Genomic DNA, 72,089 nt, shown 5'->3' on the forward strand with positions numbered 1-72,089 from the left:
AGCCTTTTTAATTTATACCTGGTTAGATTTTTGTTCTTTTATTTCACCAGAAAGGGATAATCTTGTATCTTCTATGCTTTTTTCAAGCCCAGATAGTATCTTTTCTTTTTAAGATTTTATTTACTTTTATTTGACAGAGACAGAGACAGCAAGAGAGAGAATACAAGCAGAGGGAGTGGGAGAGAGAGAAAATGGCTTCCTGCTGAGCAGAGAGCCAATGCAGGAATCAATCTCAGGACCTTGGGATCATGATCTGAGTGGAAGGCAGACACTTAATGACTAAGCCTCCTGGAATCCCCCAGCTAGTATCTTTATATTCATTGTTCTGAACCTTACTTCCAGCATCCTACTTATGTAGACTCTGATCTGGTTCCTGGCTGTCAGTATGCCTCTTGTTCTCTTTTCTGGGGTTAGTTCTTCCATTTTATCAGTCTGTCCAGAGTAGGATAGATGAATGAAAGAACAGCATACTAAAAGAGCAATAAACCCAGAGAAATGTACACTAAACTATTCACCTGTTCAGAAGAGACAGAAACTGGAAAAAGAGAGAGAGAAAAACAGAGAGAGAGAGAGAAAAAGAGAGAAAGAAAAGAGAATGAGATGGTTGAACAGAACAAATCAATACACTGCATTCTGGGTGTATTTTGGTCTGTATGTTAGAAGAAACTAGATCCTCATATTTTCAGGAAAGGAAAACTTATATATATACAAAAATAAAATAAAATACAATGAAAAGATAAACTATACATATGGAAATAAAGATTAAAAAATACTTTAAAAAAGTGTGGATAAAACAAGAAATTAGTTGAAAAGAAAAAAAAATAAATCAAAGGTCTAAAGAATCATGAGAAAATACCACAAATCCTATATACTTTTTTCCTCTAGCACTGGGTTTTTGCAGTTCTGGTTGATCAAGAAACTTGATGTTAGTTGGATAATCCTGCTGGTCTTCTGGGGGAAGTCAAGTTTCTGACTCTCAGATGTCTTTGTCCAGGGTGGAATTGCACCGAGTTTGCCAGGGGTTTGGGCTCAGTTTAAGTGGCACCAGATTGCTCTATGTGGGTTTTGTTCCATGAAGGCTTTCCCACGGCTTTAGAAGATGAGAATGAAATGGCAGAAGCCTGATTGCCAGTCGTGGAGAGAAAAGTTCATGCTTTTCACCCTTTAGTGAGTCCTCAGAGAAGAACACTCAATCACTCCGGTCTGCCTGGTTTCAGTCCACATACTGTGTTCATCTAGTCTGTGACCAAGAATTTCTATCTCAGGCACCAAACCTCATTTCTAGTGTCCAAACATTAGGGACAGCGGCAGGAGCCACCACTGCTGTTTCTACCAGGGAGGGGAGAGGGGAAATCTCTCCATGGTTCTACCACTTGCTGGACCCCTGACAAGAGACTGGTCACCAGAATGTGCTGCAGTTTGCAGTTTATGGCAATACTGAGCAGAAAGCTGGTGCCTGGACTCATTGTTTGCTACTACCTGGGAACTCAGGTGCAGTAAGGCATCCCCGTTCTTTTTGTGACCCTGGGGATCCTGAGACCACATTGTCCCACAAGGGATTTTGCCCCACTTTACCCTCTGAGCGCCTTTCAGGAAAACTTCTAAAGGTTTTAATTTTGTGCTCTGTTGCTTATACCATTTTCCAGCACCCAGCTTACAGAGGCTTCCTCCTCCCAGGGTTTATCTTCCCAGAGATTACCTTGGATTTATGTCTCTGCAGCTCCTACCCTGCAAAACACTGTCACTTTTCCACTTGTAGAATTGTAACATTTCTTTTCTCAGGTCTCCAGGTGATTTTGCAGGTGTTCAGAATGATTTGATATATATTTAGCTGATTTCCTGGGACCAGATGAAATTAGGGTCTCCTATTCCTCCACCGTCTTAACTCTATCTCCAATCTGCAGCCTACAGACGTGGTCAGAGTAGTCTTCATGGAGGACATCACATTTGAATAGATAGTTGAATAAGGGGAGTATGTCACCCATGTGGATATACACAGCAGAAATGTGTTGGAAGGTTTGAATCCAGTGAGATGGGAACACAGAGAGTATTAGATGAGGTCAGAGAAGTATTGGTGAGTCCAGATCATGCAGAGTCTTGTAGGTTACATTTAATGACTTCATTTTTGATGAGAGCAACAATGGAGTACCGCTGGAGAGCACTGATCAGAGAAGAGATAAGACTTGGTGTAGGGCATCAAGGTGGATAATGGGTGAAACATTGAAAGGTTTGAGAATAAACCAGTCATGGCAAGCACTGAGCAATCTATATAATTGTTCAATCCAAAAAAAAAAAAAAGGTGCATTTTATTGTATTTAAACTATAACAACTTTATTTTTTTTAATAAACATATAATGTATTATTAGCCCCAGGGATACAGGTCTGTGAATCACCAGGTTTACACACTTCACAGCACTCACCATAGCACATATACTCCCCGATGTCCATAACCCCACCACCCTCCCCCTGCACCCCTCCCCTGACCCCCTCAGTTTCTTTTGTGACATTAAGAGTTTCTTTTGGTTTGTCTCCCTCCCGATCCCATTTTGTTTCATTTATTCTTTTCCTAACCCCCACCTCACCCCACCCATTGCATCTCTACTTCCTCATACCAGATCACATTATAGTTTATATTTATCATCAATAGAGATCATATGATAGTTGTCTTTCTCCAACTGACTTATTTTGCTAAGCACAATACCCTCCAGTTCCATCCATGTCATTGCAAATGACAATATTTCATTACTTTTGATGGCTGCATAGTATTCCATTGCATATATATACCACCTCTTCTTTATCCATTCATCTGTTGATGGACATCTATGTTCTTCCCATAGTTTGTCTATTGTGGACATTGCTGCTATAAACATATGGGTGCTCATGTCCCTTCGGATCACTACATTTAACAACTTCATTTTAAAATAGAAAAAATGTAAAAGAATTTTTATTTCCCCTTTCTTTACCTTCTTTCCTTACTTACTAACTTAATGACTTCAAAATTTTAGAACATACAGAAATTTAAATTAGTAGTTTCCATTGTAATAATCTATGTTTTTTTTTTTAAAGATTTTATTTATTTACTTGAGAGAGAGACAGTGAGAGAGAGCATGAACGAGGAGAAGGTCAGAGAGAGAAGCAGACTCCCCATGGAGCTGGGAGCCCGATGTGGGACTCGATCCCGGGACTCCAGGATCATGACCTGAGCAGTCGTCCAACCAACTGAGCCACCCAGGTGTCCCAATAATCTATGTTTTATTAGCATCATTAAAATGGATAATAATTATTATATCTGTAGTAAGATTTTCTAGAATAGGAAGCTGGGAGAAGTTAAGAAACTTCCCTAAAGTCACAGAGACATAAATCATGAAACTAGAATTGAATGTTGTCACCTTTGTTGAAATATACTAGGACTAAGAGATTTGTGTTTATTTAGAAAAGTCTGGACAGTTGATTTAGAAAAGAGCAGGGTCTTTAGGAAATTTTAGTAGTCTATACCTCAGAATGACTTTAAAGGTATCCTTTTTCCTTAGAGCAGGGACATGAGTGGAGCAGTTGGTAACTGAAATGAGCGGGTTCCCTTCGTGGGACTAGGAGAGGAGAAGGGCTCTGGGGACAGAATCAGCCTGTTGACAGGTTTGTCCAGGATTCCTTGGCACCATGGTTTGCTGTGATTCAGCATTGCCTGAGCTAAGTAGTTTATAGAGCATATCATTTAGGGTTGGGTGGGAGGGACAGAGTCCTTATCCCTCCAAAGACTGGGTATTTGTCATAGGATCTCCCTGATATGAGGAAGTTGAGAGGCAAGGTGGGAGGGTTGGGGGTTAGGGAAGAAAAAAATGAAACAAAATGGGATCAGGAGGGATACAAACCATAAGAAACTCTCAATTTCACAAAACAAACTAATGGTCATTAGGGGAGGGGGTAGGGAGAGGATGGTTGGGTTATGGACATTGGAGAAGGTATGTGCTATGGTGAGTACTGTGAAGTGTGTAAACCTGGTGATTCACAGACCTGTAACCCTGGGGCTAATAATACATTATATGTTAATAGAAAAAAATTAAAAAAAAAAAAAGACTGGGTATTTGTGAACCTCTTTAAAGTCTCTATAACTATCTGATGGAGGAAGAAATGTTTCATGCATGTGTTCTGCCAGGGAATTGTTCTGGGGTAATACAGCTGGCTTTAGAGATGTTTCTGTCACAGAGCAGTGAGGATATTTACTTTTTATGCTAGAAAGTTCTAAGAGTAGCAGTAATAAACTTTCTGATGGTATTACAGACCCTTCAGAAGAGTGTAACTCAAGCCTTCTAGAAAAGACTGGTTGCTGTGGAGTATCTTCTCTCCCCATAGATCCTGCAATGGAAAGCCAAGTAGATGTATGTGAGGTACAGTTTACATGTTGCAAACACACTGCACATGATTCATCTTCAAAATAAATCAGAATTGTGAGAGCAAAAACTATGAGCTCTCTATTGGACCTCATCTCCTTCTGTCTAAGAAATAAGGTATGTTTTCAAGCCCAACTAAAGAATGTCCCTTATCTTGTCCTTTAGTCTCATTAGGGACTGGGTATTTCGGGCAGTTGCCATTTTGTAGTTCTGTCTCCTGAGAAGCATGAAGTTCCAGAAACGTATTTCTCTCATTGATGAGAAGATTCTGATGTGTCAGGGTTCCCAGCTTTCACTGGCCTCTGCTTGATGCAGCACTGCCTCAGGAGTAATTCTTATGGAAAACAGGGTCCATTGAAGTGGCAGATACAGTCTCCTCTGCTGGTGGATTTCTTATTTGCAAAGTTGGAAGGTCAGGAGAAAGAAAGGATGTGTACTAACCACATGCAATCGGTATGCACTAATACTGTTGATACCATGATTCTATGACACTATGATCCTTGTTGTTCTGATATTAATGATACTGTTGAATGTCCAAACCCACTGGCACCTATGAATTACATTGTCTTACTGGTTTTGGAGTAAGGAATGATATATGGAGAGGATGAATGAGAAGCAAAGTCTCTAGGAAATTCCTAGGAGGAAGCATTCTTCATCTCTAGCAAGGTTCTTTACTTAGCCTTGCACTGGGGTTTATATTTAAGTATAAATGTAAGTGCTGGTCTCTTTTTTTGACACATCTTAAAATTTCCATCCATTTGATAGTCAGGTCATGTACTGGACACACCAATGGCTTTCTTCCTTACCTGTTTATGGTTTCTGACTTTATACTGGCTACACTGTTATGGTTGTAGTCTGATGTTTTGTATGGTTTTGGAGGGTGGAGTGTACAAGAAGGAGAAGTTGCCATGGAGCACAAAATCTACAGATCTGGTACTGGTTTCTTTTTGACTGCTCTCTGCTAAACTGTCTGCCAGCCTAGCCTATATTGCACAAAGTAGATTAGTGTGAACTTGACTTAGGAGATATAAATTCAAGTGAACAAAGATATGAAAACAAAAGAAAGAAGGCTATAATTAAGGGTTGCATGATTTATTAAACACATATACACACGTACATTTTACCAGTTTAAGTTCTTTAGCAAGAAAGTGGTTTGGGAAATCTTGGAAGGCTTTGCTGAGGACACTGTATCTGCAGCTGGTACTCTGGGCACAAGTAATGATGGAGACTGGAGATTGTTTCAGAGGCAGGTCATTTATGCACTAAGGAATAATGAAAATTTGATGAGTTTGAATTCTCATTGAATGAGATGGTATGGGCATATTTATGAGGGATATCAAGTGTCAGGCGTGGCTGGAGCATGCATGTCCAGAGGCCGTGAGAGGAAAGGTGGTAAGAAAAATTCCGACATGGCATTTGAGGTCTGTGAAAGTCATGGTGAGTATTTCAGCCATTGCATTTGAAAAATAATAGTAGCTATTTTATCATTTTTATGATTCATTATATTTTTAAAATGATTACTTTTCCATGTTATACCAAGGAGCTAAAAACAGGGAGAGGGTAGAAAGGAGGAGAGGGAATATCTGACGTTTTTTCATTCTGTTTAGAAACTTAGAAAGTCCACTTAATGGACTAGAATTGGCCATTTATAATACTCATGTCTATGAAATACCAACCTGCTTCTATGGTGTCTATGAACTGATAATGCTCACAATGAAATCTCACATAGATTTCTTACTCAGTGTGTTCTTTTTTTCTTACACAAAATAATGCAAGACATTTTATTTAGAATTTAACAAATACTAGACATTGAGTGAAAATAATTTTTATCTTCTATGTTTTGGGAATCTGAGATGACCCTGCTTTTAGGGCAGCGAAAATACTCTGTATGATATATAATGATGGATGCAGGCCATTAACATTATTCCAATTCCATAGAATGTACCACACCAAGAGTGAACCCTGGGGGAAACTCTGGCCTCTGGGTGATGGTGATGTGTCATGGCTAAATGATCAGTTGTGACAAATGTGCCATTTTGGTGGGAGATGCTGATAATGGCCAGGAGTGATATCTGTGTGGAGGCAGGACTATATGGGGACTCTGTACCTTCTGAGGCTTTGCAGTGAATCTAACACTGCTCTAAAAAAAAAGGCTTGATAGCAACAACAAAACAAGCCAAAAAAACCAGAATGATTGTTAATAACACTGAAGGCTGCTGTCTATGTTTGGCACCCATCCTGCCCCAGAGACAGCTGAGAATGAGCACATCTGGTCCTTCACTATGAGGGGATGTGACAATTCTGAAGTCACCACAGATTCATTTTGTTGGGGTACAGCAAATGCACCTGTTTGGTTTTCCCTGAGTTTCTTAGTTCAGGGGATACAAAGATGGATGTCTTTAGTGCAACTCAAACATCTTAAAGGATGTAAGCACTGCATTACAGATAAGCTCAAAGTCCAATGGGACTACATTTAGAAAAAAAAAAGATGATTAAATTTTGTTAAACAACTAAATGATTTTTACAGGGCACTTGAGTGACTCAGTGGGTTAAGTGGCTGCCTTTTGGTCAGGTTTTAAACTCAGGTTCCTGGAATCCAGCCCTGTGTCGGGCTTCTACTTCTCTGCCTGCTGTTCCCCCTACTTGAGGTCTTTCTCTCTCTCTTTTTCTCTGTGTGTCAAATAAATAAATACAGTTTGGTTTTTTTTGTTTTTTAAAAACAAACAGTAATTTTGTTCTTAGGTGCTGAATAAATCATAATAAAATCAGCTCTCATATTCTCTGTGTCTCGAAATTGTATACTTGACCACAAGAATATATTAAAACTTCATAACCTGGTTTACATGGCCTTTGGCTGAGGAAAACTTGATTTTCCAAGTTCTTCCACTATGACTTTAGAAAATGTGTAGAATTTTGAGGTGTATATTGACTCTTTTCCCTATTATCTCTACTAATACTTTGGTTTGATTTCTTTCATCTCAAATACTCTCCCCTCTGTTTTTCATATCATATCTTTGCATCACAAACTCTTTACAAGTAAGGGCCTATTTTATTTCTACTTTCTTCTCATCATGGACCCCACATAATGAAGCTGTTATATCCCTTTTCTATGTTTTTTGTTTGTTTGTTTGTTTGTTTGTTTTTATTCAAGACATTTGGAGACATCATTCCCAGGCTCTGACCACCATGAGCCAATTGGCATGATCCACAGTAACGATATGATTTCAGCTATCAAGCAAAGGAAATTTGTGTGTAAAACCATTGTGAAGCTCTATTACAGGTAAATGAGCAAGGTAGATTAACAATTTTGAAAGTAAGTATTAATAATCATAGTGGAAAATTGATACTAATAATCATAATACAAGTAACCATTTCAATTGCAGGGAGTATAGACCTGCATCTCCCATGCTTTATACATACTGATTTAGCCTCCATTAAAAACCCTATGGAATAGGTTATTTTACTTTTAGTGTTTACAGGTGAAGAATATGAAACACAGAGATATCAAGGGACTTGTTCAACATAGAACCATAGTGGGCAGTTGGATGGGGTATGAATCTAGGCTGTCTGGCTTCAGCCTCTATGCACTAGGTGCTAACAGAGGAGCTCACCTACCGCTCTGCTCTTCTTTATAATACCTGCATCTCAGAAAATCTGGTTTAGAACCTGTCTAGTTAACATAATTATGAATTTTTTACTGTCAATCTATCCTTTGGGAATTTGCACTATTCCCAGGCAGATGGTTTGTATTCTTCTAATACCAATCACAAAGTCCCTTATATAATGAATAATTTCATCTACCTTGGTCTTAAAACTCATATTACATAATTTCAAATAGGAGAGCATTTTGCCCACTTTTTACAATAACTCCAGATAATTGTGATTCAATATTTAAATAAAATGTAATTATAAAATTATGAGAGAAGAGCATAGATAGTACAATTTTAAAATGTGTTGAAAAGAAGCCATCTTAGCTCCAGCAGCCATCTCAGACCCCTGTGCCCAAGGGCTGAACTTTCTCTCACCCTGCCTTAGTAAGCCCCACCCTGTTTTGGTTCCAGCAAGCCCCACCCTGCTTTGGTTCCAGTAATCCCCACCTTGCTTTAGTAACAAGAACTTATAAATACCCCTGCCCTAACTAAGCTCAGGGTCCAAGTCCCTACACCACTGCATTGGGTATACTTGGGCCCGAACTTAAGCTTGTTGAATAAATCCGTGTGTGATTGAAAAAAAAAAAAAAAGTGTTGAGAAGAGAATAAATTAAAATGGGGAAATTGATGTCTTGGACCATATGACAAGAAAAATGTCACAGAAAAAGAGAAAAGGTAAAATTTTAATAGTAAAAGAGGCAGAACCTGGGACTCACATAGTACATACTTATTATGCAACTATTATGCAATATTATGTAATTAAGTTCTTACTATGCACGACTCCAAATATCTTACTTTTTACTTACTTCCTATGAGCCAGATTGTTTTCTGGAGAGGTACCATGCTTATGTTTAAAAAATTGCTTTCCCAGGCCAGTTAATATTGGAAATGGCATTTGAACTCAGGGCATTTGAGTCTAGCAACTGTGTTCTTGACCAAGAATGTAATTATTTTGCTATATTAATACCTATTCCAGATAAAATATCAAGACTGCAAAATATAAACTGACAAGAGATGAAAAATTCTCAGAAGAGCAGTATTTTAGTAAAAAATAGAGTAAAAATGTAAAACATGGTTTGTGATAAGAAGTATGTGCACTTAATAAAATACATTCTTTTCAAAAGCTTACCAAGTGAGAAAGTAAGACAATGTCACAAAACAATTTTTCTGTTTGTCTGCATGTTCATCAGCTTTTCTACAATATCATCAACATTGAAATATTGGCCGTACTTGTATATAGAAAACAGTTGCAGAGATCCAGGTGCAAGGATACTGATAGACTATTTCTAAAAGGACATATCAAAAAAACAAAAGGGGTTATATCTGGAGAGTAGGATGATAGATTCAATAATATGGAGACAGATTTTAATTTTCTTCTCTTATTCTTCTGTGTACTTGGAAGAATTAATGATAAGTTGTGAATTATTCTGCAATAAAAATAGCTAATAAATGGACACAAAATACTGAAAAACATTTTAGTAATTTTTTTTAAAGGTTTTACCTATTTATTTGACAGGAAGAGATCACAAGTAGTCAGAGAGGCAGGCAGAGAGAGAAAGGAAAGGATGCAGGCTCCCTGCTGAGCAGAAAGTCCAACAGGGGCTCAGTCCCAGGACCCTGGGATCATGACCTGAGCTGAAGGCAGAGGCATTAACCCACTGAGCCACCCAGGGGCCCCCGTTTTAGTAATTATTAATAGCATTGATAATCTCTAGTGTGGGGGGCAATATCATGTTGTCATATATCAATTATTCAAAATCATTACTTGTGAGAGTATAAATTAGAAGCAATATCAATATCTCAATGGACAGAGAGTCAATTAAATATCATTTAGAAAAATTTATACAATGTCACATAAATAAACAAACGATGGGAAGTGTAGTAGTATGAAAAGAACTGTATAATAATTTCAAATTATATCAGAACAGAAAATGATATACAATTTCAATGAAACTACATATGCTAAGAGCAAGAACATGAAATTGAAAAATCATGACATACTATATTAAAATTATGAAATATTTTCCAAATGATATTTCTAGAAGAATTATTCTGGGGAATTCAGGGTAAAAAGAAAGATATAGAAGTCAAAACACTAGATTAGATTATAGACTATATTAGATTATAGGCATTGTTAAAATTTTATACCACATTGAATTTGTATGCAAAGATTCTCCATGTTCTCGATTTCAGATTAACAGTATAGTAAAGAAGGTAAACAGGAGTTTTCCTCAGTTTTGCCAACCTCAAAATTCTACAGATATTTGTTACATAATGACAATCAATGAAGTTGACATTGAACACAAGAGATGTAAGTAAAAGATTGTCAAAATGTTATTTTTTAAAGTATGTTTCAGACATATAGACCAATGAAACAGAGTAGAGAGCCCAGATATGGACCCTCAACTCTATGGTCAAATAATCTTCAACAAAGCAGGAAAAAATACACAGTGGAAAAAAGACAGTCTCTTCAATAAAGGGTGCTGGGAAAATTAGACAGCTATATGTAGAAGAATGAAACTCGACCATTTTCTTACACCATACACAAAGATAAACTCAAAATGGATAAGAGACCTCAACGTGAGACAGGAATCCATCAGAATCCTAGAGGAGAACATAGGCAGTAACCTCTTTGATATCAGCCACAGCAACTTCTTTCAAGATATGTCTCCAAAGGCAAAGGAAACAAAAGCAAAAATGAACTTTTGAAACTTCATCAAGATCAAAAGCTTCTGCACAGCAAAGGAAACAGACAACAAAACAAAGAGGCAACCCACGAAATGGGAGAAGATATTTGCATGACAGTACAGACAAAAGGTTGATATCCAGGATCTATAAAGAACTTCACAAACTCAACACACACAAAACACATAATCATGTCAAAAAATGGGAAGAAGACATGAACAAGACACTTCTCCAATGAAGACATCCAAATGGCTATCAGACACATGAAAAAATGTTCATCATCACCAGCCATCAGGGGGAGTCAAATTAAAGCCACAGTGAAATACCACCTTACACCAGTTAGAATGGCCAAAATTAGCAAGACAGGAAACAACATGTGTTGGAGAGGATGTGGAGAAAGGGGAACCCTCTTCCACTGTTGGTGGGAATGCAAGTTGGTGCAGCTACTTTGGAGAACAGTGTGGAGATTCCTCAAGAATTTAAAAATAGAGCTTCCCTATGACCCTGCAATTGCACTCCTGGGTATTTACTCCAAAGATACAGATGTAGTGAAAAGAAGGGTCATATGTACCCCAATGTTTATAGCAGCAATGGCCATGGTCACCAAACTGTGGAAAGAACCAAGGTGCCCTTCAACGGACGAATGGATAAGGAAGATGTGGTCCATATACACTATGGAGTATTATGCCTCCATCAGAAAGGATGAATACCCACCTTTTGTATCAACATGGACGGGACTGGAAGAGATTATGCTGAGTGAAATAAGTCAAGCAGAGAGAGTCAATTATCATATGGTTTCACTTATTTGCGGAGCAGTAGAAATAACATGGAAGATGTGGGGAGATGGAAAGGAGAAGGGAGTTGGGGGAAATTGGAGGGGGAGATGAACCATGAGAAACTATGGACTGAAAAACAATCTGAGGGTTTTGAAGGGGTTGGGGGTGGGAGGTTAGGGGAACCAGGTGTTGGGTATTATGGACAGCACCTATTGCATGGAGCACTGGGTGTGGTGCATAAACAATGAATTCTGTTACGCTGAAAAAAAAAAGAAGAAGAAAATAAAATGAAAACAGTAAAAAATAAATAAAGAGCATTTTAGTGATTAAAAAAAAAAAAAGTATGTTTCAACCAAGATACTGAGAGGTCACAGATAAAGGAGTCAAGAACCCACACATGAGTGAACTGAAGTGAGAATATTTTCTTCAGGAAGGATTCTCTAACAATATCAATATCAATATCAATATCAATATCAATATCAATAATAATACCTAGTGCTTAATTATATTGGAATGTTGTTTTTCAGATTTTAAAGCACATAGATAAAAAACATAGTACATGAACTATATGTGTGTATATGTCGCATAATTTTTTTTTTTTTTAAACCATAGGGAAACTTAGGGTAAGGTTAGGCAGGTATTTGACTCCATTTTTCATATGAAAGATAAATTTCAAGGCATTCAAGTCACTTGGCCAAGGATGGTACAAGTTCTGCCATGTTCAATCTTGTTAGGAATCAAAATTTTAAAAGATATTTAATTTTCATTCTTCAAATGCAAAGGTTTTTCAAATGCAGTTAGTTTCTGAATCTATAGATGGATCTGGGAAAGGCTTGGACTTCTGCAGATTTACAGAAATTCACAGAGGATTAAAGGCAGCCGAGGTGGGGCGCCCGGGGGGCTCAGTGGGTCAAAGCCTCTGCCTTCGGCTCCGTCATGATCTCAGGGTCCTGGGAGGGAACAGACTGTGCTTGTCCTTTTGTGACTGCCTTATTTCACTTAGCAGAATCTATTATAGGTTAGTATGTTTTGGCGTGTGTCAGAATTTCCTTTATATTTCAGGGCTGAATAGTATTCCACTCTGTGTATACACATCATTTTGTTTATACAGTTACCTGCCAGTAAGTGCTTTGGTTGCTTCTTCTTACTGGCTATTGTGAATACTGCCATGAAAATGAGTGTAGCAATATTTGTTTGAATTCCTGACTTCCATCACCTTGGGTACATACCCAGAAGTGAAATTGCCAGGTCATGTAATAATTCTTTAAGTGTTTGAGAACTACCATAACATTTTCCATAGAGTGATATCATTTGACATTCCCAACAGTAATGCACAGTTATTCCAGGTTTTCCACATTCTCTCTTACATTTATGTGTGTGTGTGTGTGTTCTTTAATAGTTACCTGTGTAAGTGGTGTTTCATTACGGTTTTTAAAATCCATTTTCTAATGATCAGTGATATTGAGATCTTTTCATGTGCCCACAGGCCATTTATACATTTTCTTCTGAGAAATGTCTATGCAAGTACTTCATTTTAATCTGGCTGCTTATTTTACTGTATTTTTATTTTTATTTTTTTCCTTAAAGTCTTTTTATTTATTTGAGAGAGAGAGAGAGAAAGAGAGAGAGTGTACACACAAGCTAGGGGAAGAGGCAGAGCAAGAAGCAGACTCACCACTGAGCAGGGAGCCTGAGGCAAGGCTCAATCCCAGGAGCCTGGGACCAGGACACGAGCCAAGCCTAAGGCAGATGCTCAAACAACTGACTCAACTCCTAGATGCCTTTCATTGTGTTTTAAGACACAGAAATTCTTTATGTACTCTGGCTATCGATACCTTATCAAATATAATACTTGAAAATATTTTCTCCACTTTTGTGCATTGTTGTTTCACATTATTGGTGGTGTTGTTTGATGCACAAAAGTTCTTAATATTGATAGAGTACAAATTATCTATTTCTTTTTGCCTATGTTTTTGAAATCATTGCCAAATCCAAGGTCATGGTTTTTCTTCTATGTATTCTTGTAAGAGTTTTATACTTTTAGCTAGTTTTTAGGTCTTGATCCATATTGAGTTAATTTTTGCATATGGTATGCATTAGGGGTTCAATTTCATTCCTCCTATATGGATATCCAATTTTACAGCACCATTTTTTGAACCACCTGTCTCTACCCCATGACTACTCTTGATATCTTTGTTGAAAATCATTGAATATATATGCAAAGATTTATTTCTAGGCTTGAATTTTATTTCATTATGATGTCTGTTTTTTTGTCAATATCACACTCTTTTGATTATCATAACTTTGTAGTAAGTTTTAGAACCAGGAAGTTTTCCATTGTTGTTGTTGATATTGTTGTTGTTTTCTTGCCAATATTATTTTTTCTGTTTGGGTTCCTTGACATTCCATGTGAATTTTTGGATGGATTTTTCTATTTCTCAAAAAAAAATTTTTTTTTTGTATTTTATAGGGTTTACACTGAATCTATAGATCAGATTAGGTAGCATTAACATCTTAATGACATGAACTATATCAGTTCATGATAGTCTTTCCATTTCTTTGTGTCTTTCAGATTATCTTTCAGCAACATTTTATAGTTTTGCACTATAGAAGACTTTTGTCTCCTTACTTATGTTTATTCTTAAATACTTATTTCTTTTAATATTGTTGTAAAAGGAATCATTTTCCTAATCCTCTCTGGGTTGTTCACTGGTAAGAGAGAAATTCTATGTATTTTCATGAAAAAAGTTACCTCTCAAAAATTGGGTAGAGAAGGAATGTACCTCAACATAAAGGGCCATATATGACAGATCTACATGTAACATCACACTCAGCAGGCAAAGGTTGAAAGCCTTCCCACCACAATCAGGAATAAGAAGAGAGTGCCCAGTCTCACCCCTCCTTCTCCCAAAAGCATTGGGAAAAAAATCCCCGTGATATTTTTAGCAATTTCTACTATAGATTAGGCCATCAGTGAAGTGAGATCATTTTACTGACTTACTTAAATTTTACTTAAAGTTATTAGCTATGACAGTGTTTCTGATGGTAGCAACTATCTCAGTTTAAGCATCATCTTTGAAGAAAGGCCTTCACTGATTATATTCTTCCTAGTAGAATTCTCCCTGAGTACTTTGTTTGCCTTCTTATTAACACTGAAAAGATTATGATTCGTATGTTGAATTGTCCCTTTATTTATTGTCTGATTCTATTATGAGAATAGAAGGTCCTTGGAGGAAGGCACTTTTGCATATTTTTTGCCTATTTCATTAATTGCTGTGTCCTCACTCATAGCAGGGTTCTTGGCAGTAAATAAGCTCTCCAAATGTAAAATTTTAAATTTAAAAATAAAAAAAAAATTGGGCAACTATTATGTCTAAATCAGTGAATAAATATGCAGAACATCTAACCACACTGCAAGGTAACATAAATTGACTATTAAAAGAAAGGAAAGAAAAACTTGCTATGACAAGTGGGGAAATACATGATAAATTAATCTTCCTTAACACAGCATGGCGGGGCTGAAATTTTATTCTTGACTGGTGGTAGTCTTACAATGGTTCTCATGATATATTTCTTTTTATGTAATATCTTGCTGACCCTAACTATGTGATCTAACCTAATACTTCTTCCTATAGATACTTTTAAAGTTTTTGTGGAAATTCCCATTGAATTTAATTAAGCAAGAATTAGTCCTGGACACTTCCCAATTCTAGAACTTAATGAGGTGTTTGGTTAGAAGGCATAAAATGCTCAGCAATCTTTGCTTGTGTTGGGAAGAAGATACTATGCTCCTAACAAGTGATATATATTTTTTAGGGGGGTTCTGTTAGGCTTACAGCATTACCTAAAGAAAAGCACAAGAATGTGTCTTAAAATATCAAGTCAGCTAATCTGAGCAAACCGACAGGACAGAATGAAGTTGACTAATGAGTTGAATGGTACTTTTCTATTTAGACATTAGTAGGAAAGAAGTTACTTGAGAGAAGTCTTCCTCGGGAATGTCTGGTTGCTATCACCTTATGTAAGGATAGGAATTCCTTGTCTTTTTGATGAATTCTCCTAATTTGCTAAATTTTTTATTTCTGTGTGGACCCTGGACGTCCTAGGAAGTAATTTACAGTACAAATAAAAGCAACTTTATGAATAACCAGAAGACTCCACAGAGAGAATGGACAGGCAGTTGAGTGAAATAAAATATGTCCTCAAGTAATAATGCAGCTTTTTACCCTCTCTTGTCAGACTGGATGATAGAAGAATTCCACGTTCCTGTGATTGAGTAAAAAGTGTTCCTTCAGATTGTGGACGTATTTTCCTAAGGTAAGAATAACAGTAAATAGTGGATACCAGGCTTTGCAATTGTGTATCTTTATTATGTTAAAGATTACTTTAGATAAAGCAAACTTGGATTGCAGTTCTAGATTTATCATAAAGATTTATCTTAAAAATGAATGACTTTGGAAAAATTAACTAGATGTTCTGAGCCTCCATTTTTCAACTCTGAAATGAGGATTATAGTTCCTGTTACTGTAATAGAAATGTGATTCCTTAAGTTGTGAGCCTGTGAATGGAATCCCCTGTAGTTGTTGTGAGCAGTGGAATGATCAGATCAGAATCAGATTTTAAAAGGATCATTTGGACTGCATCAGGGCCACAAACTTATGGAAGCCAGAATGAAAGGGGAGGGATGTTGTGGGAGGCTAGTGCAGTGGACCAGAAGTGGTGCGGGGAGGGGAATGATCAAGTTAGTGATCTATTTTAAATGGGGTGAATAAGATTTATTAAAGGTATCAGTAAGCTATACAAGAGCAAGAATGGCATGAAGGACATGGTGATATTTCTTGTCTGAGCAATGGTATGGGAAGTGGTACTATTTAATTAGATGGGAAACCTGTTTCTTGATGAACATTAAAAATTTCGTTTCAAAAGTACTGAATTAATATCCAACTGGAAAAGTTCAGAGTTGGAGATCATATATATATATATACATATATATATATATATGAATTCATATATATATATGAATATATATGAATGAATATATATGAAGTACAACACTGGAGTGCTTTCCCATTTACTGGTCAGGGAAAGAGGGCATATCCATCCAAAGATTCTAGGAAAAAAGTCTCAAGGAAGATGCAATCCAGGGCCGCAAACTTCCATTCCTTGTTTGATCCACTCACTTCAAATATGTCAATTACCTTAAAGGGGCCTTAAGTATTTAACTTTTATGACTTTATAAACTGTGTATCTTTGCATGGAATTCCCTTGCCTTCTTTTCTTGTCCTTTCAGTTTTCCTTTGCTACTCAGTTAAAGCGTTGCTTCCTCTGGGAAGCCTTCTCTGACTGCTGTTTGCTTGTGACCTTCACACTGTGCAACTATTTTTATAGTATCACTTATTACATTGGTGATTATTACGTATGCTATCACTGAGTGTTGAAAACCATGGCTTATTCAACTTGGAAATCAGAATGTCTGTGATACATGTGACATAAACAGGTACTTCTGCCACAATCTTTTCATTGAATGAGTCAATAAAAGATTAATCTTATAATGCATTTAAAAGTTTCCCCCCTTGTTTTGTAGACCACTTCCGTCTATTAGGAGACGTCAGCTCCTACCGAAGGCTACATGGAACCAAGAAACAATGTAACTTACTTTGTCCTCTTGGGCCTCACCCAGGATCCAAAGGAACAAAAGATCCTTTTTGTTATGTTCTTGGTCTTTTATATTTTGACTGTGGTGGGAAACCTGCTCATTGTGGTGACTGTAACTGTCAGTAAGTCCCTGGACTCACCTATGTACTTTTTTCTTGCTAGCTTATCATTTATGGATGTCATTTATTCATCTTCTATTTCTCCCAGATTGATTTCAGACTTGTTGTTTGCAGAAAATACCATATCCTTCCAATCTTGTATGACTCAGCTATTAACAGGACATTTTTTTGGTGGCTCAGAGGTCTTCCTTCTGCTGGCAATGGCCTATGACCGCTATGTGGCCATCTGCAAGCCCTTGCATTATTTGGTGATCATGAGGCAGTGGGTGTGTGTTGTGCTGCTGGTAGTGTCCTGGGTGGGAGGTTTTTTGCATTCAATAACTCAAGTTATCACTATTTATAGGCTCCCATTTTGTGGTCCCAATGTCATGGATCATTTTTTGTGTGACATGTACCCCTTATTGAAACTGGTCTGTACTGACACATATGTCATTGGCCTGTTAGTGTTAGCCAATGGAGGGCTGATCTGCAGTATTGTGTTTATGCTCTTGCTCATATCTTATGGTGTCATCTTGAACTCTCTAAAACACCTTAGTCCAGAAAGGAGGTGGAAAGCCCTCCAGACCTGTGGTTCCCACATCACTGTGGTGGTCTTCTTCTTTGTTCCATGTATTTTCATGTATGTAAGACCTGCTAAGACCTTCGCCATAGACAAATCATTGAGTGTGTTTTATACAGTCATAACTCCCATGCTGAACCCATTGATCTACACCCTGAGAAATTCTGAGATGTTAAATGCTATGAAGAAGCTTTGGGGAAGAAATTTTATATCTTTGAGTAGATAAATGTATCATTCACCATGAAGAGAAGTATTTGACATTAGGGTCCATATCTTTGGATTGCAGAAGTCCTCTTTTTTTTTATTTTTTTAAAGATTTTATTTATTTATTTGAAATAGAGATCACAAGTAGGCAGAGAGGCAGGCAGAGAGAGGGAGAAGCACACTCCCCACTGAGAAGAGAGCCTGATGCGGGGCTTGATCCAGGACCCTGGGATCATGACCTGAGCCAAAGGCAGAGGCTTAACCCACTGAGCCACCCAGGCGCCCTTCAGAAGTCCTCTTAGGTTTGATTCGGACTTCCTTTATTTGTAAGAATTTAAGTAAATTATAATTAAAGTATGAAGAGTTTCCCTTGCGGCTAGAATGTAAGGTCCATAACACCTTGTCAATCTCTTCACTTAGAAATGTGTAATGCCTCTATAGCAAGGATCCATGCTATGTAATGAATCACTGAGGACATTTTTTTTATGATTACATTAATTTTTAGTTATTTAAAAATTTTTTAAAAACATTTTTTCTGAGACAGTATTATTTTTTTAGAGTCTATCAGTTAAATTTATCCTTTTTGTTATATTATTTGTAATAATGCTATGTAGACTTTTCCTTATTAATTTTTGGTTGCTTTAGATAAACATATTTAGACTAATACTTTTAGCTTACATAAGAAAAATTGAAGTGTAATAGATAAAAATAATAATATTGAAAACCTTACAGAAAGAGATAAAGTGTAGAATAAAGTTCTGTTTAACTCTCAGCATTGTTTCCAATTCTCTTACCCAGAGGCAGTTGCTTGATCTGTATCTTTAAGCTCCTCAGGGAATAATCTGTACAAATTCAAGAGTAAATATCTATGTGTGAGTCTTCTATGTGTATGTAAATGCCTTACTATAGAACTTTTATTAAAAGATTTTATTTATTTATTTGACAGAGATCACAAGCAGTCAGAGAGGCAGGCAGAGAGAGAGGATGAAGCAGGCTCCCCGCTGAGCAAAGAGACTGATGCAGGGCTCAATCCCACACCCTGGGATCATGACCTGAGCAGAAGGCAGAGGCTTAACCCCCTGAGCCACCCAGGCACCAGTATTGATTTATTTTTAATTGAAATATAGTTGACATAAAATATTACACTAGTTTCAGGTTTATATCTTCGTGATTCAACAGTTAAGTACACATGATAGTCGGTGGGATTAGGGAGGGAGAGAGGTCTTGAGCAATCCCTTGGAAAGCCCTCATTTTTCCAGACCCCTTGACTTGGGCTCCCTCTGTTTTTCATGGCAGGAAGCCTGGTCTCTGACTTGGCATTCTTGTATCCACAAGGGGATGGGGGTGGAAGGGATGGGTGGGAGGCCTAGAGCACTACTGGGTTAAGCCTCTCACCTGGCTGACCATCCTTTATCCTCCTGGTGGGTCAGGAATAGAATCAGAGCTGTGGCCAGATGTGGAATTTTGGGGGATTTCCCTATGTCTCCCTGCCATATGAGTTCTGCAGAGGGACAGCATACTGTAGACATCAGGTTAGGGAGGAGCGGGTGCTCCTAGGCAGCCTCAAGACCACTCAATGGGAGGGCAAGCTAGGAATGAAGTGGAAAGCCAGCTCCAAGGATGCTTTTCTTGAGCAGAGGAAAAGCTAGAGCTTAACCCTGCAGAGTCCCAGAACATCAAAGTTCTGCAGAAAGATCTGGAATGATTTGCCAAGCCCTCAGGCAGAAGAGGATCACTCTAAGATATACCCAGGCCCACGTGGGGCTCACCCTGAAGATTCTTTTGGGAAGGTGTTTCACCAAATAACCTTATCTGACCTTTTGAGCCTCAGTACCTCAGTTTCTACAACACATGTAAGCTTCGGCCCCTGCTACAAAAGTGGATGGTGGAAGCTGACAACAATGAAAATCTGCAGGAGATATACAAAGCAGGGATCCTTGTGCGGGCCCGAAAGAGCAAGTGAACAAGTCTGGAGAACCCTGTGAAGTAACCTGGAGAACATGCTCCTGTAGTGCCTGAAACTCACCCACGTGCAGATCAGCCCCATTGCCCAGCAGCTGGGGCATGAGAAGAATGTGGTCTGACTGGACTTATGCAATGGTCATCAGCAGGGACTACTGGCCAGGAGAGGATTTTGAGGCTGCTGGGTCTCTTTTTTCAAGGGTACCAGTATCCTTTCTTCCAGGACCAGGGCCCAGCTAGGTACCCCTGCCTATGGGACTCCCACTTCACTACCCTATACTCCTTGATTCATTTCCCTGAGGGTGGAGCCTTTCCCTCAGGGTCTGTCACCACTCTAGGCTCTCCCATGCTTTCAAACTGAGGTGTTGGCCCTTCCCAGGAATAGGGGTGGGGGACAGAGGAGAGGTGAGAGCTAGGGAACAGTACCTGGGGTTTGTCCCAGGGCTTTGGGATCAAGTTCTTCATTCACTGAGAAAGGACTTGGGAACACAAAAGATGTAGGGGCTGGGAGTTTGAGGGGATTAGTTGGAGGCAATTCAAAGTTCAAGGATCCTTTTTTTTTAAATCCCTGAATCACTCATCACTTTGTTCTTAAAGAAGCCTCGGACACAATAAACCAAAAAGTCCATTACAGAATGCTGGTCATGAAAAGTGTAGCTTCCATCTGTTACCATCCATGACCAGCCAAATCCCCACAATATTATTGATTATTCCCCCTAGGCTGTACTTTTCATTCTTGTGAGTTATTTATTTTATTCGCCAGATATTGTACCTTTCAGCCCCTTCACCTACTTCCCTGATCCCTCCACTCCCTTCCCCCTGGAAGCAGGTATTTATTCTCTGTATTTATGAGTCTGTTTTTGTTTTTTGTTTGTTTCAGTGTGTTGATTAAATTCCACATAAAAGTGAAATCTTTTGCAATGTCTTGAAGATATGCCATACTAGTCCATATAGATCTCTTTGTTTTTCTTATACTCCATGTACTCACTTAAATATATACTAAAATAAATATCTCCATTCCTCTTCATGTTATTACTTTTTTTTGTAATGAAGAAATTTATAATTGTGTGTTTGTGAATATGTGCAGGTATGAGTTGATAGGAGAGGACTTGTTAGGAATGTATTTGAGTCAATGGTCAGATAGCTAAATGTTGAATTTCATAGTTATTGCCAAACTGTTGTCCTTGAGATTGTACTAATAGCTACACTGCTGCTCAGTCTGTGAAAGTACTTCTGTCCATATTCTCCACAACCACTCACAGATACATATTCACGGTATAAGGCAACCAGAAAAATTGCAATCTTTCTCATATTATTGAGTTTGGGTATCTTTTCATGTGTTTAATGAATCATCTTTTTTTTTTGTCTATTTTGTGTAATTGTTGATCTTTTCTATATGTTATTAGTGAGTACTGTCCTTTACTGAAGAAATTATCTCCTCCACTGTTGTATAAGTATTTGATATTTTTCTGTTATTGAACTTGTGATGTGTTTTAATACTTGTATACATTATAGAATGCTTTTGGCATGTGAGTAATGTCCTTATTAATTTAATATTAAATTATTTTTGGCTTATATATCTTCCTTAAAAAGACTTTCCCCATTTCATTCATACCAAAATATTCTTCAATTGCTTTTATAGCTCTTAATTTTAAAGCTTTGTTGAGCTCATATAACTTACATTAAAACTTTTGATCCATCTAGAATTTATTTTTTTATAGGCATTAAAGAGGTATGGATTTTTTAGTTGGTTTTCTAAATTGCAGTGTTTTTAAAGTTTCATAATTTTCTTTTTGTCATTGACTTGAAGTCCTATTATATCTAAAGCTCCATATACACTAGGATCCCATCTAAGATTTAATTCTGTTTTATTGATCTCTATTCCTGTCCCAGTTAGTACACAATAAAATTGCTTTCATATGTAAAACATTTTGTATATACCTCATTTTTTATTCAGATTTATGTCTATGCTTATATATTTACATTTCAAAGAAAAGTTTAAAATAAAAAATGGTTTTACACTGAAATAAAATAAATAAGTTTAACATTAATGGAGGGCATGTATTGCATGGAGCACCAGGAGTGGTGTGTAAACAATAAATTCTGGAACACTGAAAAGAAATTAAAAAAAAAAAAACATAATGGGAAATAATAAACTGACAAATTAAAGTAAGTTTAAATAAAATAATTTTAAAATAAGTTTAAAATAGTTTAGATACAAGACTATTATTTTTAAGAAGATCCCATTTAAGAAGATTAATTTAGGAAGAGTTTACAGCTTTCTCGTACTGAGAACTGTTATCCATGAGTAGGTCTTTTCATTCAACAAGTCATCTTTCATGACCTTGGTACTGCTTCCATTTTCTGCCCATGTGAGTTAACACTTCTAGGTATCTGCTGTTCTCCATCCATGGCCCCTGAATGCTGCTTTGCACTTTTGCTTTAAGGAAAACCATCTCTTTCAGGAAGTGTGTCTGAAGTCTTTGCTGAGCATCCATGTGTTCATGTGCAAACATCTGTACTATGAAATCATCACAGCTGATGGGGATAAGGCTTCCTCTTTCAGTTGGCATGTGCTAGAGCCTTTGTCCTTGCAACCTTTCAGGTCCTCTTCACAGTGTGGCTGCCTGTGTGTGGCTTCCACTGTCATAGACCACTCATGCATGACATAAACCTTTGGCTGAAACTTATCTGCATAGACACTCATTCTCTTGGTCTCTTTGTTGGTGTCAACAGTAGGTTCATACCCCAAATAGCCAAAAGAATGTTGAAAAAGAAAACCAAAACTGGAGGCATCACAATTCCAGACTTCAAGCTGCATTACAAAGCTGTAATTATCAGATCAGTTTGGTGCCTGCATAAAAACAGACAAACAGATCAATGGAACAGAATAGAGAACCCAGAAATGGAGCTCAATGCTTTGGTCAACTAATCTTGGACAAAGCATGGAAGAATATCCAAGTGAAAAAAGACAGTCTCTTCAACAAATGCCGTTGGGGAAATTAGACAGCCACGTGCAGAAGAATGAAACTTTCTTATACCATACACAAAAATAAACTCAAAATGGATGAAAGACCTAAACGTGAGGCAGGAATCCATCAAAATCCCACTGGGCAGCAATGACCATTGTTCATCACCCTTGGCCTCTGATACAGCAACTTCTCACTAGACATGTCTCAAGAGGCAAAGGAAACAAAAGCAAAAATGAACTATTAGGACTTCACCAAAAGCATCTGTAAGCTAAGGAAAAAATCGAAAAGGTAACCTCTGGAATGGGAAATGATATTTATATGTGACATATCTGATAAAGGGTTAATGTTGAAAATCTATAAAGAAGTTATCAAATTGAGCACACAGAAAATACTCCAGTCAAGAAATGGTGAGAAGACATCCAGATGGCTAACAGACATATGAAAAGATGTTCAACATCCCTCATCGTTAGGGAAATACAAATGAAAACCATGATGAGAAACCACCTCACACCTGTCAGAATGGCCAAAATGAACAACAGGTGTTTGTGAGGATGGGAGAAAAGGAACTCTCTTACAGTGTTGGTGGAATGTAAAGTGGTGCAGTCACTCTGGAAAACATTATGAAGTCTCCTCAGAAACTTAAAATGGAACTATCTTATGATACAGCAATTGCTCTACTAGGTATTTACCCAAAGGACACAAAAATACTGACTTGAAGGCACACATCCATCCTGATGTTTATAGCAGCATTATCAACAATAGCGAAATTATGGAATAAGCACAACTATTCATTGATTAATGAGTGGATAAAATAGATATGGTGTGTGTACACACACATACACAGACACAGACACACACACACACACACACACACACACCCTGAAATATTACACAGCCACCAAAAAGAATGAAATCTTGCCATTTGCAGTGAGGTGGTTAGATTTAGAGTGCATTATTCTAAGGGAAATAAGTCATTCAGAGAAAGATAAATACCATATGATTCCACTCAAATGTGGATTTTAAGAAACAAAGCAGGTGAACATAGGAGAAGGGGAAAAGTAAGAGAGGGAGGCAAACCACAAGAGACTCTTAACTACAGAGAACAAAGGGTTGGGGAGGGGAGGAGGGTGGAGGATGGGTTAGATGAGATGAGTATTAAGTATTAGGATGAGTATTAAGGTGGGCATTTCTTGTCATGAGCACTGGCTGTTATATGTAAGTGATAAATCACTGATTTCTTCTCTTGAAACTAATACTACATTATATCTTAACTAACTAGAATTTAAATAAAAAAACTTAAAGAAGGAAATAAAATAAAAAAGAAAAAGGAAATTTCAATTTGCATAAAGAAATAGAGTCCACGAAGAGTCAAATTAAGGCAAAATAAAAGATTTTATTTATCTTAAGAATAAATTTAAACTTTGAAAGAAATTTCAAAAATAATTTAAACTCTATATAATTTTTCCAGTAGTACAAGAAATTAGATGCTCTGTAAACATACTAAAATGTAAAATAAAAATCATTTAGAGAGTGAAATAAGAAAAAAACCCATCTTAACAAATTGGGTGTAGAAGGAATTTACCTCAACATATAAAGGCCATATATGGCATATCCATAGCTAACATCATACTCAACAGGGAAAGGTTGAAATCTTTCCCACTGTAATTGGGCACAAGATGAGTGAGCCCAGCTCCCACCTCCTTTTCACATAAAAATGGACTAAAAATCCCTGTGAAAACTGAGCCTTTTGTACATATAGGTCATGCCATCAGTGAAGTGAGAACAAATTACTTAGAATGTTTTCTTAATTTTACTACTTATAACAGTGTTTCTTATCAGAGTCACTATCTATCCTTGCATTGCAGCTTTAACCTTACCTTCAAAGGAAGGCCTTCCCTGATCGACTTCTCCATGTAGAAATCTCCATGAGTACACTGTTCACTTATTATTAGCCTTGAGAAGACTATGTTTAGTTTACTAAATCGTCCCCTTATTTACTGTCTGACTCTCTTATGAGAATATAAGGTCCATGTAGGAAGGACATTTTGCATAATTTTTTGCTCTTTTTCCTTAATTGCTATGTCCTTACAGCAGGTTTCCTGGCAGTAAATAGGAACTCCAAATTAAAGAAATTATTAATTTAACAAATAGTTATTACGCCTAAATATGTGAGTAAATAAAATGTCTAACCACACTAAAATTGACTATTAAATAAAAGGAAAGAAAAAGTTGCTATGACAAGAGGGAAAATATGATAAATTAATCTTCCCTAACACAAAATGGCTGGGCTGAAATTTTGTTCTTGACTTGGTAGTAGTTTTACAATGGTTGTAAATGTATGTTTTTTGTTTTTTTGTTTGTGTTACCTCTTTCTGACCCTAATCATGTGATTTGGCCTAATAGTATCATTTTTTTAAAAGATTTTATTTATTTTTTTGGCAGAGATAGACACAGCGAGAGAGAGGGAACACAAGCAGGGAGAGTGGGAGTGGGAAAAGCAGGCTTCTCGCTGAGCAGGGAGCGTGATGCCAGCTCCCCAGGACCCTGAGATCAAGATCTGAGCCCAAGGCAGACACTTAACCAACTGAGCCACCCACGCGCCTGACCTAACAGTATCTTTATAGGGATATTTTTAAAAGTTTTTTGTGGAAATTTCCAGTGAATTTAATTAAGCAAGAATCAGTCTTGGACACTTTCCAATTCTAGGACTTAATGAGGAATGTGGTTGGAAGGGATAAAATGCCCAGTGGTCTTTGATTGTGTTGGGAAGAAGATACTATGCTCCTAACAACTGATACTCATTTTTTAGGAGGTTTCTGTTAGGCTTAATGAAAAACAGAAGAAAGACTCTTAAAAATCTCAAATCAGCTAATCTGAGCAAGCCAACAGGACAGAATAAAGATGACTAAAGAGTTGAATGATATTTTCCTATTTATACATTAGTAAGAAAGAAATTACTTGAGAGAAATCTCCCTGGGAAATGACTAGCTGTTCCCCTTCTTATGTAAGTATGGGGTTTACTTGTCTTTTTGAGAAATTATCTTACTGTGCCAAATTTTTGTTTTTCTTTGTAGACCCTGGAATTCCTAGGAAGTAATCTACAATGTAAATAAAAGCAACCTTCTGAATAACCAGAAGGCTCCACGGAGGAAATAGTCGAATGAAATTAATATATCCTCAAGTAATAATGCAGTTTTTTTGCCCTCTCTTGTCAAACTGGATGACAAAAAAATTCCAGGTCCCCGTGAATGTGTAAAGTGTGTTCCTTCAGATTGTGGATATGCCTATACAAGGTAAGAGGAACAATAATAGCAGAGACAGTTTTTGCAATTGTATGACTTATCTTTATTATGTAAATTCAGATTACTTTGAGATAAAGCAAACTTGGATTCTAATCCTAGTTTTATCACTCAAAAATGTGTGACATTGGAGAAATTAATGGGGACTACAATTCCTATTACTGTAATATAAGATGTGATTCATTAAATTGTGAGTGAGTGTTTGGAATCCACTGTAGTATTGTGAGCAGTGGAGCGATACATCAGAATCAGATTTAAAAAGGACCATTTGGCTGCATCAGGACAACAAACTGAGGGAAGACAATGCAAGGTGAGAGATGTGGCAAGACCCAGAGTGCAGTGAGAGAAAAGTGAGAAGGGAAATGATTATGCTTGTGATATATTTTAAAGGGGGTTGAAAGGATTTGTTAAAGGTATCAGCATGTGATATGAGATCAAGAAATACATGAAGGACACTGTGATATTTCTTGTCTAAGCAATGATGTGGAAAGTGGTACCATTTAGTGAGCTGAAAACGCCTATGTTTATTGTGGAAAATTAAAATTTAATTTCATAAGTCCTGGAATGATATCCGTTTGGAGATATTCGTAGGTAGAAATATCATATATATGAAGTTCAAAAATTAAGGGAGAGGCACAACACTGGCATGCTTTCCCATTTATTGGCCAGGAAAAGGAGGCATATCCAACCAAAGACCATAAGCAAGAGATCTCAGTGAGGGAAGAGACAGTCAAAGGCAGTGATCTCCCATTCCTAGTTGATCCACTCACTTTGAGTATGTCAATTACCCTAAATAGTTCTCAAGTACTTCATTTTTGTGACTTATAAACTGTGCACCTTTGTGTGGAATTCCCTTGCCTTCTTTTCTTGTTTTTCCTCTTTTCTGTTGAAACTCAGCTAAAGCATTGGTTCTCTTGGAAGCCTTCCTTGACTGATGTTTGGTAATATATTCCTACCCCTGATCTTTGCATTGTGTGACTATTTTTGTAATGGCACTTATTTCATTGGTGATTATTATGTATGCTATCAGTGAGGGGAGGAAACCGTGGCTTGTTCGACTGGAAATTATAACATCCATTACACATTTGACAGAAACAGATATGCCTTCCACATTCTTTTAATTAAATGAGTCAATAGAAGATTAACCTTGTAATGCATTCAAAAGTTTTCCCCCTTGTTTTGTAGACCACTTCTTTCTATTAGAAGACCTCAGCTCCTACGAAGGCTACATGGAACCAAGAAACAATGTAACTTATTTTGTCCTCTTGGGCCTCACCCAGGATCCAAAGGAACAGAAGTTCCTTTTTGTTATGTTCTTGCTCTTCTATATTTTTTCTGTGGTAGGAAACCTGCTCATTGTGGTGACTGTAATTGTCAGTAAGACCTTGGGCTCACCTATGTATTTATTTCTTGCTAACTTATCATTTATGGATGTCATTTATTCATCTTCCATTTGCCCCAGATTGATTTCAGACTTATCGTCTGGAGAAAATACAATATCCTTCCAATCTTGTATGACTCAGCTATTTACAGAGCACTTTTTTGCTGCATCAGAGGTCTTTCTTCTGCTGGTGATGGCCTATGACCGCTATGTGGCCATCTGCAAGCCCTTGCATTATTTGGTGATCATGAGGCAGTGGGTTTGTGTTGTGCTGCTGGTAGTGTCCTGGGTGGGAGGTTTTCTGCATTCAGTAATTCAAGTTATCACTATTTATGGGCTTCCATTCTGTGGCCCCAATGTCATTGATCATTTTTTCTGTGACATGTATCCCTTATTGAAGCTCATCTGTACTGACACGTATGTCATTGGCCTGTTAGTGGTGGCCAATGGAGGGATGATCTGCACTATTGTGTTTGCGTTCTTGCTCATCTCTTATGGTGTCATCTTGCACTCTCTAAAGAACCTTAGTCCGGAAGGGAGGCGGAAAGCCCTCCAGACCTGTGGTTCCCACATCACTGTGGTGGTCTTCTTCTTTGTTCCTTGTATTTTCATGTATGCAAGACCTGCTAAGACCTTCCCCATTGACAAATCATTGAGTGTGTTTTATACAGTCATAACCCCAATGATGAACCCACTGATCTACACTCTGAGAAATTCTGAGATGACAAATGCTATAAAGAAGCTCTGGAGAAGAAATACCATGTCTTTTAGTCGATAAGTGTATTATCCACCATGAGGAGCATTATTTTACATTGGATCCCATTTTCTAAATAGGCAGAATTCTTCTTAAAATGATCCAGAGTCTCTTTGTTTAAAATTAATTGTTAATTAAAGAATTAACAGGATGATTGTGCTACAATAACATTTTCCTTCTTGCTATGTAAGGTCTACAGTGTCTTGTTGATCATTTTATTAGAAAGGTGTAATGCTTTTATCTCAAGGAGTTAATAATGGGTAATGAATTAATGACGAGATTTTTATATGATTACAATAATTTTTAATTAAGTTATGTTTTAAAATTTGTTTTCTGAGATGTGTATTATTTTTAATTAGATTCTTGTTATTTAAGGTAATCTTTTTATTATAGTCTTTATATTATTTAATGATGTATAGACTGTCTTGTATATTAAATTTCTGCTGCCTTAGATATAAAATAAGTGTTTTCATAAGAAAAATTGAAGTGTGATGGACAATAGTAAGCAGTACAAGAGCAGATCCTGTACAACTGGAAACAATGTTGAATAAATTACCTACTTCTCTCTCAGTGTGGTCTCTACTCCTCTTGCCCAGAGTTAGTCTTGATCTGTTAAAGACTCATGAGGTAAAAACTTCGCAAATGCATTTTGATTTAAATACATGTATATATTTTTTTTCTCTGTGTATTTAAATGTTTGCCTTTATTATGCAACTTCTTTTTTAAAAAATACACCTTTAAGTTGGCATAGTTTTGCTTATTTCTATGTTTTTAACTGAAGTATAGTTATCATACAACATTACAGTAGTTTCAGGAATATAGCACAGTGAGTCAACAATCCTGTACATTAAGAGATGCTTTTAATGATAAGTGTCGTTTTAATGTGTTGCCATACAAAGTTGCTACATTGTTTTTGACTGTGTTTCCTGTGCTGTCCTTTTCATTCTTGTGACATATTTATTTTATCACTGAAACTTTGTGCTTTTCATCCCCTTCACCTATTTTTGCTTATCCCTTCATCCCCTTCTGTTCTGGCAATGACCAGTTTGTTCTCTGTATGTATGAGTACATTTCTGGGTTTTGTTTGTTTCACTGTTTTTTTTTTTTCTTTTTCTTTTCTTTTTTTGAATTCCACATATAAGTGAAATCTCTTGCAACATTTTGAAGATACTCCACACTAGTCCATAAGATCTCTTAGTTTTTCATGTACTCCATATTACTGATTTATAAACATTTACTAAAATAATAAATGTATTCATTTCTGTTCATGTTTTTACTAACCTTTTCCTACAAAATTTTTTTTGCAATAAGTATGTGTTTGTGAACATGTGCACGTATGAGTTCTTAGGAGTGGAATTGTTGATCTATGTATTTGAAACAATGATCAGATAGTTAAGTATGAGTATTCATAGTTTTTGTCAAACTATCATGCTTGAGATTGTATTAGTAGTTAAACTGCTTCTCATAGTCTGTGAGGGTATTTGTGTCCACATTCTCAATAAACCGTACCTGATAAATATTGTGGTAGAAAATAATCTCATTAATACGAAATCTTTTTCATATTATCGAGTTTATTTTTAATATGATTTATATTCCTTTTTCTGTGAATCACCTATTAGTGCTCTTTTATATATTTCATTCAATCATTGATCTTTTCCATAGTGATTTTTATGATTGATTACATTCTGAGGGAAAGATACCTTTATTGTTGTGTATGCAGCAATTATGTTTCTGGCTTGTGATGTGTTTTTAGCTTTTGTATAGTTTGTAGAATCCTTTTGGCATGCAAAAAATGTTCTTAAGATTTAATATTTAATGTTGTTTTGGGTTGTTATCTTTAAAAGATTTTCCCACTTCACTTATACCAAACTATTCTTAAACCGTTTTTCAGGAATTATTATTTTTAATTTTCTTTTTAAAAAATTTCTTTTCAGTGTTCCACAATTCAGCAGTTAATTTTTAAAGCATTTTTGAGGTTGTATAACTTACATTAAAATTTTAGATCCATCTGAAACTTTTTGATATAGGAGTTGAAGATGTATGGAGGAATGTCAGTTTTCTAAATTTCAGTTTTTTTTTTAAACATTTGCATACTTTTCATTTTGCCATTGACCTGAATCCTGAGTATTATATTCTAAAGTCATATTTTTATTTGGATCCAGATCAGGACTCCTGTTTCATTCATCTCTTTGTTCATGTCCCTACTGATACACAATATTATTGCTTTCATATATAACATATTTGTGTTACACATAGGTTTGTAGATGGACCACATGGATTCTTAGTGATGACTTAAGTCATGCACTTCCTGAAAGAGATGGTTTTTCTTACAGAAAAATGCCAAGCATCATTTCAGAGGTCTTAGATGAAGAACAGCAGATATCTAGAAGGCATAACTCACACAGGCAGAAAATGGAAGCAGTTCCCAAGGTCATAAAAGATGACTTGTTGAATGAAAAGACCTGCTCATGGATAACAGTTCTCAGTACTGGAAAACTAAGTCTTCCTAAATTAATCTTCTTAAATTGAATCTTGTTAAAAATAATAACTGACTTTTGGTTTATATCTAAACTATTTTAAATTTATTTTAACTTATATATAACCCATTTGTTTTATATACATTATCACATACATCATGAGATGAGCAGTCTCTCATTACTATTCTTTTTCAGATTAATGTCTATTCTTCCATATTACCTTTCAAAAACAAGTTTAAAATAAAATAATAAATTTACATTGAAATATGATAAATAAGTTTAACATTAAAATAACTTGATAAGTTAAAAGAAGTTTAGAATAGTTTAGTCACAAAAAAAGTCATGTATTATTTTTAGGAGATTAACTTTAGGATTAATTTAAGAAGAGTTTTTTTTAACATTTATTTATTTTGAGAGGGAGAGAGTTTCAGGGAGCACAAATGGGGGAAGGGGCAGACAGAGAGGGAGAAGTCGACTCTCCACTGAGCAGGGAACCTGAAGTAGGGCTCAGTTCCAGGACCCTGGAATCATGACCTGAGCTGAAGGCAGATGCTTAACCGACTGAGCTACCCAGACATCCCTAATTTAGGAAGCTTTCTAGTAATAAGAACTGTTATCCATGAGTGGGTCTTTTCATTCAACAAGTCATATTTCATGATCTTGGGTATTGCTTCCATTTTCTGCCTTTGAAACTCATCCCATCTAGATATCTGCTCTTCTTCATCCATCTTCATCCGCTTAAAATGCTGTTTGGCCCTTTTGTTGTAAGAAAAAACACCTCTTTCAGGAAGCGTGTGACTGAAGTCTTTGCTGAGCATTCTTGTTGCCATTTGCAAACCCCCGTACAATGAAATCATTATGAGTGACAGGGATATGGCTTTCTCTTTCAGGTGACATGTACTAAAAACTTTGTCCTTGCAACCAAAGCAGATTGTCAGGGTAAAGATTTGGAGATTTTAATTTAACAGTTTTGCTGTTAGATGGCAAAACTACTTTTTATACAGGTGTATGTTTAAAGCCAATGACTTGTGCATATACTCTAGTCATTGTGATGTAGTTTATGATGACAGCTTGCACCTCTTAATGCAGTCAACTAAGTTTTTATTTTTATTTTTTTATTTCTTATTTTTCATTTTTTAAGATTTTACTTATTTATTTATTTGACAGACAGAGATTACAAGTAGGCAGAGAGTGAGGGAGAAGCAGACCCCCTGCAAAGCAGAGAGCCCGAGTGGGGCTTGATCCTAGGAATCATGACTTGAGCCAAAGGTAGAGGCTTTAACCCACTGAGCCACCCAGGCTCCCCTCAACTTAGTTTTTAGGTGTAGTTTCTAACGTAGTAAAATCCAAATAACCAAAACTGAAGTTTTAATAATTTGTATGTGTATAGTTTCAGTGGCATTGAGTCAATTCACATTGTTATGATGATTAAGTAAATTAATTGACATTAGTAATGCAGGCACCAGCACCATCCACCACCAGAGCTTTTTCATCTTCCCAAAGTGAAATTCCACATTCATTAAACATTAATTTCACATACCTTCTCTTTGGGCCTTATGCAAGTGCCGTTTTGGTGTTATTGTTTTATTTTGTTTTGTTTTATTTCATATCATTGATTTCTACTCTAATCTTTATTTTTATTCTTCTCTTGCTCGATTTAAGCTTTATTTGCTGTTGTTTCTAGCTCTTTTAGCTATAAGGTTATATTGTGTATTTGAGACTTTTCTTGCTCCTTGTAGAAGGCCTGTATTGCTACATACTTCCCTGTTAGGATCACCTTTGCTGCATCCCAAAGGTTTTGAACTGTTGAGTTTTCAGTTTCATTTGCTTCCATGTATTTGTTGAATTCTTATTTAATTTCCTAGTTGTCCTATTTGTTCTTCAGTAGGATGTTCTTTAACCTCCATGTATTTGTGGTCTTTCCAAATTTGTTCCCGTGGTTGACTTCTGTTTTCCTAGCATTGTGGTCTGAAAATATGCACTGTATGACCTCAGTCCTATTGTATCAGTTGAGGCCTGATTTGTGACCCAGTATGTGATTTATTCTGGAGAATGATCCTTATGCACTCAAGAAGAACGTGTATTCTTCTGCTTTAAGATTGAATGCTCTGAATATATCTGTGATATCCTTCTGGTCCAGTGTGTCATTCAAGGCCCCTTTGTTTCCTTGTTGATTTTCTGCTTAGATGATCGATCCTTCCTTTGCTGTGAATGGGGTGTTAAATTCCCCTACTACTACTATATTATCATCAATGAGTTTCTTTAATTTTGTTATTAATTGGTTTACATATTTGACTATTCCTAAGTTGGAGTCATAAATATTTAGAGTCATTACATCTTCTTGTTGGATACACCCCTTTAGTATGGTGTAGTGTCTTTGTTGTCTTGTTACAGTCTTTAGTTTAAAATCTATTTATCTGATATAAGGATAGCTAATTTAGCTTTCTTTCGATGTCCATTAGCATGTAAATAGTTCTCTGTCTCTTTACTTTGAATCTGGAGGTGTCTTTTGATTTAAGAGGAGTCTCTTGTAAACAGTATATATATGGGTCTTATGGGTTTTTTTGTTTGTTTGTTTAGTTTTGTTCTGTTGTTAATCCATGTGACACCCTATGTCTTTCGTTTGGAACATTTACTCCATTTACATTCAGAATAATTATTGATAGGTATGTATTATGCTATTTTATTTCTTATTTTGTCATTGTTTATAGAAATTTCTTCTGTTTCTTTAGTTTTGTTTAGTTTTTGTCTCTTTTGGTCTTTCTTTCCCAGTCAAAGTGTCTCCTTTAATATTTCTCACATGCTGGTTTAGTGGTCATTAACTGCTTTGGTGTTTGTCTGGGAAACTCTTTATCTCTTCTTCTGTTTTGAATGATTACCTTGCTGGATAGAGTATTCATGGCTGCAGATTTTCCCCATTCAGCATGGTGAATATAACATTTCCCTCTCTTCTGTCTTGTCAACCTTCTGTGGAAAGCACTGCTGTTAACCTTATTACCCCTCCAATTGTCAGTTAGGGACTTCTTTTGTCTCATTGCTTTTAGGATTATTCTTTATCTCAGTATTTTACAAATATAACTGTAATATCTTGGTGTTGGCCTGCTTTTGTTTAGATGGAGGTTCTCTGTGTCTTCTGACTTTGGCTGTCTGTTTCTGTCCCTAGATTAGGGAAGTTTTCAGCTATAATTTTCTCAAATAAACCTTCTGTTACCTTTCTTTCTCTTCTTCTGGGACTCTTATGAGTCCTAGTCATCCAAACATTTTTCTTTCTTTTTCTTTCTTTTATTCTTTCATTATCTTCCATAATTCTTTCTTCTATATCATTTATTCATGTCTCTGCTTCTTCCATTCTTATGCCCATTACATGCAGCCAGTTGTGAATCTCAGTTACTGCATTTTCCATTTCAGACTGATGGTTAATTAGCTCTTTAATCTCTGTGGTAAGGGTCTCCCTCATGTCTTCTCTGCTTTTCTCCAAGCCCAGCTAGTATCCTTATGATCATTGTTTTAAAGTTTGCATCGGGCCTGCTACTTATATCTGTTTCAATTAGATCCCTGGCTATGACATTTTCTTGTTCTTTCTTTTGAGATGAATTTCCCCATCTTGGCCTTTTGACTAGGTCTCTGCTTCTTCTCTGTGTTAGGAAAGTCTGTTATGTTTCCTGCTCCTGAGAGTAATGCCTTTAAGTAGAAGAGGTCAAATAATGGCTAGGGTCTAGTGCTTCAGGAAGTGTTTTTGAAGTGTGTTGCATGTACTCTGCTACTGTGTTTTGGCTGCTCTGTTTCTCAGGTCAATTGTATGTAAAGGTTCTATTTGCCTGCAGAGGGGACTGTTTGGTCCTTGGTCAGAGTGTGGTGAGTTTTAACTAGATAAGATCTGGTCTGCTTGTTAAAGGAGACCTGAACATATTTCCACTATAAGTGAAACTTTGAAGAACTCTATGGTCAATAGACAGGGTGAATGCAGGGGTTTCTGGGGGTCTTCTGGGGAAGGGACCTGCTGCACTAGTCCTTAGGTACACTTACCCAGGAAAAGTATTACTGGCAGAGTACAGTGGAGGGAGACTTGGTATAAGCAGTTTAGGCAGCCAGTGCTGGCAATGTGCTGTTTACAGAAGCTGGTCTATGCTGAGGGGTGAGGGAGGGAAATGGCACTAGCAAGCTCTTTTCCCCAAGAAGGGGAGTCCATGCTTGCTGCTCTCACAAAAGCACATTAAGAGGAGTAACTATTTTCCTTCATGTGTCCCAGTGTTTTCTAGGTCTCTCATTTCACACCGTCTCTGGGTTGCTTGCCTGCCTTAAGCAGCACATTTCATCTTTGCTCTAGCCCAGCCAAGCTTTCTGTCTTTTAAAGTTCTACACTTTTAGGACCTGGAGTGGTGGGAACCTTCATTTGTCTTCTGGAGGATGGTCTCACTGTGCTGAGACTCTTGCAAGTTTAATTCGGAAGGGCAATTATGATATAATGCATGGGCATGGGATTTGGAGAAATGCAGGCTAATGGGCCAGTGTCCAGTTTAGCCACATCTAGCGGGTGTCTCTGTGCCTTTGCTTATGGGTGGAGAAAGGAAATGTAGCCTGCGGAGTATAAAGGCCTATTTAACCAGAGCGACTCCATCTCGGTTGAACAGCTCTTTTGTTGTTTATGTAGTAAAATATGGTCGACCAGTCCCACATAACAGAGCTCAAATACAAGGGAAGGTCAGGTCAGGTAGAGATAGCAGAGCCCAAATACAAGGGTGGGTGAGGTCAGGTGGAGATAACAGAGCCCAAATGCAGGGATGAGTCGGGCCATGTGGAGACATCCAATCACTGGAGCACACATACTGTCTCCCTAGCTACCAACAAGTGTGGGCCCCACCTTTTGGGTGCCAATTCTGACCAAGGTGATAGGCTAGTTCAAATAGCTTCTATGGAGTGAATTGTAATTCAATTGGCCACCCATGTGTGACCTAACATGACTGTGCAGCTTTCTTTGTGTGTTGCAATCTCAGTGGCCACCTGTGTATGGCCAGGCTCAACCACATGGCCTTTGCTCTATAAAAGTTAGTCTGTGAGGCTGGGGGTGTTCGCCCTCTCCATAAGAGGTGGCCCTGACCAGTTGGTTTGATTCTCGATGCTTGGCATGAAATAAAGCTTTGCTTAATCTTCGCTTTGTATCAGTCTCACTCCTTTGATCACGGACCCATCACAGAGTCTTTGTCGCCAGAGAGGCAATTCAACCTCTCAGAAATATGCACTAAAAGGTAAAAATAATCTCTCCCCATGTCCTCTACATGATCCTCAGAGTGTGCTGTCTGGCCAGGTTACCTGCCTGCCTCTTCTACAGGAGTAGGGCAACATCCTCAGATCTCTGCCCTAGCCAAGCCCAGGGACCTCTGAAACTCCAGTGTTTGACGCCCATTGGTTGCAAAAACTTAACAAAATCAGCCACTCTAATTTTCCATTCCAATGGCTTTGAGGAAGTCTACTTCTTGTGTGTATTCCTGTGTGTTCCACTCCCTCTCACCATTCTGTGCAATCAGCAATCCCTCCCCTCTGCATTACTACATGAAAATGGGTATAGAAATACCTGTTTGAGACTGTGATATCCATTATTTTGTGTATATACCCCAAAGTGGAATTGTGGCTCATATATTTTTTTTGTTAATTTTTTTAGGAAGTACCATGCATTTTCCATAGCAGCTACATCATTGTGCATTCCCAGTAACAATGGAGAGTTGTTTTTGATCTCTCTGCTGTCTTGCTGTCTTACATGTGTTACAATTTTTACATTTTGTGGTCATTGCTCTCCTGTTGGGTGTGAAGTAGTGTTTTGATTACCATACTTTTGTAGTTAATTTTAGAACCAGGAAGTCCTCCAATTGTTTGTTTGTTACCCCAGGGTTATTTTGGCTTCTTAGCATGCCTTGAGTTTCCACCTGAATTTTAGGATGGATTTTTTTATTTCTGGAAAAAACTTTTTTTTTTTTTTTTTTTTAAATTTTAGTAGGAAGTGTTTTGAATCTGTAGATCACTTTAGCTAACACTGAAAACCTAGTAGAATGAACCATATAAATTCACGAATGTCTTTCCTTCCTTTTATTTGTGTCTTCTAGAATATCTTTCAACAACACTGTGCAGTTTTTCAGCATAGAAGACTTTGGTTCCCTGGGGCGCCTGGGTGGCTCAGTGGGTTAAGCCGCTGCCTACGGCTCAGGTCATGATCTTAGGGTCCTGCCTACGGCTCAGGTCATGATCTTAGACCCCGCATCGGGCTCTCTGCTCAGCAGGGAGCCTGCTTCCCTCTCTCTCTCTCTCTCTCTGCCTGCCTCTCTGCCTACTTGTGATCTCTGTCTGTCAAATAAATAAATAAAATATTTAAAAAAAAAAAAAAAAAAAAGAAGACTTTGGGTCCTTGTTTAAGCTTATTCTTAAGTATTTTGTTCTTTTCAATGTTCTAGTAAAATAAATTGTTTTCTTAATCCCCTATGGATTTTTAAATTGTAGCCCAGAAATTTAATATGCTTTCATGTTAAAAAACAAAAACAAAACAAACTTCTCAACAAATTTGGTATAGAAGGAATGTACTTTAATATAATAATGGCCATATATTACCAAGCCACAGCTAACATCAAACTCAGCATGGAAAGGTTGAGAACTTTCCCACCATAGTCAGGAAAAAGATCAGTATCCATGCTCACCACTCCATTTCACAATGGCACTGGAATAAAAATCCCTGTGAAATTTTTAACCTTTCTACATATAGGTGATTGCATCAATGAAGTGAGAACACATTACTTAGAATATTTACTTAATTTTGCTACCTAAAATAGGTTTCTGATGGTAGCTACTAGCTTTATATCTCAGCTTAAACATTACCTTTGAAGAAAGGCTCTCCCTGTCATCTTTTTCTGCTTTTTCTGCTACCTTGTTTGCTGTATTATTAGCCACGGTGAAGCTTATATTTAGTTTAGTAAATTGTCATCATATTTGCTGTCTAACTCATTATAAGAATATAAGGTCCAGACAGAAAGGAACTTTTGCATAATTTTCCCCACTATTTCTTAATTACTGTGTCCCCATTCATAGCATGGTTTCTGGTAGTAGATTGGAGCTCTGAATTAAAGAAATTAATAGTTTAATAGTTATTTTATATATAAACATACATCTAGAACATCTAATCATCTTTAAGGCAGGATAAATTTAGTAATAAATGAAAGGAAAGAAAAACTTGCTATGACAAGTGGAGAAATACATGAAATTTTTTTTTCCCTAACGCAGCATGACTGGGCTAAAATTTTATTCCTGACTGGCAGTAGTCTTACAATGGTTCTAAAGCTATTTTTTTATGTTACATCTTTCTGACCTTAAATATGTGATTTGGCCTCCTAGTATCTTTACAGAAATATTTTTTTAAAGGTTTTTTTTGTGGAAATTCCTAAGGAATTTAATTAAGAAAGGATCAGTCTTGGACACTTTCCTATTCTAAGACTTAATGAGGAATGTGGCTAGAAGGGATAATATGTCCAGTGTTCCTTGCTCATATTGGGAAGAATATGTCATGTTCCTAAAAACTGGTACAAATTTTTGAGGAGGTTTCTGTTAGGTTTAAAGCATTAGCTAATGAAAAACACAAGAATTTTTCTTAAAAATACCAGGTCAGCCAATCTGAGCTAAGCAAAAGACAGAATGAAGATGAGTAAAGAGTTGAATGATATTTTCCTCTTCAGAAATTAGCAGGAAAGAAATTACTTGAGAAAAATCTCAATTGGAAATGTCTGGTTGCTCTCATTTTATGTAAGGATAGGATTTCCTTTCCTTTTAGATAAATTATCCTAATGTGCTAAATTTTTGTTTTTCTCTGTGGAACCTGGAATTCTTAGGAAGTAATCTACAATATAAATAAAAACAACCTTCTGAATAACCAGAGGACTCCACAGAGAGATCGGGCAGAGAATTGAATGAAATAAAATATGTCCTCAAATAACAATGCAGCTTTCTGTCTACTCTTGTCAAACTGGATGACAGAAGAATTCTAGGTTCTAGTGAGTGAGTAAAAAGTGTTCCTTGAGTATGGACTTGTCTTCCTAAGGTAAGACTAACAGTAAATACTGGAAACCAGGCTTTGCCATTGTCTGAGTATCTTTATTATGTAAAAGATCACTTTGATATAAAGCAAAATTGGTTTCCAATTCTAGTTTTGTCACTTCAAAATTGGTGAACATGGGAAAAATAGATGTTCAGAGTCTCATTTTGTTCAAACATGGAATGGGGATTATAGTTTCTATTACTGTAAATATGAAATGTGATTCATTAAATTGAGAGTGAGTGAGTAGAAACCACTGTAGATGTTGTGAGCAGTGGACTGATCAGATCAGTATCAGATTTAAACAGGATCATTTGGGCTATGTTAGAAGAAAAAAAAAAAATAGTGGAGGCCAGAATGAAAGGGAAGAGAGAATGCAGATGTCTACTGTGGTGGGCCAGAAGTGGGGAGGGATGGGAAATAACCGACTTTGTGATCTATTTCAAATGGGGCTAATAAGATTTGTTAAAGGTATCAATATGGGATATGAGAGCAAGAAAGGCACGGTGATCTTTCTTGTCTGGGAAGTGATTTGGAAGGTGGAAGCATTTAGTCAGATGGCAAATACCTACATTTGTGGCTGAAAATTAAAAATTTAGTTTTATAATTTCTGAATTAATATCCAGTTGGAGATATTCAGAGTTGGATATGCTGCATATATGAAGTTTAAAAATTAAAGGAGAGACACAACATTGGAAAGGTTCCACAGTTATTGGTCAAGGAAAGAGGGCATATCCAACCAAAGACTCTAAGAAAGAAGTCTCAGTGAGAGAAGAAACAATCCAGGGAAGTGACTTTCCATTTCTAATTTGCTCCACTCAATTGAAGTGTACCAGTTACCAGGGATCTTGAGTATTTCACTTTTGTGACTTTATAAACTGTGCACCTTTGCATGGAATCCCTTGCCTTCTTGTCCTTCCACTTCTCCTTTAAATCCCAGGAAGAACTTCTTCCTCTGGGAAGCCTTCTTTGTTTGCTATTTGATTAATATATTCGTAACCACTGACCTTTGCATTGTGTGACTATCTTTATATTGGCACTTATTTCATTGAATATTATTATGTATGTTATCATTGAGTGTAGAAAATCATGACTTGTTCAACTTGGAAATCACAATGTCTGTGACACAAATAGGTACTGCTGCCACAATATTTTACACAATCTTTTAATGGAATGAATCAATAAAAAATTTACCTTATAATGCATTTAAAGGCTTTCTTTCCTGTTTTGTAGATCATCTGGCTCTAATAGAAGTCACTCCCATCCAGACTAGATGGACCCAAGAAACAATGTAACTTACTTTGTCCTCTTGGGCCTCAGCCGAGATCCAAAGGAACAGAAGGTCCTTCTTGTTATGTTCTTGCTCTTCTATATTTTGACTGTGGTGGGCAACATGCTCACTGTGGTGACTATAGCAGTCAGCAAGACCCTGGGCTCACCTATGTACTTGTTTCTTGCTAACTGGTCTTTTATGGATGTCATTTATTCCTCTTGCATTTGCCCCAGGTTGATTTCAGATTTGTTGTTTGCAGTAAATACCATATCCTTCCAATCTTGTATGACTCAGCTATTTACAGAGCACTTTTTTGGTGGCTCAGAGGTCTTTCTTCTGCTGGCGATGGCCTATGACCATTATGTGGCCATCTGTAAGCCCTTGCATTATTTGGTGATCATGAGGCAGTGGGCGTGTTGTGCTGCTGATAGTGTCCTGGTTGGGAGATTTTCTGCATTCAGTTATTCAAGTTAGCACTATTTATGGGCTCCCATTCTGTGGTCCCAATATCATTGACCACTTTTCCTGTGACATGTACCCCTTAATGAAATTGGTTTGTACTGACACAAATGTCATTGGCCTGTTAGTGGTGGCCAATGGAGGGATGATGTGCACTATTGTGTTTGTGTTCTTGCTCATTTCTTATGGTGTCATCTTGTACTCTCTGAAGAACTTTAGTTCAGAAGGGAGGCGGAAAGCTCTCCAGACCTGTGGTTCCCACATCCTTGTGGTGGTCTTATTCTTTGTTCCATGTATTTTCATGTATGTAAGACCTGTTAAAACCTTCCCCATTGACAATTCATTGGGTGTGTTTTATACAGTCATAACCCTCATGCTGAACCCACTGATCTACACTCTGAGAAATTCTGAGATGAGAAATGCTATGAAGAATCTCTGGAGTGGAAATGTTATATCTTTTAGTTGATAAGTGTTTTATCTACCACAAGGAGAATTCCTTTAAATTGGACCCATTTTCTGAGAATGCAGAAGTATTCTTAAAATGAATCTGAGGGTTTTGAAGGGGCGGGGGGGTGGGAGGTTGGGGTACAGGGTGGTAGGGATTATAGAGGGCATGGATTGCATGGAGCACTAGGTGTGGTGCAAAAATAATGAATACTGTTATGCTGAAAAAAAATAAAAAATGAATTAAAAAAATAATTCTGAGTTTCCATTTTTTTCCCAAGAAATTAAGTTAATGATAATTAAAGATGAACTAGATGATCGTGTTATAATAACACTTTCCATTCCTGCTAGAATGTAAGGCTCATAATACCTGTAAGACTTCATTTAAAGGTGTGATGCCTTTATAGCAGGGATTCAACAATAGATAAAAATTAGTGAGGAAATTTTTATATGGTTTTACTAAGCTTTAATAAGTCTGTATTTTCAAGTTTTTTTTTTTTTTTTTTTTTTTTCTGATAGCTAGCATTATTTTCATGTCATTTAAGGTAATTCCTTTTGGGCACCAAGGTGGCTCAGTTGGTTAAATCATCTTCCTCTTGGTTTGGATTCAGGTTATGATCTCAGGGTCATGATCCCTGGGTCAGGCTCCCTGCTCAGTGTGGAGTCTGCTTGTCTCTCTCCCTCTGCTCTTTACCCTGCTTTCTCTCTGATTTTCTCAAATAAAGAATTAAAAAAATCTTAAAATAATAAAGTAATTCTTTTTATTATATTATTCGTGATATTTAATGATGCATGGAATGTTTTGCTTATTAAATTTTTGTTGCCTTACATATAAAATATAACGTGTAACACTTCTGTTTTTATAAGGAAGATTGATATGTAATAGAAATTAATAAAAAAGCTAGCCTTACACAATGGGATAAAATGCTCAAAAAGTTTTGGTAGTTTATATGTCTCTAGAAATGCATCCATTTCTTCCAGATTACCTAGGTTTTTGGCATATAATTGCTCATAATATGATCTTATAATTGTTTGGATTTTTTCAGTGTGGTGTGATCTTTCCTCTTTCATTCATGATTTTATTTATTTGAGTCCTTTCTCTTTTCTTTTTGATAAATCTGACCTAGGATTTATCAACCTTGTCAGTTCTTTCAGAGAACCATCTCCTAGTTTTGTTATCTGTACTACTGTTCTTTTGGATTCTATTTCATTGATTCCTGCTCTAATCTTTCTTATTTCTCTTTTCCTGCTGGGTTTAGGCTTTCTTTTCTGTTCTTTCTCCAGATCCTTAGGTGTTAAGGTTAGGTTGTATATTTGAGACTGTTCTTGTTTCTTGAGAAAGGTATGTGTTCTGACATACCTCCCTCCTAGGACTGTCTTTGCTGAATACCAAGATTTTGAACAGTTGTGTTTTCATTTTCATTTGTTTCCATGACTTTTCCTTTAATGTTTTTTTAATTTCATGGTTAACCAAATCATTTCTTAGTAGGATGCTCTTTAGATTTCTTGTATTTGAGTTCTTTTGACATTTCCTCTTGTGATTAAGTTCTAGTTTCAAAGCACTGTTGTCTGAAAATATGCAGGGAAGGTTCATGGTCTTGTGGTACTGGTTGAGACCTTATTTGTGGCCCAGGATGTAATGTATTCTGGAGAATGCTCCATGTGCACTTGAGGAGTATGTGGATTTTGTTGCTTTAGGATGGAACATTCTGAATATATCTGTGAAGTCCATCTGGTCCATTGTGTCATTCAAAACCTTGTTTCCTTGTAGATCTTCCATTGAGATGATCTGTCCATTTCAATGAGGGGGATATTAAAGTCCCCCACTATTATTGTATTAGTATCAATGTGTTTCTTTACTTTTGTTATTAACTGACTTATATAATTGACTGCTCCTTTGTTAGGGGCATAAATATTTACAGATGTTAGACTATCTTGTTGGATAGACCAAAGGGTCTATAATTATGATAGTGTTCTTCCTCATCTCTAATTACATTCTTTGGTTTAAAATGTAATTTATCTGATGTTAGGATTGTCACCTCAGCTTTCTTTTGATATCCATTAGCATGGTAAATGTTTTTCCACCCCCTCACCTTAAACCCAAAGGTGTCTTTGGGCCAAAAATGAGTCTCTTGCAGACAACATATCTGTGGGTCTTCCTTTTTTATCCAACTGATATTATATCCTATGTCCTTTGATTGTGGCATTTAGCCCATTTACATTCAGAGTAACTGTTGAATGATAGGAATTTAGTGCCATTGTATTACCTGTAACATGACCATTTCTGTATATTGTCTCTATTCCTTTCTGGTTACTTTTGGGCTCTCCCTTTGCTCAGAAAGTCCCTTTTAATATTTCCTGTAGGGCTGATTTGGTAATCACAAATTCTTACAGTTTTTGTTTGTCCTGGAAGCTTTTTATCACTCCTCTTTTGAATGACACCCTAGCTGGATAAAGTATTCTTGGTTGCATATTTTTCTTGGTTAGCACCCTGGATATATCATGCCTGTCCTTTGTGGCCTGTGAGGATTCTGGAGAGTTAGCTGCCAATCTAATATTTCTACCCTTGTATATTATTATATGTCAGGGTGTTGACCTGTTTTTATAGATTTTAAGCAGGTTCCTCTATGCCTCCTGGACTTGGATGCCTCTTTCTGTCCCCAGGTTAGGGCAGTTCTCCACTATAATTTGCTGCAATGTACCTTCTGCCTCCCTCTCTCTTATCTTTTTTATCTCAGATTCCAATTATTTAAATATTGTTTCTTTTGTGGTGTCCCTTTTCCTAGAATTCTCCCTTCATGATCTAGTAGTTATTTATGTCTCTTTTTTCTGAACTTCTTTATTCTCCATCATTTTGTCTTCTGTATTGCTAATTCTTTATTCTGCCTCATTTATCCTAGCAATTAGAGCCTCCATGTTTTATTACATCTCATTAATAGCCTTTTTTATTTCACCTTGGTTAGATTTTAGTTCTTTAATTTCTCCAGAAGGGGATGCTCTAGTGTCTTCTATTTTTTTTTTTCTCCCAATCCTAGCTAGTATCTTTATAATTGTTATTCTGAATTCTAGTTCTGATATCTTACTTAGGTACATACTGATATGGACCCTGGCAGTCAGTTCTTCCTCTTGTTCTTTTTTGAGGTGAGGTTTTCTGTCTTGTCATTCTGTCCAGAGAAGAATAGATAAATGAGAGAAGAAAGTATTAAAAAGGAAACAACAACCCCAAGAAATATGCATTAAACAAATCTGAAGAGACTCAAAATCAAACCCAAAAAGAAAGAAAAAAAAAGAAAAAAGAGAATATAGTCAGATAGATGAACAGAACAATAGACTGAATCCTGTGTCCTGAATCCTTTTAAGGGCTTTTCATTCATACCAAAATATTCTTCAAGTTTATTTTAGTACTTAATTCTTAAAATATTTTTGAAGGGTGCCGGGGTGGCTCAGTGGGTTAAAGCCTCTGTGTTTGACTCAGGTCATGATCCCAGGGTCCTGAGATAGAGCCCTGAATTGAACTCTCTGCTCAGGAAGGAGTCTGCTTCCCTTCCTCCCTGTCTGCCTGCCTCTCTGCCTACTTGTGAACTCTCTTTCTGTCAAATAAATAAAATATTTAAAACAACAACAACAACAACAACACATTCTTGAGGTTGGGGCATCTGGCTGGCTCAGTCCTTTATCATCTGCCTTTGGTTCAGGTCATGATCTCCAGGGTCTTTGTATTGAGCCCTGCATGGGGCTCCTTGGCCAGCGGGGAGCCTGCTTCTTCCTTTCCCACTCCCCCTGCTGTGTTCTCTCTTTCTTTGCCTCTTTCTCTGTCAAGTAAATAAATAAACTCTTTAAAAAATAAAACATTTTTGAGGTTGTATATCATACATTAAAACTTTTGTTTCATAAGCATTTTATTTGATAAAGAAGCAAAAGAGGGATAAAATTTTAATTACTCTTCTAAAATTTAGTTTTTTTTAAATACTTGTATAATTTTCTTTGTACCATTAACTTAAAATCCTGACTATTATATTTTAACTACCAATATATATTTGGATCTGATTCAGGACTTAATTCTGTTCAATTGGTCTCTTTATTCATGTTACAACTGATATGTAATATAATTGCCTTGATATATAACACATTTTGATATGTGATAAGACTCATAGTTCCTCATCACTCTCCTTTTTCAGAATTATGCATGGTCTTGCATGTTTACATTTCCAAATCAAGTGTAAAACAAAATTGTTAGTTTACATTTAAATAAGAAATGTAAATTTAACATTTAAAATAAGCTTACAATTAATTTCAATAAGTTTATCATGGTTTAGTTGTTAAAAGAAAAAACAATTACTATTTTTAAGAAGATTCAACTTAGGAAGATTAATTTAGGAAGACCTTACAACTTTTGCCTACTAAGAACTTTTATCCATGAAAGGTGTTTTCATTCGACATCTTTCATGACCTTGGGCACTGCTTCCATTTTCTACCTGTGTGACTCATCCCTTCTATATATCTGCTGTTATTCATCCATGACATTGCCCCCACCCCACCCACCATGAAATGCTACTTGGCACTTTGCTGTACGTAAAACCATCTCTTTCAGGGAGTATGTGACTTAAGTCTTTGCTGAGCATCTGTGCAGCCATCTGTAAAGCTCTGTACTATGAAATCATCACAAGTAACAGGGATATGGCTTCCTCTTTCAGTTGGCATGTACTAGAGGCTTTGTCCTTGCAACATTTCGGTCGTCTTCACAGTGTGCCTGTCTGTGTGTGGCTCCATTGTCATAGACCATTTGTGCATGATATAAACCTTTGGCTGAAACTCATCTGCATGGGCACTCATACCTGTGGTATCTCTGTTTCTGTCAAAAGTGGGTTTATCTGCCTGTGAAAATATTCCTCCTGATGGTCTCCTAGTTGGTCATCATATGCTAACTGAGGACCTGTAGCTTGGAGGGGAGACACAAATCCATGCATGTGTCTCTCATGTCACTATTGTGGTCTTAGTATTGTGTCCTGCATATTTATGTATTTGCACCCATTCACTACCTTCTCCATTGATCAAGCTCTGACTGTGTTGTATAGCATGGTGATTCCCTTGTTAAACCTGCACTCAGAAATTTGGAGGTGAAAAATGCCATGAGGAAGTTTTGAGGTAGAAGATGTAACTTTGAGAGATACCTACCAGTTCCTAAAATAAATTTGTCTATTAAATGGAATGAGATAAGAAGATAATTTGTACAGAAGCACATGAATAGTATTTGTTCAAAGTATGTTTATTTTGACATACAGCACTGGGAAGACAGATCCAGAGGGGAATTATTTGTCATTATAAAAATATCCTATTTAGATTTACCTAATGTCCAGTTCATGGTCAAAGGTCAATGTCCTGTGAGGATTAGTTAGAGTTCTTGCACAAAGCAGATTGTCAGGACACACAGCTCTGGAGATTTGAATTTACTTGTTTAGTTGTTGGGTTTTATATGTACCATCTAAACAGGTGAATGTAAAGCCAATGATGTGTATATATACTCTAGCCATTGTGCTATAGTTTATGTTGACATCATTCACCTGTTAATAAAGGCAACTTATTTTTTAAATGTAGTTTTTAACTTGTAGTAAAATACAAATAACAAAAATTATATTTTTAACCATTTGTAAATGTACAATCCAGTGGTATTGAGTCAATTCAATGATGATGTCAGTTCAGTGATGTCATGATGGTTAATTAAGTTAATTGACATTTGTAATGTGGGCACCAGCACCATCCATCTCCAGAGCTTTTTCCTTTTCCCAAACTGAAATTCAACACACGTTAAACATTAATTCCCCATTCCCTTTCTCTGGGCCTTAGGCAGCCACCATTCTGTTTTCTTATTGCTTATGAATTTGGCTACTTTAAGTACCTGTGTGTATGGAATCATACAATATCTGACTTTTTGTGTCTCATTTCACTTGGCAGAGTGAATTGTAGGATATGTATGTTTCAACACATGTCAGAATTTCCTTTGTTTTTAAGAATGAATAATAATCCATTCTGTGAATATACCTCATTCTGTTCATACATTTATCACACTTTGAACACACTTTGTCTGCTTCTACTTTCTGGCTATTGTGAATAATACTGCCATGAAAATGGATATAAAAATATCTATTTGAGACTGTAATGTTCATTATTTTGTGTATATATCACAAAGTGCAATTGTGGCTCATATAATATTTTTCTGCTTATTTTTTTAGGAAGTACCATAGCATTTTCCATAGGAGCTACATCATTGTGCATTCCCACCAGCAATGGAGAGTTGTTCTGATCTCTACACTGTCTTACATGTGTTACAATTTTAACATTTTGTGGTCATAACTCTCCTGTTGGGTGTGAAGTAGTATTGCATTATAGTTTTGAAATGTGTTTCCCTAATGATTACTGACATTGAGCAGCTTTTCATGTGCTTATATGGCATCACATACCTTCTTTGGAGAAATGCCTATTGAAGTCCTTTGCTTATTTTTAATCAGTTTTTTTCTTTCTTTCTTTCTTTCTTTTTTTGGTATGTGTGTTTTTGAGATGTGTAAATTTGTTATGTATTCTGGATACCAGCAGATTATCAAATAAATCAATTTCAGATATCTTCTCTCATTTGTGTGGTGATTTTTCTCTCTGTTGATATTATGTTTTGATGTAGAAAAGTTCTTAAATTTGATGAAGTGTAATTCATGAGGTTTTGTCTTTTCTTGTGTGTGGCTTTGGTGTCCTATCCAAGAAATCGTTACCAAATCCAAAATTATGAAGATTTCTTCTAAGAGGTTTATAGTTCTCGGTGGTAGTTTAGGTCTCTGATCGATTTTGATTCAATTTTTGTGTATGGTGCATGTGATTAAGGATTGAACTTCATTCTTTTGCATGTGGATATCCAGTTTCACAGTACTATTTTTTGAAGCATTTGTCCTTTCCCAATGAATGCTCTGTCATCTGTTGAAAATCATTTGAACATGCAGGCAAAGGTTTATTTCTAGGATCTGTATTTTATTCCATTGTTGCATCTGCCTTTATGCCGATATCACAAAGTTTTGATTACTGTACTTTGTAGTTATTTTTAGAACCAGGAAGTCCTCCAATTGTTTGTTTGTTACCCCAGGGCTATTTGGCTGCTGGGCATGCCTTGATTTTCCATCTGAATTTTAGGATGGATTTTTCTACTTCTGGAAGAAAACTTTTTTTTTTTTTAATTTTAGTAGGAATTGCTTTGAATCTGTAGATCACTTTAGATAACACTGGCAACTTAATAGCATGAACCATAAAAATTCATGAATGTCTTTTCTCCCTTTTATCTGTGTCTTCTAGAGTACCTTTCAACTGCACTGTACAGTTTTTCAGTGTAGAAGACTTTTGGGTCTTTGTTTAAGATTATTCTTTAGTATTGTGTTTTTTCCATGTTCTAGTAAAAGAAATTGTTTTCTTTTTTTTTTTTTTTAAGATTTTATTTATTTATTTGACAGACAGAGGTTACAAGTAGGCAGAGTGGCAGGCAGAGAGAGGAGAAAGCAGGCTCCCCACTGAGCAGAGAGCCCAACAAGAGCCTCAATCCCAGGACCCTGAGGTCATGACTTGAGCTGAAGGTAGAGGCTTTAACCCACTAAGCCACCCAGGTGCCCCAAGAAATTGTTTTCTTAATCCTCTATGAATTATTAATTGGTAGCACAGAAATTCCAATATGTTTTCATGATTTAAAAAAAATTTCATAGAAGGAATGTAACTCAATATAATAATGGTCATATATGACAGATCCACAACTAACACCATACTCAGCAGGAAACATTGAAAGCTTTCCCAGTTTAATCAAGAAAAAGATCAGAGTGTCCATGCTCACCACTGTATTTCACAATACCATTGGAATAAGAATTCCTGTGAATTTTTTAGCCTTTTTTACATATAGGTCATGCCGTCAGTGAAATGAGAACAAATTAATTAGAATGTTTACCTAATTTTACTACCTATAACAGTGATTCTGTGGTAGCCTCTCTCTGTCCTTTACAACTCAGTTTTAACATCATCTTTGAAGAAAGGCCTTCTCTGATCACCTCCGTAGAAGAATTTTCCCTGAGTACTTTCTTTGTTCTCTTATTAGCAGTGGTGATAACTGTAATTAGTTTATCAAATTGTTCCTTTATTTACTGACTTTATTATGAGAATATAGGGTTCCTTCAGGAAAGACCTTGTTTGTGATTTTTTTTTCCCTTTCATTAATTGCTGTATCCTCACTCATAACACATTCCTTGCTAACATAGGTACTCCATTAAAAAAATACTAAAAATAAAATAAATAAAAACAAAAACAAAAACAAAACCTTGCATAGATATTACATTTAAATTTGTGAATATTTAATATATGTAACCACACTTCTAGGCAGAATAGATTCATTATTAAATAAAATGAAGGAAAACTAACTTTGTGGCTTGGTGGATTAATGCCTCTGCCTTTGGCTCAGGTCATGGCCCAGAATCCTGAGATCGAGACCCACATTGGGATCTCTGCTCAGCAGGGAGACTGCTGGCTCCCCACCTCCCCTTGCCTGCCTCTCTGCCTACTTGTGATCTCTGTCAGTCAAATAAATAAATCAAATCTAAAAAAAATAAAAAATTACTCTGAAAAGTGGGGAAATAAATGATAATATTATCTCTACCAGAAAAAAATGACTGGCTAAAGTTTTATTCTTGACTGGCAAAGGTCTGATCATGGCTTGAAGACTATTTATTTTCTCCACGTCATGTCTTTTAGACCTTTATTATATGATTTAGTCTGCTATTATCTTTACATTTAAATGTACTTTCAGATTTTTGTGAAAATTCCAGTGAATGCAATTAAACAAGAATCAGTCTTGGACACTTTCTAACTCTAGGACTTAATGATAAATGTGATTAAGAAGGATGAAATGTCTACTGATCTTTGACCCTGTAGGGAAGAAGACGCTATGCTCTAAAGAACTGATAAAATTTTTAGAAAGTCCTCCATAAGCTTAAAACATTACCTATGAAAAAGGAGGAGCTTCTCTCAAAATTTCAAACTGATACCATAGAATAAGAAGGACTAACCAGATGAACAGTATTTTCTATTTAGAAATTATGAGCAAAGTAGTTGCTTGAGAAAAATCTCCCTGAGAAATTGCTGGTGGCTATCTCCTTATGTAAGGATAGGATTTCCTTGTTTGTTTGTTTGTTTTTGTAACTTTCCTACTGTGATAACCTTTGTTTTGCTATGTGGACTATGGAATTTCTATGAAGCAATCTACAGTGCAAATAAAAATGAAATCTAAATAATCAGAAAACTCCATGGAGAAAATGGATAGACAGTCAGATGAAATAAAATATATCCGTAAGTAATAATGCAGCTTTTTGTCCTCTCTTATCAACCTGGATGACAGAAGAATTCAAGGTTCCTGTGAATGAGTAAATCATGTTCCTTCAGATTGTGGATATGCCTACACAAGGTAAAACTAACAGTAAATAGTAGAAGCCAGGCTTTGCAATTGTGTGACAATTTTTTTTTTAAGATTTTATTTATTTATTTGACAGGCAGAGATCACAAGTAGACAGAAAGGCAGGCAGAGAGAGAGAGAGAGAGAGAAGCAGGTTCCCCGCTGAGCAGAGAGCCCAATGTGGGGCTCAATACCAGGAACCTGGGATCCTGACCTGAGCCAAAGGCAGAGGCTTTATTAGATCACTTTGAGATAATGTGAACTCCATTTCAAATTCTAGTTTTATCACTTAGGGTGAACTTAAAGAAATTAATTAGATGTTCAGATTCTCAGTTTGTTCAACTACAGAATGGGAATTACAGTTCCTATTACTGGAAATATGAAATGTGACTCATTAAATTATGATTGAGTGATTGGAATCCACTGTAGATGTTGTGAACAGTGGAATGATCAGGTCAGAATCAGATTTAAAAAGGATTATTTAGGCTGCATTCAAACAAACTGGTGGAAGATAGAATGAAAGGGAAAGGACTTTGGAGGTAGTGCAGTGGGCCAGAAGAAGTGTGGAGGGAAGGGAAATGACCAAGTTTGTGATCTATTTTCAGGGGGATAATAAGATTTGTTAAAGGTAACAGTATGTGATATGAGAACAAGAAAGGTATGGAAAGCACAGTGATATTTCCTGTCTGAGCAATGACATGGAAGGTGGTAACTTAATGAATTGTGGAACATTATAATTATAATGAAAAATTTAAGAAAATTGCTTTTATAAGTACTGAGTTGGTATCCAACTGGAGATATCTAGAGTTGGAGATGTTCCATATATGAAGCTTAAAAATTAAAGGAGAGAGAAACTCTGAACTACTTTGGATGCATTTATTGGTTAGGTAAAGGGGGCATATACAACCAAAGACCATAAGAAGTAGGTCTCAGTGAAGGAAGAGACAATTCAGGACAGTAGCTTTCCATTCCTATTTGTCTCACTCACTTTGAATATGTCAGTTACCCTAAATGAGTCTCAAGTATAAACTGTGCACACTTACATGGAATTCCCTTGCCCTCGCGTACTTCCACTTCTTTAAATTTCAGGATGGAGAGCTTCCTCTGTGAAACCTTCTTTGATTGCTGTTTGGTTGATATATTCTTACCCCTGATCTTTGCATTGTTTGACTACCTTTATATTGACACTTATTTCATTGAATATTATTATGTACCCTGTCACTGAGTGTAGGAAACCATGACTTCTTCACCTTGGAAATCACAATGTGACACAAATAGGTACTCCTGCCACAATCTTTTACAACAATCTTTAATGGAATGAATCAATAAAAGATTTACCTTATAATGCATTTAAAGGCTTTCTCTTCTGTTTGGTAGATCACCTCATTCTAATACGAGAAGTCACTCCCATCCAGACTAGATGAACCCAAGAAACAATGTAACTTACTTTGTCCTCTTGGGCCTCACCTGGGATCCAAAGGAACAGAAGGTCCTTTTTGTTATGTTCTTATTCTTCTGTATTTTGACTGTGGTGGAAAATGTGCTCATTGTGGTGACTGTAGCTGTCAGTAAGACCCTTGGGTCACCTATATACTTGTTTCTTGCTAACTTGTCTTTTATGGATGTCACTTATTCTCTTGCATTTGCCCTGGATTGATTTCAGGTTTGTTGTTTGTAGAAAATACCATATCCTTCCAATTTTGTATAACTCAGCTATTTACAGAGCACTTTTTTGGTGGCTCAGAGGTCTTTCTTCTGCTAGTGATGGCCTATGACCATTATGTGGCCATCTGTAAGCCCTTGCATTATTTTCAGTGGGTGTGTGTTGTGCTGCTGGTAGCATCCTGGGCTGGAGGTTTTCTGCATTCAGTTATTCAAGTTAGTACTATTTATGGGCTCCCATTTTGTGGTCTCAATATCATTTATAATTTTTCCTGTGACATGTACCCCTTAATGAAATTGGTTTGTACTGACACATATGTCAGTGACCTGTTAGTGGTGGCCAATGTGCACTATTGTGTTTGTGCTCTTGCTCATCTCTTATGGGTCAGAAGAAGTGTGGAGGGAAGGGAAATGACCAAGTTTGTGATCTATTTTCATTATTTCAAAATCTATTTTCCCTGAGCCACCAGTGTGCCTGAAAACAGGCACAAGCCATCTTGCACTCTCTAAAGAACTTTAGTTCAGAAGGGATGCAGAAAGCCCTCCAGACCTGTGGTTTCCACATCATTGTGGTGGTATTCTTTCTTTTTCCATGTATTTTCATGTATATAAGACCTGCTAAGATGTTCCCCATTGACAAATCATTGAGTGTGTTTTATACAGTCATAACCCCCATGCTGAACCCACCAATCTACACTCTGAGAAATTCTGAGATGAAAAATGCTGTGAAATAAGTTAGTGTATCATCTATCATGAATAAAGCATTTTAACATTAGTGTCAATCTTCTCAAATGTTAAAGTTCATTTTACTGTAAATGCATTTGTAGTCATAGTCAACAAATAATGTGCAGTGGAAGAGTCAAATACGTATAGAGTTATACTAATTGATAATTAATTGATATGTTTACTTTTATTACTTTTCATCTCATTCATAATTCTATTTCTGGTCAGTTTCCTGTCTTTTATCTTCATTCTTTTCATTGTTAAAATAATTCTATTATATAGACTATCTTCTCAATTTAATTTCTTTTCATAGGAAGTTTTTTTGTGTAACATTTTACTTTTTAAGATATACCTGAGCAAAAAAATATAAAATAAATATTAAAAATGGAATCCTTACAAAGAGGAAATGGTGTGCAATGAACATCCTATCTGTCCCTTACCAGAGTCTCCCTACTCTTCCATATGCATTATTGTACTAAGATTTATTGTTCCTAAGATTGTTCATTTAATAATCTTTGCTAACAAAAAATATTATTTACATGTGTGTCTTTGTCTTTGTGTCTAGGTTTTGTATTTACTACTTGGCCTGCTGAAGATCTCTTCATACCAGTATACAGATAGAACTCATTCTTAGGTTCCTCCTACTGCCTAAAGCTTCTTAATAAAGATATAGCTAAAGGAGACCTTTATGGGGGGACACAAGATGGCGGGGAAGTAGGAGGAGGTGCCATTTCAACCTGTACCCTAAAGTGAGCTAATTACCTACCAAGAACTCTGATCACCCATGAAATCATCCTGAGATCAGAATTATACACGTCTGGATCTCTACAGGGGCAGAAGACAACAGTAGGCAGGTAAAGTGGAGTGGGAACATCAGACTGATATCAGAAGATAAACAAAAGGGGGAGGGAGCCACCAGAAACGACCAATTGGAAAGTAATACTCCAATACAAGAGTGCCCTGCATCTGGGGACCAGCATTAACTTGGAGTCTGGTTGAAAGCACTCAAAAAGAGCAAAGGATCACAGGGGGAAATTGTGGGAATCAGGGTGGTAGGGACAGGGGCTTAAATCCCCGGACCTAGGACAGCCACCCTGATGCTGAACTAGAGAGAGTGTGGTGGAGAAACCAGGTCTTGTTCCCTGAGCCACCAGTGTGCCTGAAAACACGTGGGGTCCAGCTCCCGTGAGGGGCTGGGAGCATCGCCAGTTGGCAGAATGCCTTGTCATGCTATCAGAGCCTGAGATGTGTGTACCCCACACCCTCCCCTGAGAGAGGTGCACGATGGCACCAGCCTGGCACTCTTAGACCTGGAAAAGCCAGGCACTCACAACCTGGGCCAGCGGGAAAATCTCAGTGTGTGATCGCTGCTTGGAATCTCTCTGGAGGTCTGAAGCTGCCCAGACAGCCTCCGCTACTGTGGTTTTGGGTACAAGCAAGAGTTCCTGGGTCCCCAGGAACCATGACTCAGAACCTGCTCTGCCAGCAGCCGAGGGGGAACTTATGTGCTCTGAAGCACCCAAAGGGGAGCAGACTGAGGCTTCATTTTGGGGGGGCACTTTGCTTTCTTCTAAACATCCAAAAACCATCAAAAGCTGTCAAAGCTAGAGAAAACAAATGAACAAATATAAAAACCTTAAGAGAACAAAAACCTGAAAAACCGGTTTCCTCAGAGCCCGCCCCTTGAGGGGGGCAGGAGGACTTAACTCAGGGAACATCATTGACAGAAAACCAACGGGGGGGGGGGGGGGTGGGGACAGATGACAAGAGAACAACCACCACTACTTCATAGATACAACTTTTATTTTTAACTTATTCCCACTATTCTGGTTCATTTTTTTTTAATTTTTAAAATTTTTTATTTATTTTCAGCATAACAGTATTCATTATTTTTGCACCACACCCAGTGCTCCATGCAATACGTACCCTCTCTAATACCCACCACCTGGTACCACAACCTCCCACCCCCCTGCCACATCAAACCCCTCAGATTGTTTTTCAGAGTCCATATTCTCTCATGGTTCACCTCCCCTTCCAATTTCCCTCAACAACCTTCTCCTCTCTAACTCCCCATGTCCTCCATGCTATTTGTTATGTTCCACAAATAAGTGAAACCATATGATAATTGACTCTTTCTGCTTGACTTATTTCACTCAGCATAATCTCTTCCAGTCCCGTCCATGTTGCTACAAAAGTTGGGTATTTGTCCTTTCTGATGGAGGCATAATACTCCATAGTGTATATGGACCACATTTTCCTTATCCATTCGCCCGTTGAAGGGCATCTTGGTTCTTTCCACATTTTTTTTATATAGATAATTTTTTAACTTATTTACCATTACTTTGAGATGTCCAGTACATCAAATTCTATAATAACCTTTTAACCTGAACTTTTTGATACATATACCCATGTTTTTCTTTTGCTTTTCTATTTTTTTTAATTTTTTTAAATTTTAGTTTAGTTTAGTCTAGATTATTCATTTTTAATTTTTATTTTCTAATATTCATATAGAGTTAAACTTCAAGGTAATCCCCTTTCCCCAATTAATGCTACCCCTTTAGGTAAACCAATTTTTAATCCCCCTTTATTTTAGGAAAGTTCAGTCCTTTAACAAAGATATCAAGATACATCCAGGAAGAATCAAAACAACCTTCCTCACCCACACTGAGAATTTATAACCACTCTCCCATCTTTTTCTTCTGCCAGTGTTTTTGTGTATTTGTGTTTGTCCTGATAGTATATAAATCTTATACTTGGGGTTCTTTTTGATGAGGATCTTCCTTTTTTGGCTTTTATATATATATTTTTTTTTTCTCTTATCATATACTTTTATCAGTCTTTTTATTTGTCTGTTTTTGTTTGTATACTTCATAAATCTTACCTTGGAGCCCATTTGGGCTGAGCCTTCTCTTTTATTTCCCTTTTTTTCCTTCTCTGTTTCTCTCTATATATCTCTTTTTTTTTTCTTATTCTTTTCTTTTTTCCTCTCATTTGGGTGGGAATCGTGATTGCTCAGAAGCGTTCCAGGATGCACCTTGACTGCACCACGGTAAATACATCCAGCTACATCCGTTCAGTCATCTCTCACCAAAATGACTAGGAGGAGGACTGCCCAAAAAAAGAAAAAGAGGATGGACCTTCTGCAACAGAGCTAATGGCTATCAACATAGACAATATGTCAGAAAGGGAATTCAGGCTAACAATTATCCAGGCAATAGCTAGGTTGGAGAAAGCCATGGATGACCAAATGGAATTAATTAGGGCAGAACTGAAAGCCACCAGGTATGATGTTCAAAATGCTCTCAATGAGTTCCAATCTAATCTAAATTCTCTAAAAGCTAGGGTAACTGAGACAGAAGATAGAATTAGTGATCTGGAGGACAAACAGATAGAGAGAAAGGATCAGGAGGAAGCCTGGAACAAACAGCTTAGAAGCCACGAAAACAGATTCAGGGAAATAAATGATGCCATGAAACATTTTAACGTCAGAATTATTGGAATCCCTGAAGAGTAGGAGAAAGAAAGATGTATAGAAGAGATACTGATACAAGTTCTCCATGAAAATTTTCCCAATCTCCCGAATGGAACCAGCGTTCATGTACTAGAGGCAGAATGGTTTCCCCCCAAGATTATAGATTTTCAAAAGTCCTCGAGACACCTAATAGTAAGAATGAATAAATACAATTGTATGCAGACCCTCTTGAAAGCAGCTAGGACAAAGAAGCTCCTTATGTACAAAGGAAAGCCCATCAGAATAATGTCAGACCTGTCCACAGAGACCCGGCAAGCCAGAAAGGGCTGTGAAGATATATTCAGGGCACTAAGTGAGAAGAACATGCAGCCAAGAATACTTTATCCAGCAAGACTGACATTCAAAATGGCTGGAGAGATAAAGAGTTTCCAAGACTGGCAAGGCTTAAAAGACTATATGACCAACAAGTCGACACTGCAGGAAATATTAAGGGGGGTTCTTTAAAAGAGAAAAAAATCCTAAAAATATCTTTGAACAGAAATATAGAGACAATCTACAGGAATAAAGACTTCAAAGGTAACATAATGTCAATAAAAACGTATCTATCAAAAATCATTCTCAATGTGAATGGCCTAAAAGCATCCAGAAAATGACACAAGGTTGCAGACTGGGTAAAACAACAGGACCCATCCATATGTTGTCTACAAGAGACCTATTTTGAACCTGAAGATACATCCAGACTGAAAGTGAAGGGATGGAGAAGCATCTTTCATGTCAATGGGCCTCAAAAGATGGCCGGAGTAGTGATTCTCATATCAGATAAATTAGATTTTAAACTAGAGACTGTAGTCAGAGATACAGAAGGACACTACATAATTCTTAAAGATGATCTAACAATTGTAAATATCTACACCCCCAATACGGGACCAGCCAATTACATAAGAAAACTATTAATCAATTTAAAGAGTCATATTGATATGAATACATTAAAAGTAGGAGATCTTAACATGCCTCTCTCAGTAATAGACAGATCATCCAAGCAGAAAATCAATAAAGAAATAAGAGCATTGAATAACACATTGGGCCAGATGGACCTCATAGATATATACAGAACCTTCTACCCAAAAACAACAGAATACTCATTCTTCTCAAGTGCACATGGAACCTTCTCCAGAATAGACCACATACTGGGTCACAAATCAGGACTCCACCCATACCAAAAGACCGAGATTATTCCCTGCATATTCTCAGACCACAATGCTTTGAAACTAGAGCACAATCACAAGAAAAAGTTCAGAAGGAACCAAACACCTGGAAGCTAAAGACCACCTTGCTTAAGAATGCTTGGATCAACCAGAATATCAAAGAAGAACTGAAACAATTCATGGAAACCAATGAGAATGAAGACACTTCGGTCCAAAACCTATGGGATACAGCAAAGGCAGTCCTAAGGGGAAATACATAACTATCCAAACCTCCCTCAAAAAAACTGAAAAATCTAGAATACACCAGCTGTATCTACACCTGAAAGAGCTGGAGAACCAACAACAAATTAAACCAACTCCACACATAAGAAGGGAAATAATCAAGATTAGAGAGAGATCAATAAGGTAAAAACTAGAGATACAGTAGAACATATCAATGAAAATAGAAGCTGGTTTTTGAAAGAATCAATAAGATTGAAAAACTATTGGCCACACTAATCCAAAAGAAAAGAGAGAAAGCCCAAATTAATGAAATTATGAATGAAAAGGGAAAGATCACAACTAACACCAAGGAAGTAGAAACAATCATCAGAAGTTATTATCAACAGTTATATGCCAATAAGTCAAGCAACCTAGATGAAATGGATGCATTCCTGGAAAAGTATAACTGACAAAATTGAACAAGGAAGAAATTGACAACCTGAATAGACTGATGTCTAGTAATGAGATTGAAGCAGTGATCAAAAACCTCTCAAAAAACAAGAGCCCAGGACCTGACAGATTCCCTGAGGAATTCTACCAAACTTTCAAAGAAGAAATAACACCCATTCTCCTGAAGCTGCTTCAGAAAATTGAAGCAGAAAGAAAACTTCCAGACTATTTTTATGAAGCCAGCATTACCCTGATCCCCAACCCAGGCAAAAATCCCACCAAAAAGAAGGATTTCAGACCAATATCACAGATGAATATGGATGCAAATATTCTCAACCAGATACTAGCAAACAGGATCCAACAGCACATTAAAAAGATTATCCACCATGACCAGGGGGATTCATCCCTGGGTTACAAGAATGGTTCAACATTTGCAAATTAATCAATGTGATAGAAGAAATCAGTAAGAGAAGAGAGAAGAACCACATGGTCCTCTCAAATGATGCAGAAAAAGCATTTGACAAACTCCAGCATCCGTTCCTGATTAAAATGCTTCAAAGTATTATGGAATCAGAAGAGACCCTAAATTTCTAAGGAAATGTTGAAAAACAAAAATAAAACTGGGGGCATCACATTATCTGATTTCAAGCTTTACTACAAAGCTGTGATCACCAAGACAGCATGGTACTGGCATAAAAACAGACACATAGACCAGTGGATCAGAGTAGAGAGCCCAGATATGGACCCTCAACTCTATGCTCAAATAATCTTTGACAAAGCAGGAAAAAATATACAGTGGAAAAAAGACAGTGTCTTCAGTAAATGGTGCTGGGAAAATTAGACAACTATATGTAGAAGAATGAAACTCTGCCATTCTCTTACACCATACACAAAGATAAACTCAAAATGGATAAAAGACCTCAATATGAGACAGGAACCCATCAGAATCCTAGAGGAGAACATAGGCAGTAACCTCTTTGATATCAGCCACAGCAACATCTTTCAAGATATATCTCCAAAGGCAAAGGAAACAAAAGCTAAAATGAACTTTTGGGACTTTATCAAGATCAAAAGCTTCTGCACAGCAATGGAAACAGTCAAGAAAACAAAGAGGCAACCCACGGAATGGGGTAAGATATTTGCAAATGACACTACAGACAAAAGGTTGATATCCAGGATCTATAAAGAACTTCACAAACTCAACACACACAAAAAGGATAATCATGTCAAAAAATGGGAAGAAGATATGAACAGACACTTCTCCAATGAAGACATCCAAATGGCTATCAGACACATGAAAAAATGTTCATCATCATCTAGTCATCAGGGAGATTCAAATGAAAACCACATTGAGATACCACCTTATACCACTTAGAATGGCCAAAATTAGCAAGACAGGAAACTACATGTGTTGGAGAGGATGTGGAAATAGGGAACCCTCTTCCACTGCTGGTGGGAATGCAAGTTGGTGCAGCCTCTTTGGAGAACAGTGTGGAGATTCCTCAAGAAATTAAAAATAGAACTTCCCTATGACCCTGCCATTGCATTACTGGGTATTTACCCCAAATATACAGATGTAGTGAAAAGAAGGGCCATCTGTACCCCAATGTTTATAGCAGCAATGGCCACAGTTGCCAAACTGTGGAAAGAACCAAGATGCCCTTCAACGGACGAATGGATAAGGAAGATGTGGTCCATATACACTATGGAGTATTATGCCTCCATCAGAAAGGATGAATACCCAACTTTTGTAGCAACATGGACGGGACTGGAAGACATTATGCTGAGTGAAATAAGTCAAGCAGAGACAGTCAATTATCATATAGTTTCACTTATTTGTGGAGCATAAGAAATAACAGGGAGGACATGGGGAGATGGAGTGGAGAAGGGAGTTGATGGAAATTGGAAGGGGAGGTGAACAATGAGAGACTATGATCTTTAAAAAACAACCTGAGGGTTTTGAAGGGGGGGGGGAGGTTAGGGGAACCAGGTGGTGGGTATTAGGGAGAGCACGTATTGCATGGAGCACTGGGTGTGGTGCAAAAAACAATGAATACTGTTACGCTGAAAAGAATTAAGAAAAAAAAGAAAAAAAAAAAAGAAAGAGGAAAAATGCAAAGATTTAAATAAAAAAATATATATATATAGCTATTTAGTGTTTCCAGTACTTGTCCTGTTTTCCTGAGTCTTTTTCTATGGTAAATAGCTTTGCAGTGAAGTTTTAGAGATTTTCTAATATGAGTTTTTAGCAGTGCAATTGTTTGATCAGTTGGTAGATGTATTTAAAATTGTTGATGTTCATAGTTATTGCCCAAGTGCCATCCATAAGCTTGTACCAACCCATGTTACTTCCCTCAGTTTAGAGTTTGTACACATTCTCAACAAGAAGTTCTTAATGAATATTTATAATATTTGTAATTCTGGGTTTTTTTAAGATTTTATTTATTTGATAGAGAGAGAGAGAGAGATAATAAGTAGGCAGAGAGAGAGGTAGAGAGAGTGGAAGGGAAGCAGGATCCTTGCCTAGCAGAGAGCTCAATGTGCGGTTGATCCCAGGACCCTGGGATCATGACCTGAGCTGAAGGCAGAGGCTTTAACCCACTGAGCCACCAAGGTACCTCGAGATTCAGATTATTAAAAACATTGTATTTCATTTGTTTACTGTAATTGAAATTCAGTAAATATAATTGAATTTGATTCTCATGTTTAAAATTATTTGTGTTCATCTTTTATGAATTATTATTGAGTTTTACATGTTTTGTTTGATTGCTGCTCCTTTTCATATGAATTTTTATGACTTAATCATGCACTAAAGACATTATCCCTTTCACCATTCTGTAAGTATTTTTCTAGCCTATGATTTAGTTTGGATGTTCTTCCTTTGTGCAGAATATCTTTAGTAAAATTTTACATATACATAATCTATTAATACTTTCTATTAATTAATGTATTAATTAATCTATTAATACTTTCTTTGACCTTTGTATCTTTCTCAGAAAGACTTTCCTATTTTGATGTTAAAAATACTCTTCCAGGGGCACCTGGGTGGCTCAGTGGGTTAAAGCCTCTGCCTTTGGCTTGGGTCATGATTCCAGGGTCCTGGGATAGAGCCCCACATCGGGCTCTCTGCTCAGCGGGGAGCCTGTTTCCTCCTCTCTGTCCCTGCCTCCTCTGACTACTTGTGATCTTTGTCTGTCAAATAAATAAAATCTTAAAAAAATAATAAAACACCATTAAAAAATACTCTTCCACATGATTTTCAACGTTTAATTGTTTGTTTTGTGGTTTTACATTTTATGCTAAATAATTTTTTTTAAAGATTTTATTTATTTATTTGAGAGAGAGACAGTGAGAGAGAGCATGAGCAAGGAGAAGGTCAGAGGGAGAAGCAGACTCACCACGGAGCTGGGAGCCCGATGTGGGACTCTATCCCGGGACTCCGGGATCATGATCTGAGCCGAAGGCAGTCGTCAAACCAACTGAGCCACCCAGGCGTCCCTTATGCTAAATTTTTGATCCATCTACACTTTGATGTAAGTACTTAATTAGGGATTAAATATTATTTATTTTTCTAGGTGGTCATTTGTAGAGATATATACTTATCTTTCCCTGCCATTTAAGACATAATGGAATTACACTTAATTTGTAAGACACTTAGATGTCTGATAAGCTTAGTTCTTCTTACCATTCCTTATCAGAGCCATATTTATTCTGTAAACATATTTATGTTTGAAAATAAAATTTTAATAGGCAACTCTAATAAAAGTTATGTTTAGTTTGTGTTTTCAATATGAGTTGATTTAGGAATAGTTAATAGCTTTAGAGAATTAAGAATTCTCATCAAAACCTGTGTAGTTCTTTTCACCTAAAAAGCTTTCTTTGGTGTTCATATAGAAACAGCATGTTTCTTTGTAAATTTAGTCTTTTTGAGTTTTATGTTGTTTTGCAAATAGAATCTTATCTTCTACTTTCCAAGTGTCTGTTGTTTCAATGTAGAAAATCTGATTTTTCCCAGTCTTATATAAGATGTAATCTTCATAGTACATCATTCATCCTTTTTAGTCTAAGTTCTGCACATTTTGACACATACAGTTATGTAACCACATCACAACATATGTACAAGCGTTTCATCACCCCAAATAATCCACCACGCACCATTGTACTCCCCTTCTACCCTAGCCTCTAACCCTATGCTGACAAATGCTGATCCCTTTCTATTCCTATCATTCTATCTTTTCCAGAATGTTATATAAATTGAATCTACAGTATAAAGTTCTTTTTTATTCTAGCTTTTTGAGGTATAATTGACTAATCGGAATTGTATATATTTAAGATGCAATGTGTGATGATTTGATATATGTATTCGTTGTGAAATGGTTACCATTACCAGCTAATGAGAACATCTATTACCTCACATATTTTTTTTTTCTTCATGAAGGACACTTAAAATGTAATCTTAGCAAATTTCAAGTAAACAATACAGCATTATTAAGTGGAGCCACCATTCTGTATATTAGAGCCTTAGAACTTTTTCATCTTTTAAAAAATATTTTATTTATTTGAGAGAGTGGACACAAAAGGGGGGGTAGGGGAGAGTAAGGGCAGAATGAGAGGGAGATGCAGGCTTTACCCTAAGCAGGGAGCTTGATGAGGGGCTCAATACCAGGACCCTGGGATTCTGACCTGAGGCAAAGGCAGAGGCTTAACTGACTGAGTCACCCAGGTGCCCCAGAACTTATTTTTCTTATAACTGAATGTTTGTAGTTTTTGAAAATTTCCCCAATCTCCAGTACCTGATAATCATCATTCTCTTCCCTGCTTCTATAAATTTGACTTTTTTTTTTTAAACTACCACATATAACTGAGATCATGTAGTATTTGCCTTTCTGTATCTGGCTTATTTCACATAACATTCTCCTTCAACCATGTCTTAAAAAGCAGAATTTTCTTTTTTTATAGCCAAATACTATTTCATTATTTATACATGCCCCATTTTTTGCCCATCCATCCATCAATAGAGTGTTTTTGTTTTTTTTTTTAATCTTGTCTATTCTCCAGTGTGGGCCTTGATACCAGGACCCTGAGAATGTGACCTGAGCCGAAGGCAGAGTCTTAACCCACTGAACCACTGAGGCACCCCTATTGTGAATAATACTTCAATGAACACTGGGTGCAGATATTTCTTCAAAATACTGATATTATTTCCTTTGGATATATGCATAGATGTAGGATTGCTGTATCATAAGATAGTTTTACTTTTAACTATTTTAGGAATTTCCGTACTGTTTTTCCTAGTGGTCACACCAGTTTATGTTCCCACCAACAGCATACAAGGGTTTTAAATTCTTACGTCTTCACCAACACACTTCTTTTATAAGGGCATTTATTTCATGCCCTCATGATCTAATCACCTCCCAGAGGCACATCTCTTTATACCATTACATCAGACATTAGGATATGAAAATATGAATTTTGGGGTATGCAAACATTCAAACAATAGCTCAGGTCCAATTTCATTCTTTTGCTAATTGATATCCGGGTTCCTAGCACAACAAAGTGGCTTTCCTTTCTCTATAGTGTATTCTTGGTGCCCTTTTCAGATATTAGTTGACTGCATATGCATGGGATTATTTCTGAGATTTCTAGGCTCTTCCATTTGTCTACATACCTGTTTTTATGTCAGAATCATAACCTTTTGATTACTTTTGAAATGTATTTTTGTGATGTTGCTAGTTTTGTTCTTTTTCAAGATTGTTTTGGCTATTTGGGGTCTTTTGTAGTTCCATATGAATTTTTTTTTTTTTTTCAGTGCCATTAAAGTTTTGACAGGGGTTGTATTGAATCTGTAGATACATTGGAGAGTATGGAAACTTTAGCAACTTTATTCTTTCAATCAATGAACACAGGATATCTTTCCCTTTATTCATATCTTTAATATCTTTCATCAATATCATATAATTTTAAGGGTGAAAATCTCTTACTTCCTTGGTTAAATTTATTCCTATTGATGGAATTATAAATGAAATTATTTTCTTAACCTGTTTTTTGGATAGTTTGTTGTTATTATGTATAAATGCAACTGGTTTTTGTATGTTCATTTTGTATTTTGTAAGTTTGCTAAGTTTTTAAAAAATTAATTATAGCAATTTTAGTGGAGACTTTAGGGATATATATATATATATATATATATATATATATATATATATATAATCATGTCTAGTATGTAGTATTTTAAATCTGGCTTCTTTCTTTTCCATAATGCATTGGAGACTTATGCATAATGTATTTATCAATATTACTCCATCCTATGGCTGTGTGAGAGGTTTATTTATCCCTTTTTCAATTAATAGGTATTTTGGCTGTTTCCAGATATTTGAAATAATGAGAAAAACTACTATAAACATTCACTTAAAGGTTTGTTTTTTTGTTTGTTTGTTTTTTTGGGGGGGTTGCATGAACATAAGTTCCAATTACAATTGAATAAATTCCTAGGAGTGGAAGAGATGGATTTTTTTATTTTTTTTTATTTATTTTTTATTTTTATTTATTTATTTATTTATTTATTTATTTATTTATTTTATTTCCGGCATAACAGTATTCATTATTTTTGCACCACACCCCGTGCTCCATGCAATCCGTGCCCTCTATAATACCCACCACCTGGTACCCCAACCTCCCACCCCCCGTCCCTTCAAAACCCTCAGATTGTTTTTCAGAGTCCATAGTCTCTCATGGTTCACCTCCCCTTCCAATTTCCCCCAACTCCCTTCTCCACTCTAAGTCCCCATGTCCTCCATGCTATTTGTTATGCTCCACAAATAAGTGAAACCATATAATTGACTCTCTCTGCTTGACTTATTTCACTCAGCATAATCTCTTCCAGTCCCGTCCATGTTGCTACAAAAGTTGGGTATTCATCCTTTCTGATGGAGGCATAATACTCTATCCCCAGGGGTACAGGTCTGTGAATCACCAGGTTTACACACTTCACAGCACTCACCAAAGCACATACCCTCCCCAATGTCCATAATCCCACCCCCTTCTCCCAAACCCCCTCCCCCCAGCAACCCTCAGTTTGTTTTGTGAGATTAAAAGTCACTTATGGTTTGTCTCCCTCCCAATCCCATCTTGTTTCATTTATTTTTCTCCTACCCACTTAAGCCCCCATGTTGCATCACCACTTCCTCATATCAAGGAGATCATATGATAGTTGTCTTTCTCTGCTTGACTTATTTCGCTAAGCATGATACGCTCTAGTTCCATCCATGTTGTCGCAAATGGCAAGATTTCATTTCTTTTGATGGCTGCATAGTATTCCATTGTGTATATATACCACATCTTCTTGATCCATTCATCTGTTGATGGACATCTAGGTTCTTTCCATAGTTTGGCTATTGTGGACATTGCTGCTATAAACATTCGGGTGCATGTGCCCCTTTGGATCACTACGTTTGTATCCTTAGGGTAAATATCCAATAGTGCAATTGCTGGGTCATAGGGCAGTTCTATTTTCAACATTTTGAGGAACCTCCATGCTGTTTTCCAGAGTGGCTGCACCAGCTTGCATTCCCACCAACAGTGTAGGAGGGTTCCCCTTTCTCCGCATCCTCGCCAGCATCTGTCATTTCCTGACTTGTTGATTTTAGCCATTCTGACTGGTGTGAGGTGATATCTCATTGTGGTTTTGATTTGTATTTCCCTGATGCCGAGTGACATGGAGCACTTTTTCATGTGTCTGTTGGCCATCTGGATGTCTTCTTTGCAGAAATGTCTGTTCATGTCCTCTGCCCATTTCTTGATTGGATTATTTGTTCTTTGGGTGTTGAGTTTGCTAAGTTCTTTATAGATTCTGGACACTAGTCCTTTATCTGATATGTCATTTGCAAATATCTTCTCCCATTCTGTCAGTTGTCTTTTGATTTTGTTAACTGTTTCCTTTGCTGTGCAAAAGCTTTTGATCTTGATGAAATCCCAATAGTTCATTTTTGCCCTTGCTTCCCTTGCCTTTTGCGTTGTTCCTAGGAAGATGTTGCTGCGGTTGAGGTCAAAGAGGTTGCTGCCTGTGTTCTCCTCAAGGATTTTGATGGATTCCTTTCGCACATTGAGGTCCTTCATCCATTTTGAGTCTATTTTTGTGTGTGGTGTAAGGAAATGGTCCAATTTCATTTTTCTGCATGTGGCTGTCCAATTTTCCCAGCACCATTTATTGAAGAGGCTGTCTTTTTTCCATTGGACATTCTTTCCTGCTTTGTCGAAGATTAGTTGACAATAGAGTTGAGGGTCTATTTCTGGGCTCTCTATTCTGTTCCATTGATCTATGTGTCTGTTTTTGTGCCAGTACCATGCTGTCTTGATGACGACAGCTTTGTAATAGAGCTTGAAGTCCGGAATTGTGATGTCACCAACGTTGGCTTTCTTTTTCAATATCCCTTTGGCTATTCGAGGTCTTTTCTGGTTCCATAAAAATTTTAGCATTATTTGTTCCATTTCTTTGAAAAAGATGGATGGTACTTTGATAGGAATTGCATTAAATGTGTAGATTGCTTTAGGTAGCATAGACATTTTCACAATATTTATTCTTCCAATCCAGGAGCATGGAACATTTTTCCATTTCTTTGTGTCTTCCTCAATTTCTTTCATGAGTACTTTATAGTTTTCTGAGTATAGATTCTGTGTCTCTTTGGTTAGGTTTATTCCTAGGTATCTTATGGTTTTGGGTGCAATTGTAAATGGGATTGACTCCTTAATTTCTCTTTCTTCTGTCTTGCTGTTGGTGTAGAGAAATGCAACTGATTTCTGTGCATTGATTTTATATCCTGACACTTTACTGAATTCCTGTATAAGTTCTAGCAGTTTTGGAGTGGAGTCTTTTGGGTTTTCCACATATAGTATCATATCATCTGCGAAGAGTGATAATTTGACTTCTTCTTTGCCGATTTGGATGCCTTTAATTTCCTTTTGTTGTCTGATTGCTGAGGCTAGGACCTCTAGTACTATGTTGAATAGCAGTGGTGATAATGGACATCCCTGCCGTGTTCCTGACCTTAGCGGAAAAGCTTTCAGTTTTTCTCCATTGAGAATGATATTTGCGGTGGGTTTTTCATAGATGGCTTTGATGATATTGAGGTATGTGCCCTCTATCCCTACACTTTGAAGAGTTTTGATCAGGAAGGGATGCTGTACTTTGTCAAATGCTTTTTCAGCATCTATTGAGAGTATCATATGGTTCTTGTTCTTTCTTTTATTGATGTGTTGTATCACATTGACTGATTTGCGGATGTTGAACCAACCTTGCAGCCCTGGAATAAATCCCACTTGGTCGTGGTGAATAATCTTTTTAATGTACTGTTGAATCCTATTGGCTAGTATTTTGTTGAGTATTTTCGCATCTGTGTTCATCAAGGATATCGGTCTATAGCTCTCTTTTTTGGTGGGATCCTTGTCTGGTTTTGGGATCAAGGTGATGCTGGCCTCATAAAATGAGTTTGGAAGTTTTCCTTCCATTTCTATTTTTTGGAACAATTTCAGGAGAATAGGAATTAGTTCTTCTTTAAATGTTTGGTAGAATTCCCCCGGGAAGCCGTCTGGCCCTGGGCTTTTGTTTGTTTGGAGATTTTTAATGACTGTTTCAATCTCCTTACTGGTTATGGGTCTGTTCAGGCTTTCTATTTCTTCCTGGTTCAGTTGTGGTAGTTTATATGTTTCTAGGAATGCATCCATTTCTTCCAGATTGTCAAATTTATTAGCGTAGAGTTGCTCATAGTATGTTCTTATAATAGTTTGTATTTCTTTGGTGTTAGTTGTGATCTCTCCTCTTTCATTCATGATTTTATTTATTTGGGTCCTTTCTCTTTTCTTTTTGATAAGTCGGGCCAGGGGTTTCTCAATTTTATTAATTCTTTCAAAGAACCAGCTCCTAGTTTCGTTGATTTGTTCTATTGTTTTTTTGGTTTCTATTTCATTGATTTCTGCTCTGATCTTTATGATTTCTCTTCTCCTGCTGGGCTTAGGGTTTCTTTCTTGTTCTTTCTCCAGCTCCTTTAGGTGTAGGGTTAGGTTGTGTACCTGAGACCTTTCTTGTTTCTTGAGAAAGGCTTGTACCGCTATATATTTTCCTCTCAGGACTGCCTTTGTTGTGTCCCACAGATTTGAACCGTTGTAGTTTCATTATCATTTGTTTCCATGATTTTTTTCAATTCTTCTTTAATTTCCCGGTTGACCCATTCATTCTTTAGAAGGATGCTGTTTAGTCTCCATGTATTTGGGTTCTTTCCAAACTTCCTAATGTGGTTGAGTTCTAGCTTTAGAGCATTGTGGTCTGAAAATATGCAGGGAATGATCCCAATCTTTTGATACCGGTTGAGTCCTGATTTAGGACCGAGGATGTGATCTATTCTGGAGAATGTTCCATGTGCACTAGAGAAGAATGTGTATTCTGTTGCTTTGGGATGAAATATTCTGAATATATCTGTGATGTCCATCTGGTCCAGTGTGTCGTTTAAGGCCTTTATTTCCTTGCTGATCTTTTGCTTGGATGATCTGTCCATTTCAGTGAGGGGAGTGTTAAAGTCCCCCACTATTATTGTATTATTGTTGATGTGTTTCTTTGACTTTGTTATTAATTGGTTTATATAGTTGGCTGCTCCCACGTTGGGGGCATAGATATTTAAAATTGTTAAATCTTCTTGTTGGACAGACCCTTTGAGTATGATATAGTGTCCTTCCTCATCTCTTATTATAGTCTTTGGCTTAAAATCTAATTGATCTGATATAAGGATTGCAACTCCTGCTTTCTTCTGATGTCCATTAGCATGGTAAATTCTTTTCCACCCCCTCACTTTAAATCTGGAGGTGTCTTCGGGCTTAAAATGAGTTTCTTGGAGGCAACATATAGATGGGTTTTGTTTTTTTTATCCATTCTGATACCCTGTGTCTTTTGACAGGGGCATTTAGCCCATTAACATTCAGGGTAACTATTGAGAGATATGAATTTAGTGCCATTGTATTGCCTGTAAGTTGACTGTTACTGTATATGGTCTCTGTTCCTTTCTGATCTACCACTTGTAGGCTCTCTCTTTGCTTAGAGGACCCCTTTCAATATTTCCTGTAGAGCTGGTTTGGTATTTGCAAATTCTTTCAGTTTTTGTTTGTCCTGGAAGCTTTTAATCTCTCCTTCTATTTTCAATGATAGCCTAGCTGGATATAGTATTCTTGGCTGCATGTTTTTCTCGTTTAGTGCTGTGAAAATACATTGCAAGCTCTTTCTGGCCTGCCAGGTCTCTGTGGATAAGTCAGCTGCCAATCTAATATTTTTACCATTGTATGTTACAGACTTCTTTTCCCGGGCTGCTTTCAGGATTTTCTCTTTGTCACTGAGACTTGTAAATTTTACTATTAGGTGACGGGGTGTGGGCCTATTCCTATTGATTTTGAGAGGCGTTCTCTGAACCTCCTGAATTTTGATGCTCGTTCCCTTTGCCATATTGGGGAAATTGTCCCCAATAATTCTCTCCAGTATACCTTCTGCTCCCCTCTCTCTTTCTTCTTCTTCTGGAATCCCAATTATTCTAATGTTGTTTCGTCTTATGGTGTCACTTATCTCTCGAATTCTCCCCTCGTGGTCCAGTAACTGTTTGTCCCTCTTTTGCTCAGCTTCTTTATTCTCTGTCATTTGGTCTTCTATATCACTAATTCTTTCTTCTGCCTCATTTATCCTAGCAGTGAGAGCCTCCATTTTTGATTGCACTTCATTAATAGCTTTTTTTTATTTCAACTTGGTTAGATTTTAGTTCTTTTATTTCTCCAGAAAGGGCTTTTATATCTCTCGAGAGGGTTTCTCTAATATCTTCCATGCCTTTTTCGAGCCCGGCTAGAACCTTGAGAATTGTCATTCTGAACTCTAGATCTGACATATTACCAATGTCTGTATTGATTAGGTCCCTAGCCTTCGGTACTGCCTCTTGTTCTTTTTTTTGTGTTGAATTTTTCTGTCTTGTCATTTTGTCCAGATAAGAGTATATGAAGGGGAAAGTAAAATGCTAAAAGGGTGGCAACAACCCCAGGAAAAAATGCTTTAACCAAATTAGAAGAGATCCAAAATCGTGAGGGGGGAGAAAGGGGATAAAAAGAGGTTCAAAAAGGAAGAAAGAAAAAAAAAGAAAAAAGAAAAAAAAAAAAAGAAAAGAAAAGAATTTAAAAAAAAAGGAAAACACCTAAGAAAAATGTAAAAAAGAAAAAATATATATATTAGATAAACTAGTAAAAAATCGTTAAAAAAGAAAAAGGTAAGAATTAAAAAAAAAAAAATTTACCCGAAGGCGAGGAAAAAAAAAAAAATGAAAAAGAAAAAAATTAAATTAACTGCAAGACTAAAAAAAAATCACAGGGAAAAAGCCATGAGTTCCGTGCTTGGCTTTCTCCTCCTCTGGAATTCTGCTGCTCTCCTTGGTATTGAAATCGCACTCCTTGGTAGGTGAACTTGGTCTCGGCTGGATTTCTTGTTGATCTTCTGGGGGAGGGGCCTGTTGTAGTGATTCTCAAGTGTCTTTGCCCCAGGCGGAATTACACCGCCCTTACCCGGGGCCGGGGTGAGTAATCCGCTGGGGTTTGCTTTCAGGAGCTTTTGTTCCCTGAGCGCTTTCCGTAGAGTTCCGGAGGACGGGAATACAAATGGCGGCCTCCTGGTCTCCGGCCCGGAGGAGCCGAGAGCCCAGGGCCGCACTCCTCAGTGCGCCCTCAGAGAACAGCGCCCAGTTACTCCCGTCTGCCTGACCTCCGGCCGCGCTCCGAGCTCTCCGAGCCTGCGACCAGTTCAAGGTAACACCGAGCTGTGAGCTTACTGTCGGCTCTGTCTCTGTAGCCGGCTTTCCCGTTCCAATACCTGCAAGTTCTGCAACACTCAGACACCCCCGATCCTTCTGTGACCCTGCGGGACCCGAGGCCACGCTGACCCCGTGTGGGCTTTGCCCCGGGTAGCCTCTGGAGTGATGTCCCTCAGCGGAACAGACTTTTAAAAGTCCTGATTTTGTGCACCGTTGCTCCGCCGCTTGCCGGGAGCCGGCCCCTCCCCCCGGGGTCTATCTTCCCGTCGCTTTGGATTCACTTCTCCGTGGGTCCTACCTTTCAGAAAGTGGTTGTTTTTCTGTTTCCAGAATTGCTGTTCTTCTTCTCTTCGATCTGCCGATGGATTTTCAGGTGTTTGCAATCTTTAGATAAGCTATCTAGCTGATCTCCGGCTAGCTGAAGCAGTCTCAGTCTGCTACTTCTCCGCCATCTTGACTCCTCCCCTCCGGAAGAGATGGATTTTATGGTAGGTGTATGATTTCCTAAAACATCTTTAAACTGTTTTCTAAAATGTAGCATATTACTAACAGCAAATGCCATTTCTAGGTTTTCTCTCTGTCAGAAAGTGGCATTATCAAGTTTTTAATTTTGCCTTTGAATAGTCAGTAGTGTTATCTTCTTGTAGTTTTAATTTGCATTTCCCAAATAGCTAATGATGTTGAACAATTTTCATGTGCTTTTTTTGCCAATTGATGTATTTGTTCTGGTGAAATGTCTGTTCAATTCCTTCGACCATCATATACTGAGTTGTTTATTATTATTGAAAGTTGAGAGTTCTTTATGTGTTCTGAAACAAGTCCTTTATCAGATATATAATTCGCAAATATTTTCTCACAGTCAGTTTCTTATTTTTCATTTTCTTTAAAAAAAAATCCTTCAAAGAGAATAATTTTTGTGTTACAGAGTTCAAGATATCACTTTTTAAATTGACTATGCATTTATTGT

The 72,089-nt window shown here is 37.0% G+C and overlaps 2 protein-coding genes and 3 pseudogenes across 2 annotated transcripts; all 5 read left to right on the forward strand.

Annotated features, from left to right (window-relative positions):
• The first annotated feature begins 17,119 nt into the window (after positions 1–17,119).
• Positions 17,120–18,058, forward strand: LOC116599694 (olfactory receptor 4A47-like). Its single transcript, XM_032359681.1, has one exon. The coding sequence runs from the start codon at positions 17,129–17,131 to the stop codon at positions 18,056–18,058; it is 930 nt and encodes a 309-aa protein (XP_032215572.1). The 5' UTR covers positions 17,120–17,128.
• Positions 18,059–18,072: 14 nt separating this feature from the next.
• LOC116599878 lies at positions 18,073–20,359 on the forward strand (annotated as a pseudogene).
• Positions 20,360–27,498: 7,139 nt separating this feature from the next.
• On the forward strand, positions 27,499–28,428 carry LOC116599657 (olfactory receptor 4A47-like). The gene has a single exon (XM_032359628.1). It carries the CDS (start codon positions 27,499–27,501, stop codon positions 28,426–28,428), a length of 930 nt encoding a protein of 309 aa, XP_032215519.1.
• Positions 28,429–40,222: 11,794 nt separating this feature from the next.
• LOC116600080 lies at positions 40,223–41,147 on the forward strand (annotated as a pseudogene).
• Positions 41,148–52,008: 10,861 nt separating this feature from the next.
• On the forward strand, positions 52,009–52,984 carry LOC116600245 (annotated as a pseudogene).
• The last annotated feature ends 19,105 nt before the right edge of the window (positions 52,985–72,089 follow it).

The sequence above is a fragment of the Mustela erminea genome, chromosome 9 (genome assembly GCF_009829155.1).
Source record: "Mustela erminea isolate mMusErm1 chromosome 9, mMusErm1.Pri, whole genome shotgun sequence".
NCBI classification, from domain to species: Eukaryota; Metazoa; Chordata; class Mammalia; order Carnivora; family Mustelidae; genus Mustela; species Mustela erminea.

What these genes read in the sequence shown, in the direction of transcription:
- LOC116599694 (XM_032359681.1), top strand. Translation starts at nt 17,129, where the DNA reads ATGGAACCAAGAAACAATGTAACTTACTTTGTCCTCTTGGGCCTCACC.
- LOC116599657 (XM_032359628.1), top strand. Translation starts at nt 27,499, where the DNA reads ATGGAACCAAGAAACAATGTAACTTATTTTGTCCTCTTGGGCCTCACC.